This window comes from Chenopodium album, chromosome 10 (genome assembly GCF_948465745.1).
Source record: "Chenopodium album chromosome 10, dcCheAlbu1.1, whole genome shotgun sequence".
NCBI lineage: Eukaryota > Viridiplantae > Streptophyta > Magnoliopsida > Caryophyllales > Amaranthaceae > Chenopodium > Chenopodium album.
The window spans coordinates 22,902,846-22,974,934 of NC_137843.1; the positions used below are offsets into that span (position 1 = coordinate 22,902,846).

Genomic DNA, 72,089 nt, shown 5'->3' on the forward strand with positions numbered 1-72,089 from the left:
TACTAGATTTAAACATAATACTTCCTTAGATTATCCGTATTCCAAGTACAAGGAATAGGACGGCCATCTAAGGCTTCGAGACAGTATGTACCATCCCGCACTTCTTCTCTGATTCGGTATGGCCCTTCCTAGTTAGGAATTAACTTTCCATCTTCATTAGCTCGGCCAACCGCTTCCATTTTTCTCAGAACAAGATCCCTCATCTTTAGTGGCCGCTTAGACACCTTGTGATTGTATGCCCTCGTCATTTTGAGGGATAGATTTCATGTCTAAGTGCCGCATTGCCCTTGGCTTCTAGAAGAAAGTCTAGGGTCGTCTTCATAGCCTCTTAATTGGTCGATTTATCATATAGCATTACCCGAAGGGTAGGTTCGTACATCTCAATTGGGAGTACGGCTTCAGTGCTGTAGACTAGAAAGAATGGGGTCTCTCTTGTTAAACTCTTAGTCATGGTTCGAATGAACCATAACACGTTCACCAACTCATCTGCCCAAAGGTCGCCTGCTTTCTCTAGCTTGCGCTTGATACCGTTGGAGATCAGCTTGTCGTAAGCCTCAACTTGGCCATTAGCTTGCGGGCGTCCGATCGAGGCAAATCAATGAGTGATGCCTTGGTCACTTAGCCAATTTTTGAGTTGGCATATTTCAAATTAAGGTCCATTGTCAAACACCATTGACTGTGGCACACCATAGCGAGTGATAATATTTTTCCAGATAAAGGCGGACATATACGTCCACTTGATTCCTCGGACGGCCTCAGCTTCAACCCATTTTGTGAAGTAATCTACTGCTACTAACACATACCGCCTCTACCCGGACGCAGGAGTATATGACCCCAAGATATCCATGCCCCATTTTTCAAAGGGGAGCGGACTACTTATGGCCGACAAGCTATTTGCAGGTCGGTAAATAAAGGTGGAAAATCTCTAGCACTTGTCACATTTTTTACCATTTTCATGGCGTACGAATTCATGCTCGGCCAGTAGTACCCCAGGTGGGTAGCCTTTTCTGCTAAGGCCCGTCCGCCTATATGTGATCCACATTGCCCTTGATGGAGGTCATCCAACACATTATGCCCCCTCTCTGGGGTGATGCACTTCAATTATGGCTTAACAAATGCTTTTTTGAATAATTCCCCATTCTTCATTTCGAACCAGGCCGCTCTCCTCTTCATCAGCCAGCTCTCTTTGGGATCGTCCGGGAATGTCTCATCCCTCAGATAGGAGACCACCCTGTCCATCCAAGTGAAGCTTCTGTCTATGATCTGCACTGGCTCGGCGTCAATACTCCTCTTCTCTTTTACTTCCCAAAAGACTGATCTGGGAGTATCACATGATGCCGAGGATGTTAACTTGTAGAGCATGTCCGCTTGATGATTTTCCGAATGAGGAACTTGTTGTAGGGTGAACTGCTCTAGATCATCAGCCTCATCTTTCACCATCTGAAGATATTTCATCATGGCTTGCTCCCTGGCCTCATAGTCACTATTAACCTGGCTGACTATCAGTTGAGAATCCGAACTAGCATCAATCTTTGTTGCCCCGGCCGCCTTACACATTCTAAGGCCGGCCAGAAGGGCTTCATACTCGGCCTCATTGTTAGAGGCTTGAAACTGAAATCTCATCGCGTATTCAAACTTATCTCCCTCAAGAGACTGACAAATGATACCAGCACCACATCCAGTTGCTGTAGCACTTCCATCCACAAAACCCTTCCAAATTTGATCCCCTTCCAGGTGTAAGTCCAGCCGTGTCATTTCAGCTAGAAAATCAACAAAGGCCTGCCCCTTGATTGCTTTCCTAGGCTCAAACGTTATATCAAAACCTCTTAACTCCTAGGCCCATTTCAGCATTCGGCCACTGGCCTCCAATGTTGAGAACGGCGTTTTCAGCTGTTGGTCCGTGTAGACCACTATTGAATGAGCAAGGAAGTATGGCCTTAGCTTTTTTGAAGCCATGAACAATGCCAGCCTAAATTTTTCAATGGGTGGGTACCATTGTTATTAAAATCCCAATTAAAATCTTAGAATCATACGATTTTACGATTTATATATGTCATACGATTCGATTTACTATTCTACCCGATTCTACATATTTCTCTTAGCTAGCGAAAACCTTACAAGTTTAAAACATGCCTACAACGTTATTTATAAGTATATATTGTCAATTATTGGTTGCTTTGCGGATAAACAACTATTTTCTATTAATAATTAGGTGTTAAACTTAAAATTTAAATATTTTCAATTAAAGTTGGATGTGACGTCTTGATTATGCATGTCCGTAGAATCTTACGATTCTACGATTCGATTTTACAATTTGATTTCGAGAGCCCCTTCCGATTCAAAGTAGAATCCCGATTTTAATAACCTTGGTGGGTACCTCAACTCAGCATTGTGTAAGACATGGCTTATGAAATACACGGGGATCTGATGGCCGTCCCACTCAACAAGGAGGACGGTACTTAAAGAGTGATCTAAAATAGCAAGATACATGTATAGCTTCTCATCTTTGAGCGGACTGACGAGCCGAGGAAGTGTATGCAGATGATTCTTCAATTGTACAAAGGCTTCCTCGGCCTCTTCGGTCCACACAAACATAGATTTTTTCTTGGTTGTCTAAAAGAAATATCAGCACTTATCCCCTGACCTTGACAAAAATCGGCCGAGTGCAACTAGACAGTCGGTCAATCTTTGAACCTCTTTGATAGTTCTTGGCGATTTCATGTATAAGACCGCTTGGATTTTTTCAGGTTGGCCTCAATGCTGCGTTGATCAATTAGAAATCTGAGAAATTTTTCGAACTCAACACCAAAGACACACTTCTTTGGATTTAACATCGTCTTGTGCCGCCTAAGTTCGGTGAATGTATTTCGATGGTCATTCAGATGGTCGGTCGGCTGCTTTGATTTGGCAATCATGTCATCAATGTACACTTCCATGTTCCGGTTGATTCTATCTCTAAAGACAGTGTTAACAAGTCTCTGAAATGTAGCAGGGGCATTCTTATGGCCGAACGACATGACTTTGTAGCAGTACAGACCCTGCTTGGTCACAAACCCAGTTTTTTCTTGATCTTCTTCCCATAAGGGGATCTGGTGGAATCCAGAGTATGCGTCCATAAAACTCATTAGGGCGTGTTTGGCCGTTGAATTGACCAGACGGTCGATTTTAGGCAAGGGAAGTTATCCTTGGGACACGCCTTATTGAGGTCATTGTAATCCACGCACATTCTCCGTGTTCCATTCAGCTTCTTCACCAAAATTACATTTGCTACCCAATCAGGGTAGTAACATTGCCGAATGAGACCGGCGTCTAGCAGCTTTTTAACCTCTGCTGCGGCCACCTGATTCCTTTCTTCTCCCATGATTTCTCTTTTCCTGTCGGACAGGCTTCATCATTGGATTTACCGCCAACTTGTGGACGACCAGACTTGGATCTATGCCCGGCATCTCATGCACTTCAAATGCAAAATCATCCTTGAAATCTCTTAGCAGCTTTATCTGTCTTCTCCAATCAAGCCCACGGCCATAGTTCCCACCTTGACCGTGTGATCGCCAGTCGGCTTTGGCCTTAACTCTTCTGGTCGGCCGACGACCATTAGTTGCTATGCCTGCTCTTTTTTATGCGCTTTTGGTTGTCCTGCTGTGTTTGGAATAACCCTTCATCTGACGATCGTGGTCGTCCTCTAGTTGTTGGCTTCACGACTAGCTGATTGCATTCCTTAGCCATTTTTTGGTTACCATGGATGGTACCTATTTTTCTGTCTGTCCTCTCAAACTTCATCAGCATTAAGTGGGGTACGATTACTGCCTTGGTTGCTGTTAAAGTCGGACGGCCGAGAATGACATTGTAGCTTGTAAGCACTTTGACCACCAAGAAGCGGACGACTATGTCCCTTCATTCTCCCTTCTTTTCAAATCGGACGGGTAAATCAATCCGTCCGACCGGGTGAGTGATACTCCCACCAAATCCAACAAGCGAATAGGAGATATCCTAGAGGGCATCTTCTGAAAACTTCAAAATTTTCAAACATCCTAAGTTGATTATGTCGGACGAGCTGTGTAATACCCCGTATTTTCAGCCGTTTACTAATTATTGATTATGGATTTTTCAGAAATATTTTATTATATAAAAATATTTATATGATCTTACGAAGATAATTTTATAATTATTATATTTTATAAAGGTTTTAATTATACGAGTCAAGTTAAAATTGTCTTACCCGAAATTCGGATTTTAATTGATTCTCGAGTCAAGAAACCTTGTTTTCGAGTCAAACTACAAATTCATTCCTTAAGCCCAAATAATGATACATATTTGTAGTACACTAGTACTACACAGAACCAATACTTCAATCTTCCTGCTTCATCAAATTAGTATGTACTACCTAAAAAAAAATGAAAGAAGACTATGTCGGCAAGGGGGGAACTACCCACCCACTTGCCTCCTACATTAAAGAGTATGGATGAAATAGTACCAAAGCCATTGCTATAAATAGCCATGAGAACATAGCACTACTTCACCCCATTCCTTCTCTAAGTTCCTCTCTTTACTCTCTTTCCCCTAAATAGCTTCTCTCTCCTCCGCACCACCACCAGTCGCGCACCGCCTGGCCGACCCCCTACAATTCATTCACCATCCGAACATCCACCCCGACAGCCCCTTCTCCTTCCTCCCCTATTTCTTCTCTTCATTTGTACCCCTGCTTGAACTAAGAGTAGACCAAATTGGTCTTTGTTCTAGCTTTGAGTAAGTTGGACTCCTTCTCTGATATGGTCAAGTATAATACATACTAATGCACTCCTTATTTCTATCCTAAAGAACGTATAATTGGATTTTATGAACTACTTTATAGTTATTTCATTATTTTAAGTCTTATTGTCATTATTACTTATTATTTTTGCTACTTACATACTACTATACTAGGTACTACTACTTACAATTTAGTTATCTACTACTACTGCTTACGTATACTACAACTATTATTATTATTATTATTATTATTATTATTATTATTATTATTATTATTATTATTATTATTATTATTATTATTATTATTATTATTATTACTAGCAACAACTACTTACACATATAAGTTATATACTACTACTTACGTATGTATGGTACTACTACTTCTACTTTTATTATTATTATTATTATTATTATTATTATTATTATTATTATTATTATTATTATTATTATTATTATTAATTATTAAAGATTATTTTATAAAAACAAGTGTTAATTTTATAAAAGTGATATGATGATAAATTGTTCATGCACAACTAGTAAAGTCGGTATATTAAGTCTTGTGTCCATAAGTTGAAAAGTATTTGATTAGTATTGTTGGTTTGTTGTAGGAGGATTTTGGAGTCCGTAATTAGGAGTTCCGTACTTGTGTGCAAAGATCAAGGTACGTACACATGGCTAGATCTTTTATAAAGTGACTTTTATATGCAACGTGATTTACATGTTAAGTGATTTCTAACCATGTTTGAATGATTATGAAATATATACTTCGGTGAAACGTGTTTTAATCGTTTGATCTTAAATGATTAAATATTTTAAATGGTTGATATTCAAGATGTTTAAAAAGGAAATTTTATTGTTTAAATTATCCCGAGTATGGGATATTGGAAGGTTTATCTACCAGATTTATTTATTGGATTTTGGATTTATGACTCCCACTATGCGGAGATAAAATTGAAGACTATGGGCTATGTATGACCTAGTCTTTCCCCTTGATAGCACTATGTAAAGGAGTTACTAGCTTAGGGGGTGTGCACACTTAGGTGGAAAAATGATTTACGAAAATGAGGTTTGGAACCATATTATATTTATTCAGAACTATCTTTGAAAGATGTCGATTATGGAATTTTTAGTGGTTTAAATAAAATATGATTTATTAAAGTCGGATCTTTCGAAAGCATGTTTAATTTACCAAAATTTTACATGTCTAGCATTTGTATGTACTTAGCATTTTAACTAATACGTATTTCCCTTTTTGTTTTGGCTTGGCCCTACTTATCTTTAATGATGAGTAGATAGGTGATGGGGATCGGACAATGTGAATTATATGCTGCATTGGGAATGATGGGCGGTGATCACCTAGTTTAATTTAGTAAACATAGTATCAGTATTGTAGTTACTTTGGAAGTGTTTCAAACTATTATTATTACTATTATTATTATTAATAAAGGATAAGTACTTTTCTTCCGCTGCAAATCTCTGTTAAGCCTTGCGTAATCACGTGGCGGTAATACCCCTAAGTTACTCTCTAAATCACGTTTTATAATAATTATTATTGGGTAGAAATTTGGGGGTGTTACAAGCTGCCAGTATTAACTAGCACCCGGTCTTCAGGTTAGCTATTTTCATGATGAACACCTTAGGGTCATTATTAGGGGCCTTAATCTCGCCTCGGTCTGCTTCGTAGATCGTCACTTCCGGGAAGGGCTCGTCCTTCACCCCCTCAGCGTGCATCACATTCCCCAATTTCCAAGCGTCCTGCTTGATTCCCTTCATGGTAGGGCCGCCTGTGGCAAAGCCACCTGATATGATGGCCACAAAACTAGAGTGAGTGCTATTTCCATCATCTTCCTTGTCATTTTGCTTTTTCTTCTCGGATTTGTTGTCTGTCCGAGTGTACGTAAATTTTAACTTCAAGACGTACAAATTCAACATGCCCTTCTCGGCCAGTTTATCCAGCAATCTTTTCAAATTGGTGTGTTCCTAGGAATGATAACACTCAAGTCACCCGAAGCAATTGAAACACCAAGTGATAAAGGAGTAACATCCACAAGCACTACATTAGTCGTGCTACTTGTAGACACCCAAATGTGCTCCCCAAAACCAAACCCAGTGATGAATAGCTTTTGCGTCGAATGATAATCGAACGAGGTGAAAGTATGAAAAGTCAAGTGTTGCGGTTGGTTTTTATTAAAAATTCTTTTTTTCTATTTTCGAAAAATAACTCTATTTTATGAAAACAGCCAATCCAGTTTAGTTTGGTCCATGACAAGGGTCCAATAATAGTGTAGTTGGATGGGGCTTGCAAAGAGCTTTCCAACAATATATTATAAGCCCAATTCCGATGAATAATGAAGAAGTTATGGCCAAAATACTAAACTGGGCCCAGTTTGATCTTTACGTGCGGCCCAATGATCTAGGGGAGGGCCCGATGCTAATTATTATTCCTAAAGTTATTAGAATTAATTATAGTCTTCTAGAATTATCTAGAGGGTTCTTTTTAGTCCTAATAAGATTAGAATTAATAATTATATTTTGATAAGTTTTATTTGGAATAAAATATTATTTTATGAAAAATACGATTTTAATTTTCATACGGACTTTACAAATCAATTTTGATTGATAAGTGGACTCCGTGTTTGAAAGCGCGTAGGAATCCAGGCTGTCACCACATGACAGAGCTTGTCGCCTAGCGACAAGGTCGGTTTTGCAGTGACAGAGTGGAGTTTTATTCCTTATCAAATTCTACTTATTTCCGGACTGTTTTCTTATAAATAGGGTCCTGAGCCTCCGTTTTTATTCATTCACAATCTACTATCAATTCTAATCATCAATATTCTCTCTATGCTCTCATCTCTCTCTAGCTTTTCATAAACAAAATTCCGCATACACGAGATCTAGACACACCTAGCCAAGTTCGAAGTTGCTTTCGCCCTAGACGTGAAAGGTTATAATTTCTGAAGGTTTGGTCCCTAATATCTCTTTTAATTTTAATTTAATTGTTTGATTTTGTATTTTCCTTGAAGTTACTAACGCGTGTATTTTGTTATTAGAAAGAGGTACGAGGCATCAAAGTATGTAATCTTATTGCTCTATTCTTGTAGAAAGCGTGTTTAAATTTGTTTAATTCCTAGCATCATGTTAGGATGTTATTATTGCTTTCTAGTATCATGTTTAGGGTGCCTTTTACTCTTTTCTAATATCATGTTAGTATCATGTTAGGTCTAAAGCTTTGATCTTTATTGCTTAGTGACATGCTAGGGTTTGTTATTAATCTTGTTAGTATCATGCCTAGGATCTTGGCATTATTATGCTTTAGCATTAACATGATTATAATTGTTATGATTATTGTGATTATTATGTTGCTTGATGCTTATTTATTGTTATTGCTTGATCACACCTTTTATGCATGTTTAAAGGGAATTTGTACTTGTAATCACGCTTAATAAGATAATTAATAATCTTGTTTAGGCTAATATGATTATAATTCAAGTGATCGCCAATAATAGTTTTGCTTGTGCATTAATATTCAACCAACATAGATAAACAGATTTAGGGTTAACCTATTGATTGCATGCTAGTCAGAAAGCGCACATGAATACGAGAAGAATAAAGTAGAGGCCTATTATTAGGGCAAGTTCAATCTCTTTTAGGTTGGATTTGTACCTTCATCCCCGAACCCTATTTGGTTCAAGACCTTTTGGAGTTGACGATCTCATGGATCGTTAAGGGGTGTAATCTTCACCTTGTGAACGGTTTACAGGTTCCTAAAACTTGTTGGCGACTCTTTTGCTCTAGCTTCCTTCCCTTTGGACGCCACCATGCTTAAGTGTATGATCACAGTGGGGTTCAAGCTTGGGGTTAATGCTTGAAATATTCCCTACACTACTATTATCCATGCCAGCCAAGACAGCAGAATGAAAAGCAGCACCGTACGCAACAGCCTTGTTTGGATGAATGCCTTTGCACAACTCCTTACCATGAAAAAAATTCTGTAACAACTCTTGAACCATCGAAATTTGAGTTAATCCTCCAACAAGGACCACATCATCTAACGAGACCCTTCTTAAGCTTGGCATCCTTCAAGCACTTATTGCTCAACATTCATGATAATATTAGCGAACATGGTATCACATAACACCATCAAATAACAAAGAGCTAGTTCTAGTATGTTTTGGACGTCTTTGTCTCAATCTAAAAGACCTGGTATGGTTGTATTACGATATATTACAATGGTGGTCGAGAAAGATGAAGATACATGGTACTATTACAAAGATAAAGATACTATCAGGAATTAGTATTATAGAAAAGATACCAACACATAAAAAACAATTGAGAATCATGTAAAAACCCACATTAATACTTAAACAATGCGTTGATGAATAAGCAGAGAAGTACAAACCCACGTTAATACTTAAACAATGAGTTGATGAATAAGCAGAGAAGTACAAACCCATGTTAATACTTCTTCTCCTCAGCCAAGGATCACCCTGATACACTGCTAAGGTACAAACCCACGTTAATACTTCTTGTCCTCAGCCAAGTATCACCCTGATACACTGCCAATCTTAGAAAATTCAAGCACACATCCACCCTCTAAATTAAGAGAAAAGTGTACAACTTGTCAAAACAACTTCCAGAACTACTACACTTTGAGTAGATACGTTGACAGAATCCTAGGGTGGAGATTTTTTAAGACGATGCCCCTGATGAGCTTGACATTGCTATATATTTTCTCCATCCTTAGCTGCATCAGATGATGATGCTTGCCAAGGATGCTTGTTGATGATGTTGCTGATGCTTGTTGAGGATGTTTCTGCTCAGATCTCACCCTCGTACACACAAATCTCTACATTAGGTTGGTCATCGTCGTAAGTGGAAAATTCTTGCACCATCGTTGCAGGGATTGGTGTGTTCCTAGGAATGATAAAACTTAAGTCACCCGAAGCAATTGAAACACCAAGTGATAAAGGAGTAACATACACAAGCACTTCATTAGTCGTGCTACTATTATCCATGCCAGCCAAGATAGCAGAATGAAAAGCAGCACCATACGCAACAGCCTTGTCTAGATGAATGCCTCTACACAGCTCCTTACCATGAAAAAAATCCTACAACAACTCTTGTACCATCGAAATTCGAGTTAATCCTCCAACAAGGACCACATCATCAATATCATGACACCCTTCTTAAGCTTGGTATCCTTCAAGCACTTATTGCTCAACATTCATGATGATATTGGCGAACATGGTATCACATAACACCAGAAAATAACAAAGAGCTAGTTCTAGTATGTCTTGTACCTCTTTGTCTCAATCTGAAAGATCTGGTATGGTTGTATTACGAGAGATTACAATGGTGGTCGAGAAAGATAAAGATACATGGTACTATTACAAAGATAAAGATACTATCAGAAATTAGTATTATAGAAAAGATACTAACACATAAAAACAATTGAGAATCATGTAAAAACCTACGTTAATACTTAAACAATGAGGTGATGAATAAGCAAAGAGGTACAAACCCACGTTAATACTTCTTCTCCTCAGCCAAGTATCATCCTGATATACTGCCAAGGTACAAACCCACGTTAATACTTCTTGTCCTCAACCAAGTATCACCCTAATACACTGCCAATCTTAGAAACCTAGGGTGGTTTTGGTGAACAAGGGTTGTTTATCTAATCTAGGGTGGTGGGGTAACCTAGGTGTAACATAATATTGATATTCAATACTTTATAATAAAATGAAAGAAGAGACCAAAGATAGTGTTGGAGGAGTTGATAGTAATTTGGCTCTTAGCAACATTGCCAACGAGGCAGTCAGATTCTGTGAAGGCAACATACGGCACTGTACGTTTTCGTTAGTCGTTGGTGATGATCTCGACGGCGCCAAAGATTAAAATAAAATATTATGTTGACATTAAAACCCTAAACAAAAGGAAAACGAAGGAAAGAAAGGCAAACCAAACATGGTGTTGGTAGGGTTGGTTCCAGCTTCGTTGGTGGCAGCTTCGCCAATGAGACGCTGTGTTTCGTTGAAGGCAACCCAAGATGGCTTCGTACAGTTTCTAATGTCGTTGGTGATAATCTTGACACGGTCATGCTACGGTTTCCATGTCCCCACGCACGTTTAGGTTGTCCCCAGATCAATTCTTATCGCCGACCATTTTTTCTCATTTGTATTATTCGTCATTTTCCCAAATTCAGAAAATGATAGAGATATAGTGTTGGTATCATCATCTTTTCATGGTATCTATAACCAAGACTATCTTCTCAAATACGCTTCAACTTCTCCTGAACTCAATTGCATTACAATTAAGTTGAAGTAAAAATTTTAAATTTTAATATTCAATACTTGATTAATTTTTTTGGTTTACAACAGTAAACATATAAAACCCTAAACAAAAGGAAAAGGAAGCAAATAAAGGCAAACCAAAGATGGTGTTGGTAGGATTGGTTCCAGCTTGGTTGGTGCCAGCTTCACCGATAAGACGTTGTGTTTCGTTGAGGCAACCCAAGATGGCGTCGTACAGTTTCCAACGTCATTGGTGATAATCTCGACACGGTCATGCTACGGTTTCCATGTCCCCACGCATGTGTAGGTTGTCCCCTTGATAAGGACGGAATCCTAACTATGACAGCTGAGGAAAAAAGCACTTGAAATAAAAATAAACTAACCATTACCAATCACACTTTAAAGTTATCAAAAGAAGAAATTGATAAGATGGTGGAAGAGGGACATGGCAACCGCAGTACGACCGTGTCGAGATTATCACCAACGACGTTGGAAATCGTATGACGCCGTCTTGAGTTGCCTTCAACAAAACGCAATGTCTCATCGGCGAAGCTGCCACCAACCAAGCCGGAATCAACCTTACCAACACCATCTTTGGTTTTCCTTTCTTTCCTTCCTTTTCCTAACCTTAATCCCCAAAGGTGGGACACTCGAGAGATGAGGGTTAGAGAGGCCATGAGCAAAATTCAACAAAGTTCGACCAAAATTCAACAAAGTTCAAGAAAAAAAATTCATGCAAAGATAGGGTTTTAAGGTTTAGGGTTTCAAGCATAATTCAAGATCAAAATTCGTGTAAACATAAAGCATTAGTTATCATCCACAACCACACCCTCTCTCCCAACCCAAAAGAAAGGGGAAAAAACAATTACTCTTTAAAAGAAACTTGCCAATGGGAAGTGCTTAAATATGAAGTAAATGTTCAAATAATGGAGGACTACAGCATTAGGTGTACCTCAAAGGTTCTCGAAAGTAGGTTTGCTACTTCATATTACCTGCGAAAAGTAGACATAAGATAGTATGCATTTGTTTGATTATATTACATATATAACATAGCTAAATGTTTGAGAGAATGTTGCAAACCTTTTGTACAAAGCTTTTATGTCTTTCCTGAGTAGGGGATTCTGCAAAAAAATGATAACAACAATCTTCCAAATCAATGGACTCGAGTGCTAAATCCTTCTTAGAGAATTCATCCCATTCAAACCACATCTTAGATATTAACTCTTTCTTGAGAAAAGTTGAATGGTCTTCCTCTTCATGAGAATCAGTTGCAACCAATCTATAAGTAAAAACCTTCTTCTATTGACCAGGTCTGAATGCTCGGCATATTACTTGCCAAGAAACAGAAGGGTTTAGATGAACATCGAGTATCAAGACACGTGATGCCCCGACAAGTGATATTCCTTCCCCACATGCCTTAATCGACCCAAAAAACACCCTAGATTTAGGTGAGTTGTTAAACTGTTCCATGGACCAATAACGGTGTTCTAGAGTTGAATCTCCTGTTATCATGAATATTTCCTTGTCGATGCTCCAACCCCTGTCGTGTACTGCTAATCTCTCTAAGAACTTCAAAGGCAGGAGATACTGGTTGAACACTAACAACTTCTCTTTCTCAATTTCACATAAACGTAACAAGTTGAGGAAGAACATGGCTTTCACCCCGTCTTTAAGATTCATCCTCTTGATCATTTGATCCATATGATCATTACTCGTAATCTTACCATCATGCTTGCTTTCCTTATTGTTTCCCAAAAACTGCTTCAGCACGGGATGCACGGATATTGCACTACCCAAAGAGCTACATTTGAACTTTCCTTCCTTCAATTTCTTCATCTCATCGACTTCATCCTTTTGCTTAGGGCTAAGATGGAGCAAGACCATGAAGTCTACAAGCCCCGGTAACTCATCAAAAAAATCCCCTTTATAGTAGTGATGAGCATGACTTGTCATCTCACGCAAATCTTTTATGATCCCTATTTTCCTTTGTTTGTTTTCATCGTTAATCAGTGTATTCTCAACTAATTCATAAAAAGCAGCATCCCCTGCCCTTGTCAACTGTTTTCTGACCCTAGAAATCTCAACTTTGCTCATGATACGCGAAAATATTACACAATTACGCTCTGACTTAAGAAACTTAGGCTGAACAAGGTTCAAAATGTTAAGGACTTCTTTGACATGATTTTGGTAAAGGGTGCTTGAAAGTACAACTTTTCTTGGCGTCTGAACTTGGGTTAGTGAGTACAGCATGTCGGTGTATTTATTCCTTGGCGTATATCCCTCATCCAATATCAGGACTGTCGGAGCTCTTACTAAAATCTCTTTACATGCTGCCTGTTCTTTGCTAGTAACATCACCAGTCACAATGGAAGAGAACTGTTTATACCCTAGAAAAAGAATGCTCTTTTGCTCAGCCCACTACCTTAAAACAATCAGCTGTTGTGAACAACTCGATGCTTTCGTTGAGTAAAAATCATGCAGGGGAATTTCATCAAGTTGCCACCTCTGAAATTCGTTCTTCCATGTGCCTAAGATTCCTTTGGGGAGGACTACTAATGGCCTGGTAGAAAGATACTTAGCAAGATATCTTTGCATGAAACATATGATCATGAATGTTTTTCCCGAGCCAGGGGCATGGGCCAAAATGCAACCTTGTGGTTTCTCGGATACCAAGTGCCTGAGCAGAAATAAAGCCTTCCATGTGGTGATGTTTCATCTGTTTTATGTGCTTTGCATGAGCTAAAACTTCAGTTACGCCTTCATTCATGCCCAATAGCTTACACCAATCAGGAAGAGCGTCATTTGGAATGTTTTCTTTGATATATTGAGGTTCATTTGGTGATAAGAATTTTTCCTTGCTCGCTGTATAAAGAAGAATAGTTGGATCGGTAGTAATAATATGCCAAAAAAAATGTGTCCAAACTGACGGATCTGATGCACAAGATATGGTATTTCGCTGAAGAATAATTCTATTGTGAAAAGACACAGGTGTTCAAGAACATATAGCTTTGACTTTCAATGTAAAGGAATCAGATTAACTTGTTGGAAATATAGGATATATCAAGGATACAAGGAAAATCTATAAGGAAAAAAAACACCTAATGTAGATAGAAATGGTATGTGAAGTCATGGAAACTAGGCCACTGCCTTAAAAACGAGATTCGGCTTGTCCGAGGTACAAAACGTTACGGCCGATTCATTTCCCAAGTTAACATCACTCCCACACACTCATGTACTTGAGTGCAAGGGATTAGAGTCACACAAACTCTTGCTCAAGAGGAGGATAATGTGAGTTGATGATGGTTGATCTCTATAAATATTGACAAGCACACATTTGTATATAGAAAAGTTACAAGCACCATAACACCATAATAATAATTTGTCAGTTACAACTTTATTTGTAACGATCAATATTAATGTGACATTAATCCTCCATAACCTTCATCATTAAGAAGCTCGTCAATAGGAGGAATTATGTTTATAACAACTCATCACAATCAAAAGAGAATCTCAAGGAAAAGAAATCAATACCTAGTCACCAACATAGACCCGAAATGACACGTGTCACACATCTCTTATCTTCCCGTTTTAAATGCCACGTTTCACACTTTGCTTCAATGCCTTTTTCATTACTTAATTCTTCACTCCTTAATTACTCCCTAACTACACAGTTTGCTTTATACTTAATTGGTTAAAAATAAAACAAAGAAAAAAGTCATCTTGAAATTTTTATTATATATTATTATATGTCTATAACAATAGAGAAAAATGATGATATGATAAGAAATAAAAAATGAACAGGCAAAATATGTTGGGGGTATACCAAATTTACATATGAAGAACTTGTTAATATTTTATATAAATAAATAAATAAGATCAATTGATGATATTATTTTTTATAATTGTGATTAGATTGAACGTTGTAACTAATACTCCATATAAGAAAAGAAAGGGTTTGTTGATAATAATAATATTTGTTGTTTGAGTGGGTAGACATAAGAGCAAGAGATCGATAAGAAGAAGTTACTTTAAAATGTTACATGTCATACATGATTATATTCTATGAGATGGAACAATGAGAAGCTATCATTTTTTGTATTCCTTTTAAAACCCTATAAGTGCGAAGTAGTACATAATAGACGACGCAACTCTCTTTTTTACTTTTCTTTTTCTTAATATTACTATGGTAATACGATGTTTTGGTCTCCCTTTATAATGAATTAAGTAACCTAACCAAATAAAATAATTATAACTAATTATAAGCATTAAAGAACCAATTAGTCCTATGACACACAAACTTCTAGTAATAATATAACCATTTAAGTAATTTATGGTTACATATTATTACGGTTAACTTAAGTTAGATTAATTGAGTATTTTTAATGCTTTATGGAGTATGAACACATGTGGCATTAAACTTATGATAGAAAGTTGATTAGGTGGCGGCAATTGTAAAATCCTAAGTGTCATCATTATGTGAAAACTCATGGTTTCAAATTTTAGCTGATCCCTTACATAATTGGTAAGTTCTTCTCCCAAATCATCATCATCCATCATCATCATCATCATACATCATACATCATACATCATCCATCATCATCATCATACATCATCATCATCATCCGCATCCGCATCAGCATCAGCATCAACATCAGCATCTTCATCCGCATCAGCATTAGAGCAGTAGCTCCACAATAGTAGCCCACTTTGATAGTCCCAACTGCTTTAAAAAAAATTAGCAAATTAGCCCAGTAATTAAAGCAATTTAGCAAAGTAAAAAAAAGCCACATAAGATCAGTCACATTAAAGCAAATTAGCCCAGTAATTAAAGCAAACTAGTCTTTTAGCCCGTTCTACGCACGAGCTTGCATCTATTTTTGTGTTTTACTCCTAGTATATAAATTTTAAGCAAGAGTTTGAGAATCATATGGTTAAGAGTTACTTTAAAATATTATAGGCTTAATATAATGTAAACTAATTTAACATTTTGTCGTAAAACTTAAGAAAAATAAACTACTTTATTGTTCATGAATAATCTATTTTAAGAGCATCACACACCCTTGCAATCTCAAACATCTAGCTGGTAATTAACTTGCCTTACAAAATTCTCTGCAAATTTAGCTAACATTCTATTCATGAATAATGCCAAATTTCATATTATGTAGCTTAAAGGTTGAAAGCTCAACATTTCAACAATCACACATCATGCAAGCATGACTCGGTGCGTGGGTTCCATTGGTGGCCATGTTTGGTATCTTGGAGTTGCTAAGCCGTCAATAGTGGACTTATACATCCCCTTTTGTGAAAGAAGTGGCTGATTCATGTGCAAATGCAGTTGAATCGACCAAAAAAATTGCTAAGTTACCTTACGGCCATATATATGTACCTAATCTTGAAGAAGTGCAGATCTTCAAAGCTACATGCTCTAAGTTTTATAAGTCTAATGTTGGAACATGACATTCTAAATTCTTATTTGTCCCAAACGCAATGGATTTTTACAACTTAGAACATAAGTAAATACCAACATGAGTTCCTATTTCCTTTCAATATTTACTAACATTTTAGATCAACACAATGGTTATTTCTCAAAATATTTAAGTTTTCTTCAAATCACAGCACAATACAAGCTTAACTAATCTTAAAAAAAAAAAAAAAAAAAAAAAAAAAAAAAAAAAAAAAAAACATGTCACATAAGAATTTCAACAAACATGTCGTATACATATGAAAAACCAACCTAAATTCTGAAAGAACTAATTCATTCAGTCTTAAAAAATAATTCATTTACAAACCCTTATTACTCCAAACAATCTACAACCAATTCAGAGTTAGTTCACACCAAATAAAATTTTGGACTAAGAAAATATTTTTTGAAGAAATCGACCATATATCTGAATAAAAAATTACACAGCGTACCAGTACCCAACGACAAAAGTTCAAAAGAATGAATTCAAGGCAAATTATAGATATGCAACAGAGTATAGAAAACAAAAGTGAATGATGATTGGATATGAATGAAAAATTCAAAGATGAAAATGGAGAAACATGGCAAATTTTACAGGGGACAGTTTGTAGGGGGCAATTTAAAGTGCGGTTGAGCAGTCACATACCTGTCACCTCCTTTTTCTTGTTTTTTTATTGTTAGCATTGACATGGTTTGTAGGATATGTATATATTAGGGGTCGCATTCTTCCCTTCTTCGAAGATTGGCAGGAGAAGCTAATGAAGCTAAACAACAGGTTCTCTTACTTCCCTTCTTCCAAGATTGGCTGGCGTTTTCTTGGCAGGAGTTTTCTGGTGATGGTGGTGGTGTTAGTGGTGGTGGTGATGGGGGTGATGGTGGTGGTAGTGGTGATGGTAATGGTGGTGTTGGTGTTGGTGGTGGTGGTAGTGGTAGTGGTAGTGGTGAGTTATTTTCGGGGTTTGGGTTGGTTGATGAGTTTGGTAGTGGTAGTGGTGAGTTATTTTCGGGGTTTGGGTTGGTTGATGAGTTTGGTAGTGGTAGTTTGGTTGGTGAGTTTTGGCGGAGTAGAGTTCGAGGGTAAGGATGGGGGTAAGAAAGTTTCCCTTCACACTTACGGTTGTACCGTGATTGGAGTTCAGTTTTATAGTGTTTCTTGAAATCTTGAGGCTCGTTGCCACTGTTTTCTTTCATCTTGATTAGTTTGAGATGATTCCCCATAGCAAGAAGGGCCGCTCGCCTGTTCAAGTAATCATCGAACTCCTGAAACTGTTTAGCGAAAAGTTGTGGTGCATGATTCACCACAAAGTTGAAGCAAAACAGTGGAGCCATGATAGTCTTGTAGTGGAGATGTTCAACTAACTCCAACCTCAACATCTCTGGGGCATATGGTTGCCATACAATATCCTATTTAAGCAATATTCAAAACCCAAAATTATTACACTAACAAGTGAAGAAGTTTAAGCAAATTATAAAATACTCCAATCATATCACATCTTTCACACCCATAATTCTCTTGTTTTTTTAATCAATAATCTCTTACACATGAATGTTTTGTGTTTGAAATCAACTAGCCATTTGATCAAAACCCAATCCCACAAATTAACCAAACTGTCCAGGACATGCCCTGACAGCAACAACCCAACTAAGCCATAGAATCAGCCAAAGACAAAAAATAACATTTGCTTGAAACCATAGCGATTAACCAGCTAAACTACTTACAACATAACCAGATTAACAACAAAGAAAACTAAAAATCTAACTAGGAGAAACTGGGAGAACCCTAGGATCTACAACTAGCATTTGCCTGCCAGTTTCAGAACATCTGAGGGTAACTTTCAAAATCACTTCTCTCATCAGCAGGTCAGGAGATTTTGTGAGTTAAGTGTTGTGTTTTGTTGTGATCATATAGTTCATCTTCCTTGGTATATAATACTTATTTACCCTAAAAAAAAAAAGCACAAAATCAAAACCTAAAATTATTACACTAACAAGTGACAAAGTTAAATCCCATTACCTCATTAGTTTGGTGGTCGAAAACAATTTGCGACTTCCTGTCTATGCCCCTCTTGATATGGCAGACCCCACGCAGTGCATTTAATACTGGGCTCAGGAGAAGTGTTGGTGTACTCATTTCTAAACACTAATACCAAATGCCTCTTGGAGTTTAGGAATGCGATATAGAAAGAAGGCCTCGCAAAATAAATTAGTACAATAATTAGTCAAACAAATATAAATTAAAGAGGAGAATAAACTAAAGATAATATATATATATATATATATATAAACATAATTCAAGAGGAGAAAATTACCACAATGATCGAAGTGAATCCCTTAACGTTATTCAAATCCTTTATTTTGTAATTCTTCATGCCGTAATCGAGATTAACAAAAGTGTTCTCCCCATGCATAGTTGTTCACCTTCTTAAAGTCCTCTACAAACTGGACGTATGAACTCACGTGTGGCCATCATGGGAGGGGATGATGATGCAATGTATAATATTTAATAGGACCGCAATTAACCTTTTCTCTCTCGCGCATGCATTAACATTTGCAATTATGTCCAACTTAGATAAAGGAAAAGCTGAATTACCAGCTATGCCAAGTGAGTTTACGATCTCATCCCTGAAAACTCGACGAAAGGCCTGGGGTCACGGCTATCATCAGGGATCACTGGCTTGCCAATTATAGGCAAGCGAGTCAGATAGAGGATATCCTCTAAAGTAGGGTTCATTATGATATCGTTGTGAAAAACGAACCCATAGGCATCAACCGGATTGTAACACCCCAATAATTCTCTCTTAAAAACCTGTGAGAAACCGTATATAACCTGAACAATTTCAAGAGAATTATTGGCGTGCTACCGCCACGTGTTCAAACGTTAAGGCTATCTCAGAAATTAGCAGCGGAAAACCAAAACAGTTTTAAATAAACCTCAAAACAAAGGAATTAAATCAAAATAAGTATTACAAGTTGGAACCATTAAGGCCCTTATTTAAAACCCAATAAAAGTAGTAAGTGATTAAATTCAGTGTTCAAATAAATTCAAACCCAAAGGAATTAGTGTCAAATAAAATCGAATTAAAATAAATTCAAACTTGCCAAAGAAATAAAATGCAAACAACCAACTCTCTACTCAAGATCCCACAACCCTGATGAATGCTGCATGTGTAAGAACCTGTGGTTATTCTGCTCCCCAATATTACAAGTGTAAAAATTGGATCGTTACAGGGTCATTGAAAGGCGAAGGCCATGACCAAAGAAAGACACACACAAAAGCACGCAGTCAGCAAAGCTGAGCACATACAAGCTGCGAAATCAAATTAAGAAAATACCTAACATGCTACTAATAATCAAGCACAAGCATCATTAAATATAGACTCAATTCATGACTCGGCTATTAAATTTATTAAGACCTCACTAATGGATACTGACTGACTCATTTAATTAGTTCATTGGATTTAGCAATAGACAAGGTTGTCCAACCCATGTTCCATTTGGAACATCAATAAAGAAAAACCCCATGCCTCCTTTCGGAAACATCAATAAACATCCAACGACCACGGGCGCGACTCCGTGACCGTAGTTAGTATGAGATCTCACCTAACTCCTAGTTTTAGAAAAATAATATTTGAAAGAGGAGACTCGTAGATCAGACGGCCTCAATAAAAGTACACGGCTAATACCCCATGTACCCCAACCCCTGATTGTCATTACTCTAGATGTGCACCATTCCAGAGTTTTATTGCTCATCCATCTTACACTTTACGTGATTTACAGGTTTAGACTTGGTGATGACTCATATACATTTCAATACAAACATCCCAAACAATTCAATCAGACATGGCAAATTCTCAATTTAGATTCTTGATTTATTAGTGATAAACAACATTTATTAATTATTCCATTACTACCTCGGTGTATAAACACCTTGAGTGCATAAGGCACCCCAAATCCTTAACCTCATCTTACAAGACTTGAATCTCTCCTTTACTCATCCTGTTTACATAATCATGAATGAGTAATAATTTGATCTTTACACCAATCACATACCTTTGCCTTTAAGCGCACCTTGCATAATTAAAGCACACATAATACTTGCATTATAAACTAGTGCACATCATTTGAAATTCACAATGTATAACCAGACAATTTAACCCAGTCAATCTTATACATGATACTAAGTTCTCAATCCGTTCTTAAACATGCACCTACAAGCAAGGTTTCGTAACTTGTACGTACCTTGAGTAAACAATTCGATTAGCCACTTTAAAACTAGAAGTTGCCTTCTACAAAGTCCCCTCCTAAACCAAACAATTAGAAATAAATCAATACCAAAGCAATTAAAATTACAGCAACTTTAAAGTGGGTAAATAAATCTGGAAATTTGTTTTAAGTATATAAAATAACCCCATAAGCATAATTACTTGAAATAGTCATTATATAGCAAGTTAGTGTGTTAAAAACCCAAAAATATATCAATTCAATGCAATTAGAGGCTTCAAAATAAAAGGTATGAAATCTGAAAATTATTTTTAAAGTTAGAATATAAAGTTCAAAGCTTTTTCAATCAAAATACTCACCATAATTATTTTATAGGTTTAGAAGCATAAAAAAAACTTCGTTAAAAATAAAAAAAAACTGCCCGAAAATCATATTTAGAGGCTGAATTTGGCCACTAGAGGGTGGTGCTCATTACCAAAGGTAGTGAGTCTTTCTTAAAACGTTGTTTCCACATGGAAAACATTACTTTTTTTTATCAAAATCAGATGAGTTCAGAACCTGATCGGGATTAAAACGGGATTAATATTAACGAACGGAAATCTAAAAATTAAAACACGAATTTACGTGTTCAAAATAATCTGGAATTAAGTTAATCTAATCATTAGTTATAATCACCAAAATTTCAAAACATCATTACTATAAAAGCACTAAATCAATTGTTCATAAAAACCCTAAAATCATGATTTTCAATAATTAAAAACCCTAGGTTATAAAATTTACAAAATCTGAAAATTATGACATTTATAAAATCTGAAATTATAAATTTTAATCATCAAAATACAATTTGATACTAATTAAATTAATTTCAAACAATAAAATCAAAACCACAAATTAATAAAATAAAGGAGAAAGAAAATAAGACTAACCTTTTTGTGTGGGAAATTTTTGGGGATTCATGGAGTATTTATAGATTAGGGAGTGTAGGGTTAAATTTGGGCTTATAAAAATGTGGGCTTAAGTTATGGGATATGGCTTAAGTTATGGGTTTTGGAATGGGTTATTCCAATAAGAGTATGTAGGAATAATTTACATTACCCAATAATTAATAAACGTTTGGTCCAAAATATATTTTACTTTTATAAAACCTTATACTTAAAATACTATAACCCTTTAAAATATTTAATTAAAATACTTGAGCTCTTAACAATACATTTTATTAATACTTAAATACTTTATAAAAAGTACATAAAAATACGGGGCATTACACGGATCATGTATGACACTATAGTGGCCCAACACCACTTCAATCAAATCAGTTACAGAATTTAAATCTTTCTCATCAATTCCTTCGGCAATCTTTAATAGCCGAAGAAGATAACTACCATCCTCGTTAGACTCTATAGCTCCATTAATGATCTCTTTGATATCGTCTTTATAATTCTTGTAAGTCTTACAAAGAGTGGGAATTTTATTACCAACCCTCAACATTTTCTACAATAAAAACAATTATCTACAATTAGATTCACAACTGCCATAATACTTTGCATAAACTAGCTAGTATAATACACATGTATTGTATTCAAAATTAAACCAATTTAACATATGAAACATACATACAAATTAAACCAAAACAAATGAAACAAACAAATAAACATTTAAACAAACTGACAAACATGAACGTGAGAAGAACAATTTGCTTGATTATTGTATTATTAATGTCTTAATAGAATATTGTGATTTGCCTAATCAAATAAAATTTACACTGTCCTTGCTTAAGAGCCTTGATTAACAAAGCTAAATAAAACCAAGCTAAATAATGCCAATAAACACACAGTTACTCAAAATTAACCCAATAATAACAAAGATTTAATAAATTTATAAAATAACATAAATAAATAAAGTCTGGCAACACAGGAGAAGACCGACGAACCGGTTGAAGAAGGGAAGCAGGCTTTATAGATCGCGAAATTGGCGTTGTTGAAGACGAAGAGGTTGGAGACGAATGAGGAGCCACAATAACTGGACTGGGCTATTGATACCAAATGAATTTGAATTGAGAATCGGTGATCTCATTTATGGATTGGGCCATAATAAAATAGATAAATGAAATTGGCCCTGATCATTTTTTTTTATATAGTTTAAGTCAAACCTCTGTGGTTCATGCTCGGGAGTCCTTTAACTGTCATTAAGATTTCCTTTTTATTTCTTAGGGCTCCAACGAAAGGTAAAAAAACCTTGACAATGACGATTAAATTCATAAGGCCCATATCCTTCTTAGCTTGGAAACCATAGAGTTGGCTCTTTCCTCCGGGGTAAAACAATTCCCACCTGTTTATTTTCAAGAAGTTCTTCATGTCCCTTGTCCTATGAAGTGCTTGTGCAGCCGCTCAGAAATCCGTAATAAGTTCAGTTCAATTCAATTCAGTTCATGAGAACCCATATCTTCTCAATGAAGCTAAAACCCATATCTTCTCAAAGAAGCTAAAACCCATATCTTCTTAGTAACTTGGATATTTTGAACTTGGATATTTTTTAGTAAAAACATTTCATACTATCTTCACTCCACTTCCAATTTTTACAGCTGATCAAGTTGCTCTACTTCTCTGATTCTATACCTTCATTGATGTGTAAAGGATAATGATCCCTTGATTTATTCCTTAATTTACTCTTTAGGTTGATGGTCAAAGATATCCCTTATTCTTAGTTAATGTACCTAGACAAGTACTCTAATGTGTCTAGTCGTATTATATTGCATACTTATGTACTATATATACTCATGGAATTACATCAATATAATTAAGCTTTCCAACATTCTCTTTCTCATAACCTTTCTCATAACTCTATCATGGTATCATGAGCTTTTGATCCATCTTTTCTTGCTTCCGCTACTACCATGGTTACACTATCAAAACCCTTTGCCGACGCCGACAAATGATGGTGACCATATCAAACTTCCTTCCTGGAAAGCTTCAAACCAAAATCACACTTCGCTCAACTCTTTTGACACCCCGTATTTTGTATACCAAGAGATGTCAATTATCAATTTTTTTTTTCTCCAAACCCCTTCCGGAGAAACAATCCCTTTTCGGCATCCCGTAGTTTACCTACCAAGTGTTGCCAAACATGAAATTCTTTTTCCAAAATCATTATGGAGAAACATCACATTCTTTCCGTTCTAAACCACCATCAACACCATCATATTTTTTTTTCTATCTCGCCTTCAATAGTTATGAAGGAAACCCTATATTTTTATTCTTCTCCCATATGTTGCAAGCACATGCTAGCAACAAAAAAAAAAAAAAAAAAAAAAAAAAAAAAAAAAAAAAAAAACTACTTCTAATACTCCCCTCTCTCCAAACCCTCCCGGAGAATCACAATGCGATGCAACCCTTCTCACATCACCTACACTTCACTTCCTAACAAGATTTGCGAATTATAATCAAGATCGGCCTCTCATTCTGGACGTCCATCTTGCGGGGGCGTGTAAAGGATAATGATCCCTTGATTTATTCCTTAATTTACTCTTTAGGTTGATGGTCAAAGATATCCCTTATTCTTAGTTAATGTACCTAGACAAGTACTCTAATGTGTCTAGTCGTATTATATTGCATACTTATGTACTATATATACTCATGGAATTACATCAATATAATTAAGCTTTCCAACATTCTCTTTCTCATAACCTTTCTCATAACTCTATCATGATGGCGTTCTACTCTTCTTAACAGAAACTAATTGCAGCTATTTTTATTCTGGTTAGTGTTTACATATTTATGTTACTTTTTTTCCGATTATTTTACTAATTGCATAATTTAATTATTGTATATGAATAATGATTATAAACTAATTGGTAATTATTTGATTTCTAGCCCAAAACAATTTATTTTTTTTTTGGAAAAAAAAAAACCCTAACTTCTCTCTTAGATGATAATTTGGTGAATTTAAAGCATTCATTTGCCTCACTTTTTTTTTTTAATTTTATTATTATTATAATTAATTTACAATTTGAGTTCAAGCTAAACTATTTTGTGTTCTCCTTTGTTAATTACATGAATGGTATTATATTAAGGAGTAGATTTGTGATTTTTAGAATTTGTTGTGGTAATTTACTATTTTATCTGGAATTTTCATGTTTTAAGTTAATTATAAAAGTATTGATATTGTTTCAAAAAAAAATCCGTTTAAAGTATTAATATTAAGGTGTAGATTTGCCTTTATTATATACTTTGAATTTGTTGTGGTAATTTTACTAGTTTATATGGTATTTGCATGTCTTTAATTAATTATATAAATGATACTGTATTAATATAAGGAGTAGATTTGCAGTTCTTATCTAATCTGAATTTGTTGTGGTAATTTTATTAATTTATCTGGATTTTTCATGTCTCTAAGTTAATTATATATATGGCATTAATATTAAGGAGTACATTTGTGTATGTATTTATATAATCTGAATTTGTTGGGGGTAATTTAATAATTTATTTGGAATTTGACTGTCTCTAAAAATTTTGGTAGGGATTACAGAATTATTGGGGTCTGAGTAACTTAACTTGAGAATTGGAAGATTTAATTATTTGGCTATTTAGATAGAGATATGGATGATGAGGGAATAGACTGTATTGATCGAATATCTGAATTACCTGATTTCATTCTACACCATATTCACGTCAGGCCTTCCATTAACATAGCAGGATATATATATATATATATTCCTAGCATAATTCACGTCAGGTCTTCCATTATAAGCGCGCAATACACCCCTGCATATGTCGAACAGATGTTGGATGATCATGTGAGGCTCATAAGTCTTAAACCTTCTAGTCCAACCCTTGGGTATGGAGTTTAGAATTATACTGGTGACATAATGGTAATCATCCAAAAGCTTACTATATTGTTCTGGGGTATGGTTCATGGAAAGGTGACTTGGTATAAGGGTTATCTAATGGATACACCAATCCTAGGGGGTTCAGAACACTTCTGATTTCCCTTTCCCATTCTCAAAAGTTTGACAGTTTAAGAGTGGTGCTCAATTTAATAGGAGGATAAGAGGCGTCGTTACAATTCATCTACAATCAGAATAAAAGACAAAGTTCAATTAATTTATGTTTAAAATAAAGCACCTTTTACTGTAAACGGTAACTTTAAACACGAAATTCAATTAGTCCCATATAAATTAAGTGATTCCAAGATCCAATCTCTATGTAACTACTAAGTAGACGGAGGCCTTATCAATAATAGTTATATTTTAAAGGTGAATAAACTCTTTACTAATTACAACCTCTTGTAACTCTTGGTTGAATAATTAATCATCTTATGTTTAATTATTACCCTTTGCTTCAAGACACTTGTAATTAGGGGTGTGCAAAAGGGGACTGAGACCGGAAACCGGACCGGACTGGACCAATTGATTCCGGTCCACGATCCTTAAAAATATGTGATTACGATTTTCCGGTCCGGTTAGGTAAAAACCGGTCCGGATCGGAAACCTCGAAATTATGTTTATTTATTTATTTTTTTGGTTAAAAATATGAAATTTATGTTTGATTTTTCTAAAATCCCTAGAAATTTTTTTCCCAAAATATTAAAATATGTTGATTATAATTTTTTAGAAATTAGAATTTTAAAATTTAAAATATAAAAATAATCAAATAAGTTAAAAGCTGAAAAAACTGGTCTAACCGCTCCAAAACCGAACCGGACATGAAAAACCGGTCCAGACCGGAACCCGGACCGGTTGATTCCGGTCCATACTTTTTGCACCATTCCGGTCCGGTTTTGGACCGGTGCAAAGCCCTACTTATAATACCCCTCAAGATTCCTTAAAGGAATTTAATATACTGCCTGCTCTGATACCAAGTTGTCAAAGACCGATTTTCACACGATTGTATTATATTAATTAAACACGAATTAGGGGTAAGCTTGAGTAGTTTGATTGATGATTAAAAGTCAAAGGAATACAAGATAACAATAGCTTGAGGCTATTACTCTCTAAGTAGCTTTAGGCCACAACTCTCATGAGAATTCTACACAATTTCTGGATGAAACGGCTACTACTAACTAGTTTACCATTTATACTCAAGCACTAACATACCCTAAAACTAATACTAGTTGACTTACAAGGCTTAGGGAACATCACCCTTTTTGCCATGGTTACAAAAGTGGTGTCTCATCCTTTTCAAGCTTGTCTCTTTCCCAATTTGGCTTCCTTGACAATTGCTACTGCATCTCTTGCTCCTCTATTTCTGTTGCTTGCTCCTGCTGGTTACCGTTGAATTTGATTTGCTTGTGCTCTTGACCCAACTCACGAGTTTGACCCTTCTTGGACCTTCGGTGATAAACCTTAATGGGCTGGCCCAACTTTGGGTCTATCACATCTGGTATCACCGCTGAAGATTGTAAGGAAAGAACCAGATTTTTCGAGGCAAAATTCCGTGACTATAAGGTGGTATTAAGACATGATAGGGCTTTGGTGATGAGTTTGTGTCTAGTGTTGTTTGTGTCTACATCTATTACCCTTCCCCCAAAATTGTTACTAATTCTGTTGCTGAAGTACTTCCTTACCCTTGTCCTTCTAAAATAAGTGAGCATAACAACAGGCTTAGGATAGTTTTCTGCTGTTACGAGTGTTGATGTTACCGTGGTTCCTAGCACTGTCAAAACGGTTTGACAATTCGGTTTCGGTTCGGTTTGAAATCGGTTCGGTATTCAATCGGGTCGGTTTGGAATCGGTTTAATTGTCTCACGGGTCGGTTTTGGTTTGGTTTAAATAGTTATCGGTTCGATTTGGTTTCGGTTTATTCTTAAGCGGTTTTAATTCGGTTCGGGTTGTAAACAGTCCGGGTAGTAAACGGTTCGGTGCAGACGGGTTGCGGTTTGTTAACGGTGCGGTGCAAACGGTTTTTATCCCGGTTCAAACAGTTTCGGGTTAAAAAACAGTTCGGTTCTTTTTTGGTTCAGTTTATAACTGGTTCGGTTCTTTTTCGGTTCAGTTTTTAACTGAATCGGTTCTTTTTCGGTTCAGTTTATAACTGGTTCGGTTTTTCGATGGTTTAACCACTTTAACGTTATTCATATCGGTTCCATTTCAAGTTTACTAAATTACGGTTCGGGTCGGTTTTCGGTTTCAAAAAATAAAATGTTTATCGAGTTGTTTGGATTCGGGCAGTTAAATGGTTTTGGTTTGAAATTTGATAGTACTTGCTAACCTTTTGCATTCACAAGTTTTATATAAAGTCGCGAATCATTTCATATTTACTATTTAGGCATCATATTATAAACAAATTCTCATTGATTTTATAAATACATATTATGTTCTGTTTCAAGTTTAGTCATACTGATCTTACTAGTTTATTACGAAATAGATTATAAGAGTTAGTGTATTAATGTATTACTGTGTTTACAATTAGGTTATTATATGCTTCTTATCTAATCATTTATATACATGACTAGAGGCAGTAGTGTTGCTAATAGTTTGAGGCAGGGCCTGAGCCTGCTTGTTTTGCTCTTGTTTGTGAACACTGATTATCCTTAATGAATGATTTGCCTTGCTATTTTAAAAAAAATATTCTAAGATTTCTAATATTTAATCCATTTAATTATATTCCCGTCAAAAAAAAATCCATTTAATTTTATAAAAAAGTTTGTAAACGGTTCGATTTAGAAGCGGTTTGAATCATAAACTGTTCGGTTTATAACTAGTTCGGTTTACAAACAGTTCGGTTTTTAAATGGTTCGGTGCAAACGGGTAGCAGTTTGCTAACGGTTCGGTGTAAGCGGTTTTTTTGCCAGTTTAAACGGTTTCGGGTTAGAACCGGTTTCGGGTTAGATACGGTTCGGTTCTTTTTCGGTTCGGTTTTCTTTCAGTTCGGTTTATATTTGGTTCGGTTTGTTAACGGGTTCGGTTCTTATACGGTTTAACATTATTCGGGTCGATTCGGTTTCGGGTTTACTAAAATACGGTTCGGGTCGGTTTTCGGTTTCAAAAAAATCGGTTTTTAATCGGTTCGGTTCTCATTTGGGTCGGTCGGTTTCGGGCAGTTAAACGGTTTCGGTTTGAAATTTGACAGCACTAGTGGTTCCCATTCATGCTCACTTCTTGCTGCATTCTTTCTTCTCGATTCTTCTTCCTTGATATAGCCATAATTGAATGACTTCTCCCTCTGTTTGTATTTTTTCCTCTGCATAAGTTGGGTATATTTCTTAATTTCATACCCGGAAATCTTTCTTGCCAAAATTTTCTCAGATCCCATAGTTACGTATCTATTCTCTTCAGATGTAATCCCAAGACTTCCCTATGGGTCATCGTCTATTTCAATTTGCTCTCAAATTTTTTTCTTTTGTTGACCTCGATGTTCTCGATCCATGTCGCCTGATGCTCTTTTATTTCTCATGGTTTATTTGTCATCATATAGTTAGGTCTACTAGGAGTAATTTCCCCCAATTTATTTTAGGAGGATTTGAAATTATTTGCCCCCAATTTCCATTTCGGGGATTTAAGGGTTCTTGCTCTCAATTGGGGATCCATGTGCCTGATAGCCTGATAGGGCTTGTTGGATATTCATGATATTCTTCATTTGGGCTCTTTTATATAGTAATTGATTTGTGTCTTCTCAAGAGCATAGGGCTAATTGCATATTTCTGATGGATAGGGGTTATGGCTGGATCAATTCATTTGACACCCAGGGAGCTCTGTACTCTTATGTCTCCTCTTTTTGATTACTATATGCTTCAGTTCATCTTCCTGAGTACATTTCTAGTGCTTTGTGATAAATCAATTTCGTTTTTTAGTAATTATATATTTTGTTTATCTTTGTAATCTCAATATGATATTATGTCTGATTATTTTTCTTCTTTGGAATTTGTTATCTTCATATTTTGTTGAATTTTGTATATGAAGTAAATAGTTATGCTTCTCTGTACATTTTTATGTTGTTTACTCCGTAATATATGCTCATGCTCCTTTGCCCATTAATATGATGTTGAATAAGCTAAATGGTCTTCTGATTTTTACCTAGCAAGATGGTTTTAACGGTTGTATTAATCGAAAGCTTGGCTTGTTATTTCTTTTTTTTATTTGCCCATTTATTATCTTTGGCTTCATGATGGTGAGTGTCTAATCAAAGTTGTGGTGGATACTTTGCCATAGGCCTATATCATATTAGATCACCTTTTTATTTGTCCATTTATTTTCTTTGACCTCTTGATTATGTTGTTTACTCAAGTTGTTTTCATCTTGAATATGAACTAGCCTATATAAGGCTTCTGACCTTCGAATATAATGAGATCATTCTTCAAGTACATTTTGTTGCATTTATTATGTCTGGTATTGTTTTCCATATTGCTTTTTTTCAGCCTCCATGAGTCATCATGTTTTTCTCCTCTTCTGTTATTGTTTGTTTGTTATTCATTTTTCTTTTTTGTTTATGCACTAGTTCATTCTCTTATGGAGTTACAGTATCTTTTTAATCCTCACTTAGTCACTTTGTATTGCTATGATGATGCTCCCCTTCTCTATTTTATGGTTCTTTTGGTTTTTGACTCCCTTGACTTCTGTCTTTATGTCATTGAGTGTTTCTTTTTGCTTTTGCTTGGTTAGTAATCTTGTACACTCATTAGTTGCATGTTTGTATCTTGGCTGCAATAATACTCATATATCTTTGTGCTTGGCAGGGTACTACTCAAAACACTCCTGAGGACAGGAACATTATTTATGTATTCCAACGAGACCCTGTCCCTAAAGCGCCAAGGGCCCCTGCAGACTTTGGGGCAAGCGGTGAAGCCAGTAGTAGTAGGTCACGCATTAGGCCACGGTGCAGACCCCGCACCACAGCAAGTTGTGACGCATCACCTGAAGATTAGCGGAGCGCAGCTTTACGTGCGGCCTACAGTGAATTAGTGCGACACTACAGGCTGAGGTATGATGTTTGGACTAATGTAGTACATGAGTTGGAGCTTGAGAATCCAGATAAGGCCAGTGTTTTTCTAGACCATACTCCAGAAGACCAGATGGAATTGATCCTTAATAAGATTAATGGTAGCATTTTTTTCCCCTGTTCTGTTTTATCAATTTTCAAATTATTTTCACTTTTCTATCATCATTGATATTGATTCAGGGTCTTTTAGTTGCTCCAAATCATTTAGGATTTCTAATTCCAATATTTCCTGTTTTTTGGCTTTATCTATTTCGTACAGATACCCAGATTGCTAATGCTCATTGAGTTCAGTAGGCTAGCATGGTGGAGATAAGTAGTAATCTCTTAGATTAGGAGTACCATGATTTTTGTTTAGATTATAGGTTAGAAATTATCAATAGGGTCCTCGTTAGGGTCAATATTGATTTTTGTTTATGATTCTTTTGTCTGATTTTTTGTGAAATATATGGAAGCGTAGTCTTGGAATTTTGTTTGGATAGAGGGAAATGGAGGAAAAGGGAAGGGGGAGGGATTCATCTTCCCTTCTTTGGATAACACATGGAGGGAAGGAAGGGAAGGGAAATGGAAGGATGCATTTTCCCTCCTTTAATACACCAAATCCTTTGATTGTTGGAGAGATTTGGAAGGAAAATACATTCTTGACTTCTCCCTCCCCTTCCTTTCCTCTCCCTTCACTCTTATTCCCTTCCCTCCCTTTCCCTCTTAAGTTATTATCCAAACATATAAATGAATTTTTTTAATTTTTAATTGTTGATGTTTTCAGGTGCTAGGTGCTTGGTGATTTCTGGCTTCTTCAAGGAAGATTTTCTCGAGTTTTGCTTAGGCCTCGGACTGTTTTAAATTGAATTCTCTAGAATGTATCGAGACTAGTTGGATTACGCTGATAATTTGATTAATTTCATATAATTAATGCTGATAAGGGTTGTCCTACCCTTTATTAATTTCATACAATTAGTTATGAAACCCCTACTATCACAACCCCCTACTCCTTATGTCAATGATAAATGATCTACAGGCCTTTCTGACCCGTGTTTCTCCTATTGTTGTGGATGTTGCTTGAATGCTTGATCTATTTTGGTTCTACAGCCTGCTGAGATGATACTCGAGGCTTGGTCGAGTCTTTAGTTGTGAACATTTGCAGGTCTTCTGTTTTGATAGACCGACTGAGTTTGATAGCTAACCGACATGAGGTCCCGCAGTCTGTTGAAAGCTCTAAACTGAGTTTTAAACTCAGTGGCTTTACTGTCCGTGGTAGCTGACCTTTATTTGATGCTAAGTGATGCTATTTTGCTTGTTAAATTCTTCCTGGCTGCTGACTGTTTTTGGCTTGCAGATGTATGCATACCATTCTTCCTGTTGCTCAAAAAAAATTTGTCTTTCTTCCCATTGTTAGTCCTATGTGTACTAGGTGTGATATGTAGGGCACAGGACTTCCCTCACTATCCCTGATTGTGTCAAGGATTTATATGAGAGGGAATTGGGGCCTCTTGCTGCCTGCTGCTAATATTTAGTTCTTCTATCCTCGATTTGGTTATATGTTCCTTATGTTATGCTCTAGGATGGAATAGTTTGTGTAATGTGTTTAATTATCTTCTGTTTTTTCGTTTGAACTCTAGTTTAAGTATTTATGTTTGGTATCTTTGGGCAACCTTCATCAATTTTCTTTGTAATATCTTTGATGCAAGGATTTCCTCCTATTATTAATATATTCCTATTTTGTGTTAAAAAAAAAATAAGAACTTGGATGAAGGTGACGATGATGAAATAACTTGGGCCAAGGGGGAAGCCATGGCCCCCCACTAGCCCGCCCTTGGCTCTGCCCCTGAACATGGTTGTAAAAAAATATTCGATTATTTTGATGAAACTCAATGCACAAAGTAATGAAAAACACCTAGATCAATAGTTGCATATATCATATTCATTTGCCACTCTCAACTGATTTCATTATCTAAAATTTTACTTGTTGTTAGGACTTATAAACTTTAAAAAAACAATTGCAAGCACCTTGTGTCTGAAACAAAAGTGCTTAATCATATAAATTAGGCATGATATATAAATCTACAAGTTCAATATTTTGGAAATGAAATCCAAGAGATATTAAGTATAATAAATTTAACTTTACAATATAGCGAGTGAGATAGAGAGAGTTTATTTAGTATATATATATATATATATATATAACATCGTAAGTTGACATTTGTAAAAGTGATTGAGAATAAAAACGGAAGAGATCGGCAGTCTTCACTTTCTAGCACGCTGGAAACAAAGAAAAACCACGTGGTTATATTAGCACATGGGAAATTAAAAAAAAAAATGAAAAATAAATATATTTACCTTCTTTTTATAAGAGCAAATGGCCAGGGAATTGAAAAAAATGGCAAAACTCATTTGTCAGAAAACAAAAATAAACATGAATTTTTTTGATATAATTGTCTGAGAACGTGAATTTGCCATCATAAATCCCACAATTTATTCTTGGGCCATCACGAATGTGGTGTTTGGGGAGGGGGGAGATATAAAGTTGCATAGTTGGAAGAAGAAATCATTCGTGAAGAGGATACATGCATGGGATTGCATGTTGGTGAGCTGGTAGCTATTATAATAGAATGATTAGCAATATAATTCAATGAATCTGTTAGGGAGTGTCACTACAGGATTTTACATTTATATTTCATTTTGCATTTTGTTGCATTTAGTTGTTATTTCAAGTTAGTTATGTGTAGAATGATGTAAAGCCTATATGTGGCCTTGTGATGTAAGAAAGCATTATGAATGAAATTACATCCTTCTTCCCAAATCTCCTTTCTTTAAATCTATTTCTTTCTTTTTATTTTGTATCTCTATTTCTGCAAATCTCTGATCAGGTTTCGAGGTTCCATACTATTTGTCACTATTAGAAAAACATATTTTGACACCGAGTTATTAGCACCTATTCATAAAAATCGGTGGCAAAAAAAATTAGACAGAAATTGTATAAAAGAATTGCCACTGATTCAAACAAAACCGTTGTCAAATCGGTGAAATGACACCGGTTTGAACCGGTGGCAATTCAAAAAAAAAAAAAAAAAAAAAAAATTACCTTCTCTCTCTTTCCTTGATATCTCGTCCTCTCTCTCTCTTCTCTCTTCTCTCTCCTCTCTCCTCAACTAGATCTCCCTCTTCACTCTCTTTCCACTATCCACCTTATCGCCGTTCATTCCACCCCGCCGCCGTTCTCATGCATGTGTGAGATATTTCTTCGGGTGACAGCGAAGATCTCGACGAAGATGAGCTCCTTCAGATGTTATTGAAAAAAACAAGCTGAACGAGACACCAATAACCAGAAACCGCCTTCAAAATTGTCGAAACTGGTTGTGAATTACGTCCAACCGCCGCCGAATAAAGGGTCGTCCTCGGCGAGTAAAAACCCTGACCCTAGACAAAGGAATTACACCAAGTCTATGGATGAAGATGATGATTCTGAGGTTGAGATGTTGAGTACTTCTTCAGGTGATGAGGAGTCGTCAAAAGCGTCTACTTATGGTGGCGGAGGAGGTGGTGGTGGTGGGAAAGGGAGTAGAAAAGCTAAAGCTTTGAAGGATGACGCTGATTTGCAGTGGGCTGGTGGTGAGCCTGATAGCTGGAAGCGTGTGGATGAGTCTGAGGTAGGCTTTTCAGCTTTGATTTGATGCTGTATATGCTAATTTTGGGTTTAATTGTGTTTTTTTAGCTGTTTTATGATTTGGGAATTTTCGGGTTCTTTTCGTTTTGTTGATTTGTGTTGAGCGTTAATTTGATTGCCACAATGTGTGATCTTGCTGTTATGCCAAGTTATGAAATTTGCTGAAACTCTGATAGTGTTACTTAGTAGTACTTGGAATTCGGAATACCGGGAGAAGATATGAAAGAGAAGAAGCAAATGGGACATAATATTGAATTTGAATGCGATCAAGAAGTCAGGTTATGCTTAATGAATTGTGAATAATGGAACTTTTGTTAATTGTATGCTTTTAAATCCTACAGTATGTTAATTGAGCGAGATATTCGACAATTATTTACATGCATGTGTTGGTGAGTTTCCTTTTCTCTTCTATTTTAATCGTTTTAGACATTTGCTGGGATTATTGCGCATCATCTTGAAGCTAATGGCCTAGTGATCAAATGACTTGAAGCTTGAACCTGCCGCCCTGCTTCTCTGCAGTGCACCCTTGCTGCTGCTACTTTTGCTCCGTTGTAGCTGCTGCTTTTGCTCTACCGAGATTGGGGGCAGATGTGGATTTAGCTCTGTTAATCGAATGACTTGGATCTTGAACCTATCATGCGACTATTCTTGCATCAGATTTAGACACCTGATATGGTTCTTTTTTTCTTTTTCAGGCTATTTCCTATGTTTGATGCAGATGGGGACTGATTGTGATCAATATTTAAGGATCATGGTTCCTGACGGGAAGATTTGGGTCAGTAACTTCATAACTTGAGGCTATGGTTGAATGACATTCTTGAATCTTCATAAATAATTTTATGGCATGTCTGCATGATTACATTTTTGTAGTGTGGTGTCACTGGTTAGATGTGTATTAAGCTTGTCTAAATGCATTTGTGAAACTCTGATTTTATTGAAAAAGTCTGAAAAGAAGCAAATAACATGTAGCATCTCATTATATGTAATAATTTAAGCCTATGTTTTTATATTAATTTATACTTGTTGCCTGCAGCTATGGCTTCGATATCTTCTGGAAATGATGCCTTTGTGTGGGAGTATTCTTGCTGAAGCCATTGACAAGATTGGAGCTTCATTGTAGCTGTTCAATTCCAAACCATGTCTGTATCATGTACTTTTGTCAAAATTATTAGCACTCAACACACTTCACACTTCAATAAACTTCACATTTCATAATATTTTGTTTGGGGTTTTAATTGTTTACTTGTTTCTTAGTATTAGTTTATTTGATAGTTATTGTCTCATCCATTAGCTAAATCTAGATTGCTTGATTCATCATTATATATCTACTACTTATCCAAGTGTTATGTTTCAGCTCTCCATGCTGCTGCCTCTTCACAAGAGAGTGAACCTGAAGAAACACCTACCTTGACACTCCGTAGATAGAAAGGTACATTCTATAACTTGAGTGTTATTTGCCAGCTAGATAACCTGGCTTGATTAAACTGAATGGAAACTACCTAGTTCATCAAATTACAGCATTGAATTGCTTAGTGTTGTTTATTTGTAAACCTCATTAGCTGTTTAAGAAAGTGAAATGTGAGAGGTGGAGATAATGTCCATGATATTGGCAAATATCTTTGCTTTCCCCTTTTATATTTCTTATTTGTGGTATTATGTAATACTCTGTCAAGAGCTTCCTGCCTTTGCTTTCCCTTTATATATGCTTGGAAACTACCTAATTCATCATTATTATCGGTCAAAATCTTCTTTGATTGTCTCCCATACTTTCTTATCTTTCTTTGTATTATGATGGTCTCTTACCTTTTGACATTCTTGATAAAGTTTAACTGACTTGTGGTAGTCAGGGATTAAACCGAGGGCTCTTAAAGTAGTGATGCAATCTCATTCTGATTGAGTTTGGCTATTAGCCATTAGGCATCAGTCATAGTTAAACTATTACCAATAAGTGTATGGGCTTCAATTTTTTTAAAGAAATTATTTGGGTGGTTCAATTTGAAAAATTAAATTGGGAATTTTTATGGGATGTCATTATTTACATCTCAATCGGTTTTATTTTGATTCATTTTGGCAGTTGGACAAGTTCATTCCCAACAGCTATGGAATTCAATTATGCCCACTGCATGCTGCATTTCTCTTCCTTGCTGCTGCTTCTGTGCTGGTGTTCTACTACCATGCTAACTGTTCCTTCTGTGCTGTTGTTCTGCACTTCTACTACTGTGTAGCTGCATATATATGTTGCTCTTTGTGTATAGGTGGATTTGGTGCTGTCTATAAGGGTAATTTAGATGAAAGTTACCCATATACAGAATGTTTAGTGCGTGTTTAATATGCATGCTGCTGCATGTGTTGCTCTTTGTGTGTAACTTGTATTTTATTTTATTTTTTTGGACCAAAATTGTAATATTACAGCCTTGTTTTTAATGAAAATATATATGTAAGTTTATATCTATGTTACTATGTTAGTGTTTATATATCAATTAAAGTGAAAAAAATGCAAAAAAAAAATATTTTTTTGGGGCATTTTTGGCACCGGTTTTGAACTGGAACCGGTGCCAAAAACCCTTTTTTTGCCACCGGTTCAAAACCGGCACCGGTTTTGAACTGATGCTCATTTGCATTTTTCTACTAGTGTCTGGAAAGCAGGTTTAGAATTTTGTAATTACTCGCTGGGTACTATAACCTTCATTAGAGATTAAAAATCCCTTGCAGAAGTAGAAAATTTAGGCATATTAGAGAACGAAAATCAATGGCCTAGTAAGGAAGTGCTAGAGAGCATAGCCAGTTTGATGATCAAGTAAGAGTGACAATATGTGGCTGGAGGACATGTAATTGCTCTGCAGAGGTTGGTGTGGCCTTTTTAGGCCTGTTGTGTATAGGGAATATTTCAAACACCTAAGTTTGAGCCCCACTGTGATCGTGCATTCAAGCATAGTGGCGTTCAAAGAGAAGAAAGCTAGAATAAAAGAGTCGCTAATAAATTTTAGGAACTTGTAAACCGTCCACGAGGTGAAGGTTACACCCCTTCAAGATCACAGAGATCACTAACTCCATAGTGGTCCTGAACCATGACTGGATATTCGGGGATGATGGTACGAATCCAACTTAAAAGAAATTGAACTCATTCTAAATAGGTCTCTAATTTGTTCATATGCGCTTTCTAATCAACATACAATCAATATATCAATCTCAAACCTGTTTAATCTATGTTGGTTGATTATTAATGCACAAATAAACCTATTATTGGCGATCACTTGAATTAAAATCATATTAGCCTAAATAAAATTATTAATTATCTTATGTTATTAAGCGTGATTTCAAGTACAAATTCCCTTTAAACCTGCAAGAGAGATCGTGATCAAGCAATAACAATAATATATCAAGCCACATATAATATTGATACCACAAATCATCATCATAATAATCTCAAAGCATAATATTAACAAGATCCTAGACATGATATTAACATGATAAATAACAAATCCTAGCATGTCACTAAACAATAAAAATCAAAGCTTAAAATCTAACATGATACTAAAAATCAAATAAAAGCATCCTAACATGATATTAGGAATTAAAATAACATCCTAACATGATATTAGGAATCAATATAATAATTAAGTAATTAAATTACTTACTTTAAAGCCTCATATCTCTTTCTATAAAAACAATACACACGTTAGTAACTTCAATGAAAATATTAAATTAGCTGTCAAAAAAAAAAATGAAAATATTAAACAATAAATCTAATCAAAAAATTGAAACAAGGATTTGGGACCAAATCCTCAAAACTATCAATCTTTCACGTCGAAGTCTAAGGCAACTTTGAGCTTGATTAGGTGTGTCTAAGTCTTGCAAAGGACGTATAGTGTATTTTTGTAAAGAGGTGTAGAAAAGGCTTAGAAAATCAAGAGAGAGAAAGAATAAGCTTTAGCTTGAGAGAGAGAAGAGATGATGATTGTGGTTCCTTGAAAACGGAGAAAATCGTCCCTATTTATAGAGAATAACGATCAGAAAAGAGTCAAAATTTGACTCGAAGTAAAACTGGTTCCATCACGGCGCAACAGGGTTATCGCGACACAATGGCTCTATCGCACAGTGATAAGCCTATCGCGGCACGATAGACGTTGTACGATAAAATTCATATGGAATCCGACTTCCAATCAAATTGGGTTAGCCAGCGTCCGTACTTATCTTTTATTAAATCAGATTTAATCCTTTTAAAACACTTGTTTTATCCGATGTAAAATTCTTTATCTTTTCAAAATAAATAATAATTATAATTATCAATCCTAATACCTTTAAAAATCAAAATAACGTTCTAGATAATTCTAAAAGACTAAGATAAATCCTAATGACTTTAGGAATACAATTATAATTAATGGACCCTTCACATGATCATTGGGTTCATATTAAACTCGATTTAGGCCCAGTTTAGTATTTTGCTATAATTTTCTCGTTATAACTCGGAATTGAACTTATAATATATCGTTGGAAAACTCTTTTCAAACCCCATCCAACTACACAATCATTGGACCCATATTATGAACCAAACGAAACTAGATTGGATGTTTTTCATAACTCAACTGCTATTTGTCGCTCCCAAATTACCAGGTAACGCTCCCTTTTTGACTTGAATGGACCACTATGCCCTTTATGCAATTTGGGTTATAAAAAGGACCTTGTTCCACATTTGGACACAATACATGAAACGGTCCCCTTACTTCACGACATTGTTGTCCCGAGCTTCCCAAAATCGGTCCCCACGACCACCTAAATTTTCTATTTTCAAAAATCGTTAAATTTTCCGACGGATCTTGGGTCATGGACGGCGAGTGGAACATACGTACGCCGGAGAATGCGTCGGATCATTCTGTAAGTTTTTTTTTTTTTTTTTATTTTCGGTAATTAGGACATCCGCCTAAAATTTCCGGATGTCCTAGGTACATCCGCCTAAAATTTCCGGATGTACCATGGAACATCCGGAAATTTCAAGCGGAAGATGGGATCCGCCTAAAAAATCCGGATGTTCCATGGTACATCCGGAAATTTCAGGCGGATGTACCTAGGGACATCCGGAAATTTTAGGCGGATGTCCCTATTAATTTTTTTTTTTTAAATGTTAAGTACGTTTATTAAGTTTTTTTTTTTATGTATTTTTTTTTCGTGGTCTTGTGATTATTGTTGTGATTTAGTATTTGATAATTAATGTAATTTTGTTGTATTAATATGATTATTAGTAATATGTTTATTTTTTGTTTCATTATTATTATTATTATTATTATTAGTAATATGTTGATATTATTGTTGTTTTGTAGTTGATATTATTATTGTTGTTGTTGCTGTTATTTTATTGTTGTTGTTGTTGTTGATATTGTTATTATTAATTAGTAGAAATATAATTTTAATATTAATATTAATAATATTATTATTATTATTGTTATTGTTATTATTATTATTATTTATTTATTAATTAATGTTATGGTCTTATAAATTGTTTTGTAGTTGTTGTTATAATTTTTTATTATCATTAATATTGTTATTGTTTTGTATTTGTTGTTATTATTATTAGTATTGTTATTAGTATTGTTATTATTATTATTATTATTATTATTATTATTATTATTATTATTATTAGTATTGTTTTTATTATTTTTATTATTTTAATTATAATTATTATTATTATTATTGTTTTTATTATTATTATTTTGACATAAAGCATGTTTTGTTTAATTTGTATAGGATATGGAATCTGAGGAAGGTGGTGACGGTGTGAATTATAGTGGGAATTTTGTCACCGATACGTTTTTTCCTACATTTGACGATGCTGTTACATGGGCTGATGGTGTTTCCATAAAATTGGGATTTATATTGGTGAAATCGTCTTATAACAAAACCAGATATGGTCGGCCGTATCGGTATTTGCGATGTGATCGGTCACGAAGGAGCAAGCCGAGAGATTTGGAGAACGCGATACAGAAGGACACCAAAACCAAAGCTAATGGTTGTCCATTCTACATCAAGATATATTATGATGTCAGCACCGAAAGTTGGAAGATCATTGCGAAAAATGATCACACCGGGACACATAACCACCCAATGATTGTGTACCCAGAGGGTCACCGTAAAGTGAGCGGATTGAGTCCGGGTGCAAAACAGGTTGTGCGGGACATGACAAAGTCCAAGGTTGCTCCCCGTAACATCATGTCCACTATTGCCGAGCAATTTCCTGATGATCATCCAAACATCCGACACATTTACAATTTCCGAAATGACTTCAGGATGGAGATGTCCGAAGGAAGAGGAGTTGTTCAGCAATTTCTTCATCTGGCGAGAGAGAGTAAATACATTTACTGGTTCACGAACGATGATCACAACGTTTTGCAACATGCATTTATGGTGCACCCGATCATGGTCAACATACTCCGCACATACCCACATGTCATAGGTATGGATTCTACTTACAAGACCAATCGATATAACATGCCTTTCTTTGAGATAATAGGCGTGACACCGACAAACCAGAATTTTCTAGTTGGATATGTTTTCATGCGCGACGAGTGCACGGCTAGCTATCGGTGGGTGTTGCAGAGATTAAGGGAGTTGATTGGGTTTGATAAAGAGCCATCTGTATTTATTTCAGACCGTGATCTTGGGCTATGTGCGGCTTTGAGAGAAGTCTTTCCAAGGACGTCACATTTACTCTGTCTATGGCACATCAACAGAGATGTGGAGGCTAAGGTGACGAAGATGTTTGGAAACAAGACGGTTGGTGTCAGTTTTAGAGCTGGGAGATGGTTCAAAATCGTGAATGCAACAACACAGGCGGAGTATGATCGTGCTCTAACTGCCATGCAAGTGAGGTGGGGAAAATATTCGGAAGTGATTCAGTATGTTCAGAGAACTTGGCTTTGTCATAAGGAGAAATTTGTGAAATTTTGGACGAACCAGGTTCTTCATTTTGGTAACACCACCAACTGCAGAGTTGAGAGCCAACATTCAGCAGTGAAAACTTGGTTAGAATCATCCACAGGTTAGTTGTATTATTTTATTAGTTGTTCTCGTTGTTACGTAATTGTAATTGTATTAATTGTAATTGTATTTGAAATTACTAATTAGAATCATTGGCAGGTGCTTTGGATACCGTATGGGCCCGAGTCCATTGTCATATCGGTAATCGCATCATACAAATTCGTAATGACTTGGAGGCATCAAGGTCTAAAATTGGTCAGATGTACAAACAGTTGCCACTGTCACGTATAAATGGCAAAGTGTCTCAACATTGCTTGAAAGTTCTGGATAACGAGACGAAAAGGATGCGGGATTTGAGTTACCAGGTCCATGAACGGTGTGGATGTGCTATGCGTCTGACCCATGGTCTTCCATGTGCTTGCCAGATACATGATTCGATAGTTACACAGACGGGATTGTATAGCAGCCAAATTCATTCTTTCTGGAAGATACTGGTTATTGGTGATGGTGTTAACATTCCTGAAGTGGTAAATGATTCGACCGAGGAGGCTGCACATTTTCGGTCCCTAATCGACGAAGTCATGGAAAGTGACCCGGCCGTACGTCGAAATGTAATGCGAATCATTGAAGAGGAGCTACATCCAGATCATTCACACCTTGAAGAACCACATATCAACCTTAACACTCGTGGTCGACCGAAAAGAAATAACACCAGGCGTGATCGTAGCTATTTCGAGCATGTGAACCGTCAACACACTCAACGTGGTGGTGACCCAGAACCAGGTAATACTAAAATTCTATATTTAATATAAAAATATGTAAACTTAATACTTGTAGCTTTACTAATAATTTATCTTTTAATTTTGTGTTGTAGATCCAAGTGACATTAGTCAATGCAGGTATTTGAACTTGCTTCCAGCCCCAATGTTGCCGTACATTTCGTCTTGGAAGGATGTCATTGGTGATGGGAACTGTGGCTTTCGTTGTGTCGCCGACTTCTTCTTTGGCGATCAAAATAAGTGGTTTGACGCTCGGGAAACAATAGCGAACGAGGTCGCTGGTCATCCTGATTTGTACGAACGGATTTACGGGCTTGGGCGACTTTGGATGAACGTGGAGCGTATTCGATGGGATGGTGGGGCTGTCGGGGAGCGGCATTGGATGGTTACAATTCAAGATTTATTTCCTATTGCTACGTGGTTCAACGCAAGGGTGATTTGTCTCGGATTAGGCCTAGTACCAACTTGCTACTACCCATGCATCACAGTCTTACCGCTTAGGGCACGCAACGGGGTTCGGTCACTGACTCGAGAGTTTGTGATTGCTACAGTTGGTGGATCACATTTTATCCGTCTTGACCTTGTACCTGATTCACCACTCCCGCCGATCGCCGGTTGGTGGACGGAACACCACGAGGATAGTGTCAATGGATGGGATCAAGCATATCAATTGAGAAGGGACATGTGGGATGCATTAGTTAGGTAGTTTGTAATGTACATTCACTAACTTTGAACATTTGTAAGAAAATTAGATTTATGAAATTAATTTTATATGTATTTGCTTTTAATCTAACATGATATGCAACAAAACATCAAATATAAAATAAAATAAGTGTCCAGTTTATACATTACATTTTAAAAAATAAAATACAAATAAGTTCATAACATAATTAAAACCATCACTAACAGAACATCTAATCAAAATAATCTAAAGTCCCATTTTTGACTTCCAATCAAATACAAGTTGCTCAGTCATTGTTCGAGTCTCACTCGACATTTCAGGATACTCAGCTAGTGCTCTTTGGTGAATCTCAATGGACCGACCCATCCACTGCAAATAAAACAATAACATATTATAACACAAAAATTAATAGAAGTCATTGTTAATATAATAATAAGCATTAATACTTACGTAATCAGTGTTAGTCCGCTCAGGCAGGTTGCTTGTAACTCCTGGACCTGGAGATACCCGCGGGTGAGAAAACCTGTACAGCCACTGCATGTAACCGGGCGCAACCGAAGGAGCTGCAGCACTAAGCCTGGGTAGGGCACCTAAACAACACTCTAAGATACCCCAGGGACAAACCTGTTCCACATCACAGCTGTCATCTCAGTCGGGAAGTCTACCCGATAAATCTTCAAGTTAGTCGACCTCTTGGCCTTCTCTGGCCTGATGATCTCGCGGGGAATGCCTTGCACGAAACCAAGCTGGCGCACCACTCTATCAGGCATGTACGGCTCAATGATGTTACGGTACTGGATGCAGCCAATGAATAAAGTGGGGGGCACTCGTAATGCAGGATCAGCTCCGTACGGTAGCCAGTTCACCTCACGGTCAGTAAGCGCATCAATCCTAGTACGAAAAGCTAACAGGCGCTCCAGGTTCTTGCTAGGACATCCCGCTCCTACATCCCAAGCAGACGCACGAGGCATTTGAAGGTCCCGGGTCAAGGTACCCTGCTGTGGCCAAAAGCACGGAAAGTACTCGTAAATCCACGCTTGCAGAAGCGTGAGACAACCAGCAATCGAATCAGCACCTTCCGTGATGCCGTGCCCAGTTGCCGATACAAGTAGGCCAGTGCAGCTGTTCCCCAAGCATACTCGTTAATAGGGACATCCGTGTGACATAGCTCGTGGAGGAAGGAAGGATGCGTACGGTTACCACTCTTGTCTACAAACAGTGTACCTCCAAGCACTAACCACAAGTATGCATCAAGCTGCTCACTAAAATCCCGGTCGACCGCCAATGTCGACTCAAAAATCTTATCAGTCAACACCCCACTACCCTGCCAAATGGTCTTTGTGCCGCAAACCTCAGACAGATCATCTGGAGTCATATCCATGGTGACCGAGCACTCGTCCCGTAACACGTCCGTGCTAGGAGTAGTGGACACCATATTTCCTGCAACCCGTAACCCAAGTATGTTGTACACGTCGTGCAGCAAGATCGTAATCTTCCCAAATGGCATGTGAAAGGTGTTCGTATCTGGCTGCCACCTCTCAACAAAAGCAGAAATCAACGGCCAATCAAGTCTCTTAAACATCAGGCCGGGCAAGTGAGACAACCAACAAGCATCAATCGCCGCAATGTCCTCCACAGATTGACGGCCTCGCCAAGTAAACAAGTCAGAACATAACTTTGTCCTACTCAAACAGCGTAAAACACTACGCTCCTGCTCCATCCAGATATACCGTGCCACGTGACCGCCAAAACTAGGGATAACTGACCCATCCTCAGGCCCACCCGGCATCGGTTCCTGCACTAACCATGCCTCTGCAGAGCTGGAAGTAGGCTGACTCGACCCACTACCAACAAATCTCCCAAACTGACCCCTATATACCATATGGAAATCCTGAGGGTCCTGTTCTTCATCCCGGTCACCAACATGACTAGCCGAACATTCGTCTTCCTCGTCAGATATGGGTGCTCCACTTGCAGAGTACAAGGGCCGACTACTACCAGACTGTTGGTCTCTCCACCAACCACTAGTAGACCCGTATTGCTGCTGCTCGGGCTGAACCGGTGAAGATCGAGATGTCTGTCTCCTAACAGACGCATTCAGACGTCGTGATATTGCATGTCGAGCACCAGAACCCTCGATCTACATAAAATTAAAAAATAATCCGATTTTAGTAATAACAATAACAATAACCATAATAACCATAATAACAATAACAACAATAATAATAATAATAATAACAACAACAACAACAACAACAACAACAAATACAAATTAACAACAACAAATATAACCTTAACAACAACAACAAACAACAACAACAACAACAAATACAAATTAACAACAACAATAACCATAATAACAATAATAATAACACTAATATCAACAACTATAATACTAATCATAATTAAAAATATTAATAATAGTACTACTAATAACACTAATAATAATATTATTATAACAACAACAACAAAAAAAAAAAAAAAAATTAAACAACAACAATAACCATAAAAACCCTAATATCAAATTAGTTTAATAATAATACTAATCATATTTTTAAAAATAATAACACTAATAATAATAATAATAATAATAATAATAATAATAATAACAATAATAATAATAATAATATCAACAATAATAATAACAATAATAATAATAATACTAACCATAACACTTCAAAATAACAACAAAAATAACAAAATCCAAAAAAAAAAAAAAAAAATTAACAAAAACAACAATAACCTTAACATTAATAATAAAAACCTAATATCAATAAAATAATAAAAATTATCATATTTTTAAAATAATTACATTACAAAATATAATAAGCACAATAATAACAACAACAATAATAATAATATCAACAATAATCACCATAACACTTCAAAATAACAAAAAAAAAAACAAAATCCGAAAAAAAAAAATAAAATTAACAATTTTATTAACGGGCCAAAAAAAAAAAAAAAAAAAAAAAAAAAAAAAAAAAAAATTGGAACTTCCGCCCAAAATTTCCGGAAGTTCCATGGAGGATCCGCCTGGAATTTTCTTTTGTGTTTATGATGATTGTTGTTTTTTTAAAAAATGAAGAACAATTTTTGAATTTTTTTTTTTTAAAAAAAAAAATTGTTTTAGAGAGTTAGAGAGTAAGAGAGTTTGAGAGTAAGAGAGTTAGAGAGAGAAGTAAAGAAGTGAGAAATGTTGGTCGGGAAGGAAAAAACTGTATTTATATATTAGGAGTAAAATTGGAATTTCAAGAAAAAAAGGGAGCGTTACCCGGTAAAATGGGAGCGACAAATAACAACACTCTTTTCATAAATAGGATACGACATGAATGATTTTTGAAATAAGAAATGAATCAATTTTATCAAAACATTTTAGAAAACAAGAAATTCACGAGACTTTTCAACATTTCACCTTAATTGATAATCAATGACGTGAAAAGTACTCATCATTGGGTTTGGTTTTTGGGGAGACACAATCAGGTATCTACAATGCGTCTTAGTTATGTGCTATCTTGGTGCCTCCTAGCCTCTGCTTGGGTCCTTAGAGGGATACTTTGGCCTTCTGTGGTTTCTGTTGCACTAATGTTGCTGTTTCTATCATGCTTTGTTGCTATTGGTGATAACCTCTGTTGGGTGTGTTGCTGCTACTGTCCTCGTTTGCTTCTGCTCTGCCCTGCTACTGCGGTTGTCCCCTACTGTTGCCCCACCTCTGTTGCTGCTGTTGTGCTCGACTGCTGCTTCTGTTGTGCTCTACTGCTTCTCCTCCTGCTACTGCAACGCTCTGTTGTTGTTGCTGCTATTGCTACTGCTGCTGGCCTCTGCGTTTACTGTTGCTGCTGCGAGCTGCCCTCTGCTCTGTTGCTGTTGCCCTCAAGAAATCACGCTTTAATTATCAAGGCTCGCCATCTCATACAAGAAAAGAAAAAATTACGCACCAAAATGCTAAAAGTAATACTTGTAGTAATCACTCATGTGAGCAATCAATGAATATCCGGTGTTGGTGCCTAAACCAAAAAAACAAAAAGAAAAAAAAATAATCCTTTGATAAATAGGAAGTATGATACATTCATTAAATCCAATTTGATCATCCATCTCTTCTATATTTTTTTTCTTTTCTTTTCTTTGATAGATTGATCATACACCTTGAACAATTTACCTGTCAAATAAATAAATAAATAAATAAAAAAACCTAGTGCCATCTTTGACCCTTCCTCTACATACAAAATTGGGTCCGAGGCACCTTTATAAATAGAATAAATCCAAACTTTTTAACAAATATGTGGAAGCTACAACTGATTACGCGTACAGAATTCCTACATCTATGTCACAAAAAAAATTCATACAATTATACAAAAGAACACTGCTCAATGACGCATGTATCCAAGCAGAACTGTGAAAGGAGTGACATGGAGTACCATAACTTGTGGAGCTTTCAGAAGGAGCAAGAGCTGTACTATTTGAAAGGGTATCATTCCTTCCACCACTGCGAAAGGTAAAACAAGATATGAGTAGTAGGCAGATAGTAGCTGGTGAGCTATTAAAACATCAATATGCTTTAAGCCAAATTAAACCAACCAAAAAGAACTAATTAGCAGTCAGCAACATGATATCAGGTGTACAAACAGCTGAAATGATCAGAGAGTAAAAAATCAATACATACCTTCCAGGAAATATACATGAGCCATGACCTACAGAAATGTAAATGACAGTTATTCCAACAGATCATTAATACAGCCACAATTATATACGGAGTAGCAAGTAAACAATGGCAATTTAGCAAGTAGCTCCGAACTATGATAAGCATAAAGATGTGACAACCAGAAGCGTGAGTAGTCCAATGCTTCATATTGGAAAACTGTCTGAGAATAATAAGCATTGGCAAAGATTTTTTTTTAGGGAGAAAGAGTTCAGACAATTCTATTCCTCTTATATACTGAAGTTGTAAAAGGGAAACATAAAAAAGCACTACAGCAGCTATATAAATGACTCAACTACTCAGTCCAAATATCAAAAGAGCTCAGCATTGCTCAGGACGGTGCAAAGAATATATTGTAAAGTTTACAAAGAACCTTGTGATACTTACTTGGGTCAGAAGTGGTGACAGTAGCCACTCCATTGAAATAACAGGTACCAGGTGCCACGGCCATCTTATGGTAGTAAGTACCAAGCCATAGATTTTGTAAAATCGATTGAAGAAAGTTTACAACACGAGTTTCTGATTACAAGATTTTCTAATAATGAAATTTGACTAACATAACAAATTATTCAAGAGATTGTATACAAGCTATCACACAAGAATAATCAAGAAAAAATTAATCTATCTTCTATGAATTAGTTGTTACTCAGTGCGTCTTCAATGCAATCTAAATGAGCACAATACCAGTTGAGAAGAGGTAGGCAAATGAAATATGAAGCTGTAAATTACTTCTTATGCTTAAAAATCATCTGTAGTGATGTCAATAGAAGAAAATACTGATTCATTGAGCTCGAAGCATGAAACTGCAGATTGGTTCCTTGTCAATCCATGATGTAAGGAAGACTGAAGTGTCTCTAGTTCAGCAGCAACTTCTTTCATGGTTGGTCTTCTCCTTCCATCAAAGTTCAGACATCTTCTTGCAAGGTGAGCTGCAACCATTATCTCCTCTTCTTTTCCTTCCCTAATGACTCGAGCATCTAATGTTTCGTATAGTTTAGAGTCTTCAAATTGTCCAAGAAACCATGATACAAGTCCCTTTTTTTCATCCTCTTCTGAACGGACTGCCTTTTCTCCGGTTAAAAGCTCAACCAGTACCACTCCAAAACTGTACACATCGCTCTTATCAGTAAACTGATATGAATGAAAGTACTCTGGATCCAGATAACCAAATGTACCGACAACATGAGTCGTGGTGACATGGGTTTGATCAATAATTTAGCTCTGTATCTCTCATCTAACAAAATATTGTCAGATTTGATGTCTCTATGAAATATAGGTACAAAATATGATGAATGCAAATATGCAAGAGCATTTGCTATGTCTGTGGCTATCTGCAAGCGCATTTCCCATGCGATAGGGAAGTCTTGTCGCGGAGCATGGATATGCTGATTCAAAGTTCCACAAGGCACATACTCATAAACCAATATAGGAACTTCTGACTCTAAACAACATCCTAACAAATTAACAACATTTCTGTGATTGATTTGAGATAGAAGCACAACCTCGTTTATGAAGACATTCAATAGTTTTTCACATACTTTTTTAGACTTCTTTATAGAAACAATCTTCCCATCACCCAACATTCCTTTATAGACCGTTCCTTGTCCCCCTTGACCAAGTCTACGATCTTCGTTGTATTGATCAGTTGCCTTCTCTAGTTCGCCTGAACTGAAAATTTTAATTTTCTTAGTGTTGTAGTCCTTGGAAGTTGACATTTGTTGCTTCAATAACATACCGCCATTTCTTTCAAAATATATAGCTTTGATCTTCAAGTCCCTTTTTCTTTTTATCACTTGGTAGAACCAATATGCTCCGATTAGTGCTAGCATTGATCCTATGCTCAGACCTAGTCAAGCACAACTAGTCAATTTTGACTGCATAACAATTTATATAGAGATAGAGAGAGTTTATTGTCAAAAAGAAGTATAGCAAGTAATATAAAACTTCCTTAAATAGAAAGCGTAGCAAGTTAAAAAAAAAATGGAGGAAGTAAATAAAGTTGAACAATATCCTAACTCCTAACAAAGCCGCGAAGTGATGTTAAAAGACAACTACTTTCATAAATCGTTGGGTGTTCAAGAACTTACCGAGTCCAAGAACTATTGGAAATATTGCTTCACGTTTGCTGGTATACAAAAATGGGGGACAACCAAATGTATGATTTGAATGACGGGTGCAATCTTGTACACAAGCTTCACATTCTTTGACAACTGCAAAATGGTATGTTATGTATAATCACCATCATGTACAAGCTCGAATTTGAATACATTTGAGCAAGAATAAGTAAAGAATGTAAATGTATATAGCAAATTGTATACCTTGGCAACCATAAGGAAGATAAGGATTGCCTTCATAAAAGTCATGTTTGCATCGACAAACAAGGCCTCCATCATCATCAGCACTAGCAGTATTATTTACACAACTCGAATTGGCATATTTGGGATGGTATACTTCCAAGTCTTTAATAGTCCACTCAAGTACAACTGGAGCTGATAAAAAGGACAAGTCTTCGACTTTAGCTAGAATATCTTTACGATTGTTCATGATCCAATTTCTATCCACCAACATCGCCCCATTAAAGGAGTCTAGACTTTTATTGGCTAGAGCTGACAAATTATAACTAAAATAATTAAAGGAACGTGAAATGGTGGCCTGACAGCAGCCAATACCGTAACAGTCTGATCCTGGTTTAGAACCATTGATGCAGAACGCTGCACATCCTGCCAATGTCTTGTTCTGCCTATCTACCAACATTGTGGCACCTCCGCAACCAGACACCATCAGAATATTATACTTCCTGGAGAACAAAAACGGACTTTCTTCTAAATTTGCAAAATTTGTATCATGAAAAAACATAGAACCATCTTGATCACCAACTCCAAAGGATAGGCTTGAAGTTTCAATGGTTACAGTTCGTCGATCTTCCCAGTTTATCTGCGGCCTCCACTTTACAAGTTGCTGTCCATAATAGTATTCAGATATCTTCTTTACAAAGAACTTACCACTCGTTTTGTTACACTCAACCTCAAACCAAGGGTTGTGGTAGCAGTTAGGACCTATGCCAAAAGGGTAAGGAATGCTAGTATTCCCGCACCTGTCTTTGCACCCATGCTTTGCCATCCGTACTGGATGAGTTGCTGCTGGGTGAGTTACTGCTGACATTATCTGCAACAGCTGCCATGCAACAATTAAAACTGCTACCTCAACTCTCATTTTCTTTTGGGATTTTTCTTTCATATTTTTCTCTCTATGATACTGTATTTCTGAGGAAACTAATCATACGAACTGTCAACGAAGTGAAAGATATATACATATATATTAGTGAAGTAAACACGGTTGTGGGTGCAAATTTGAAATGGTTTAGATGAAATTTCGGGTGTTCACACTTGTACTTTTTATAAGTACCTTAGCTACACACTTGCATATTTTAATTATAATCTTTTACTTTTTACATGATATGAGCACATATATTCCGTCCATGTTACTGTCACTTTACATTTGGTTGTATTTTTCACTAGTACTTCATATACATAGGATGTTGTTTGATCAATTACTTTTAAGATATACATTCATGATGATATATATTTTGAATATGTGAGAAACCAAGCTATTAAAATTTAAGCACAAGTAGCTTAGCACTGCTCATCAAGACAGGTTCAAAAAAATACTTAACAGAAATTGAGCACATACTTATACTAATACAAAGTACTAGTCAATATCAACTGTTTTTCTGTAACACACCTGATCACTGATGAACTCAGTCATTATCAATCATCACGTCGCTCCATCAAAGAAAGAAAGATGCTTGAAATGAAGCATGCTATTATACTCTGTTACCCTCCAACAGGACCTGTGGTTTTATCATGCCTCATTGAATCACTGATATTGATCATTGATCAACAAAAAGCTAAGGCTCCAAGAAATTAAGGAGTATTTGATAGTCAAATGGACATGTAGTTTATTCCGTGTCCAATAAGTATAGGAAAAGAAAGCTTCATTGGAGCATTATGATTGGTACAATGTTAAAAAAAAGACATTGTAAAAACCTTTTCCATTACCATAAAAGCTTACCTTTATCTTTATTATTGGAGCCACTCATTCTTGACCTGTAGTACTATAATAGTTTTTGCTTGAAAGTTGAAACACATGGTTGTAAACCCATTTTTTATTCCTCGGTCTCCCTCTCAAATATATAAATTTCTGATTAACATATCACTTTCCAACGAGGATCAGAGATGGTTATCATATGGAATCTGTATGTGAAGTTTGATTCGGGTTGTCAAAGGATAATTCCCAACATTGCTATCCAAACGCACAAGAACTCTCCTAAATAGTCAATAAGACAAATAAACAGTGTGTTTTGTGTGCAGCTACCCACGTCATACAAGTTGTGAATATTCAATTACTTTTATCACCACTTTAAATTCAGCATTTTTTATAAAATCATGTATAAAGCAATTTGATGTCAATCTCACACAAATAATGAACCTTGAATAATCATTAATAGAGAGCGTGCATCGCACGAGTTTAAATCTAGTAAATAAATAATAAAGCACCATAACACTTAAAAAAATAGGAAGTGAGGCAATTTCATGAATGTATCCTGGTGGTTAAACCAAAAAAATAAAAACCTTTAATAAATAGGAAGTATGATACATTAAATGCTTTTCTTCAAAAAAAATGATACATTAAATCCAATTTGATCATCCATCACTTCTGTATTTTTTTTTTCTTTTCTATTCTTTGATAGAATGATCATACACCTTGAACAATTTATCTCAAATGAAAAAACCCCTACTGCCATCTTTGACCCTTCCTCTACATACAAAATTGGGTCCGTGGCACCTTTCTAAATGGAACCAATCCGAACATCTTGGCAAATATGTTGAAGCTAAAGCTGCTTATGCGTGCAGAATTCCAACTTCTATGTCACAAAGAATATGCATACAAAAGAAGACTGCTCAATACCACATGAATCCAAGCAGAATCATGAAACAAATGACATGGAGTACCATAGCTTGTTGAGCTTTCAGAAGGAGCGAGAGCTGTGCTATTTGAAAGGGTTTCATTCCTTCCACCACTGCAAAGGTAAAACAAGATATATTAATACTAGGCAGATACGTAACTTGTGAGCTCATACAACATCAATAGGCCCTAAGCCAAATTAACCCAACCAAAAAGAACTATTTAGAAGTCAGCAACATGATATCAAGTGTACAAACAACTGAAATGATCAGAAGGTAAAAATCAATATACATACCTGCCAGGAAATATACATGAGCCATGACCTGCAGAAACAAATATAATAGTTATTCCACAGATCATATATAGAGCCACAATTATTAAGCAAGTAAACAATGGCAATTGAGCTAGTAGCTCCGAACATGATAAGCATAAAGATGTAGCAACCAGAAGTGTGAGTAACCAATGCTTCAGCATTATTGGAAAACTGTCTGAGAATAAGCACTGGCAAAGGGTGTTTTTTTTTTTTTTTTTTAGGGAGCAAGAGTTCAGACAATTCTCTTCCTCTTATATACTGAAGTTGTAAAAGGGAAACATATAGAAGCACTACAGCAGCTACATAAATGACTCAACTACTTAGTCCAAATATCAAAAGAGCTCAGCATTCAATGCAGAGAATATATTGTAAAGTTTACTAAAAATTTGATACTTACTTGGGTCAGAAGTGGTGACAGTAGCCACTCCATTGAAATAACAGGTACCAGGTGCCATGGCCATCTTATGGTAATAAGTGTCAAAAGCGTAATTTGCATGGGCGACAACATTATCAGGCTCATAACAAGGTTCTCCCTGCAAAAGAATTGAACAGTTTACTTTTCCAGGCCCACAAGCCCAATCCAAAGCTGCCTGAAGCATCTTAGGATCTGCATTTTCCTTCGCAATACAGTAAGTTTGGTTTGTAGTGTCATTGGCCAATATTGTCCCTGAACCTGTTAGATGCAGAGTATAGACAGGTACACCATTGGAATCAAAAAGCCCCCAGTTTTTCTCTGAGATTGATCCAGGTCTTAAGTCCTCATTGTACAATTCATAGATGTATGTACTTACTGCTACTCCAGGATGTTTGGGTGTCCCGGTGTTGTTCAGAACTCGCCTAATGAGATTACTATTATATGTATTAGCATTTTCAATGGTGGCATCAGGCTCAGATGAGTCACCCTTGGAAGGCCAACCTGATTCAGTCACAATAACAGGGACATTGGTGAAGTTTAGATAGGACATGGCAAAGTAAGAAGCATCAACAAGGGCATCAAAAACATTGGTGTAGTGCAAGAGAGTGTTGGTATCTACAGCTTCTTTATTTGGGGGAAGAGGACGGAAAAGGGCATAATCCAAGGGGATTGTACCATTAGCCTGCATGTAATCATAGTAAGGATACACATTAAGCATGAGGTAAGAACCCGTAGACTGCAAAAATTTCAATAAGGGAACCATGACTGGGTCCCATGTACGGTTAAAGAAAGCTTGGGAAGGTGGGAAAGAGTCGAGTATAATCGATGATGCATGTGGAGTTGACACTTTGATCCTGGAATCAAGATTTGAAGCAACAAGGGCTGAATGAATGTATTTCATGGCACTGACTAGTATTGGACCAGCATTTGGAAGGGCAGTAAGAACTTCAGAACCTACAGCTATGGCTGTGATGTTGGTGGCAGGTACATGAGACACAATATTCCGAGTTACCCAGTTGGCTGCAGTAGCATTTGATTGACCAATTCCAAGAAGCTGTTCATTAGGAACAGAGACAGTAACTTGTATTCCTGTGTTTGCAAGTGCACGGAGCATAGACCGATCTGAATCAAAAAGCCTAATGTGTCGGATATTTTGTGCTTTGAGAAGGGCGACCACCTGAGTTGGAGTAGGCACATCAGAGAGATCCATTCCTACATTAACACCTATAAAGGCATCTGCATAGAGTAGAATTTTGCACAAGAGTGAGTACAATTGTTCAGTGAAATACAAAGTACAATATTCACATGTCGCCAAAAATATCACAATAGACTAACACCAATTGCGTGTTTCAAGCTGTATACTGATAGATGACACAGATGCCAAGTTTTTTTTAGGATGGTAATCTCTCACTCTCTCTCAATGTACCACATTCAAGGTAACATGTCCAGTGTTGATGACAGATTAAATTCATTTATCAAAGGCCTTTTCAAATAATCACCCTGATAAACTACTTGAGCATAGTTAAATAGGTTTATGATACAAACATAATCAGGATCTTCCAAGTCTGTTAGAACTCCCTCTTTGTCTCCTCGAATAACAATTACTTTGTTCTACAGTTCTAAGATAAAAAGACTACTGAAACCCATCTACATTGAAAAGCCTTTGTCGTAGTTGTGACCACTTATTTAGTAGGGATTACAATGTATCAATTCATATTCACTAGTTTGAAAGCAAAATTCAATGAATTTAATGACTGTAGTTAATATCATCATCTCCAGTAATCATATAAGTCCTATTCACATTGGAAAGCTTGAATTGGAAAATTCTATTTCAGCCCATAAAAATTTAGAAGCAGGAGAAAAATGGATATAACAGTAAACCTATTAATCAGAGATTTATGTACAGCAGGTCTTTTATCCAAAAAGCAAATATATTAACAAAAAGGTTTTGCACAGGATCAAGTCTGAATAGCACAAATGGAGAGGAATAGAGGAGAATCTAGGAATGCAATGTGCCACTAAGGTGAAGCAAATTATTTATTAGTCAGTTATTCATCCAGCTTTATTATATGGGTCAATATGTTGGGCTTTCAATCAAGACCAAGCTTGAAAGATGATTGTAGGAAAAAGATGTGTTTGTCGAAGTTTGGTATACGAGAACAGGCAGAAAGAGATGAAACCTGGAAGAAGAGATCCATAGTAGAATTGGAGAGGTAAGATGAAGGAGAAGTTACTGCAAGGTTTAGACATGTCCAAATGCAAAGATAAACATGCACTTGTGCAGATGACAAAGAGTTGGAATAATGGAGAATTAAGAAGAAAAAAAAAATTATCATACTACCTCCACTTTGTATGTTTTACTTGCTTTTCATTTAAGTCCCTTATTTTAGTCTACTCACTTTTACTCTATTCTATATTGACCTTAGTTATAAATTTGTATAAGACCCAATAACAAATTGATCATAGTCGAAGTTTGAAATAAATTAAACATCAACCAAATCAGAAGTTAATCAAGGTTGCACCCTAGATCCTATCATTAGAGCTTTAAATGAAAAATTATCTTCTCCAATTCTCAATGTAAGAGATCATTTCTTCTATTTCTTACACTTATTAGTGGCCTTCTTTCAATTTGAAACAGCAAAAGTAAAGCAATGTGAAATATCATTCTTTATATTCAACTAAGACCTCAAAGCAAACATATAAACCAACAAATTGAATCAAAAGTTTCCAAGGACAGTTGCCCATGCACGGACAAAGGTAGTGAACATACTAAATGGAATATATCCAACAATGGAATTGATATTAAAGATCATTGTCTAAATGAAAAGTAAGAAAGTATCAATGGGATAAAGATGAAATATTTATCTCATGGGAAAAAGCTACAGATGAAAAGACATAACACATCTACAGAACAAAGAAATGCTACATCTGTTTTTATCTACAAAACAGAATGAAACAAAGAACTCTATCCTGAAAGGCATAAATTGATCTGTCTCAAACTCAACGAAAATCATCTTAGATGAAAAAATTAACCTTGTATGTGGGGATATCTCTAATACTAAAGTTGATATAGACAAAATTACAAAAGAGTTTGCTACTACTTTCAAGTGAACAATTTACCAAAAATTAAGTGAAATCATTGAGTTGAAAGGTAAGAAACTTAAGTCTTGTCCATAGAGGCTAGCAAAGGAACTTGATCAAGCAATAAAAAATCTACGAAGGAGATGAAGTGTAGTAAAACCGAGTAAGACATAATAAAAATATCAAGAAAAATTGTGAATAACCTGTAAAAACAATGCTGGACAAAAGGAAAATGACAGTTATGTCATGCCAATCAAGTTCAGTTACAAAACAGATCATTGTATTAATACCATGCTAAAGGTAATATAATCAAAGCCTTAAGTATATTAAAATGAGAATCTCAAATCCTTTAAAGCCCTATAGCCATATAGTTGTAGACAGTGGTCAAAGCTAGCAAGTTATAAGTCATATAAACGTATCCTACATTCCTACTGATTGCAAGTGAAGACATACAGTACTGTACTATTTAAGCTCACTTAATACCAAATTCCCAAAACAAATTATTAGGAGGGTCCTGATTTGTAATTGAATACAATTAGTTTAAGGGAATTTAGTAGAAGCAGTAAATTCCAAACAAATTGATAACATTGCATCATATTCTTAACAAGATAGGGATAAGGCGGTAAATTAGCATGATTTGAATGCTGTGTTCTTTATAGGAAGGCTTTTACAAGCTAGCAAAGCTTTGTGCTTGTGCCTGAAAGCTTGTTAATTTTAAGTCTTCCGTCAGCCTTGTATAGAACCCAAAATATTGCTTTACCTGACATACATTCAGAACTCATGGTTTCAAAGTAGGTTGGTTTTGATTAAATCGGTTAGGGCATTAAATTCTGTTTTACATCTATATAAGAGACAATTAAAAATATGTACTAACCACAAAAGGCAACATAATGATCATGAAGAAGTTCTGGCTGGTGATGACAATAAAAATTAATAAGTTAGGACAATTAAATTTTCATAATTCACATCTTTCCAGTTCTAGGAAAGATGAAAATTATCCATACTTTTTCAAGGTATGAAAAGCTCCTTATACTTATCGACTGCCAGTGGGGCTGAGGGAATTCTCATAGCCAATATTATAGTTTCTTGTAATAGAGGACAATAATAATGTAATCAAGTGAAATTTTTCTTATGTACACAATTTATATCTGTGAAGTTGCAAACTGTCACGGCATGTTTAGAAGATAGTAATAAATAGCGAGACTGATGATGAGCTATATTGCAAGGAAATTCTCGAGAAAATACAATTAGAATGCATTCTGGCTTCTAGGTATGTGCTTTTTTTCACAAATCACTCAATAAAAAATTTGAGGCTCCAATGATTGGTAAGACAAATACTTAGGTTAAAGTTGCATTACCATCATACCAAGTACATTGACATGAGACTTCCATTCCAAATTAGTTACTAGTTCATTACCATTACATTGCATCACTGATTACCACCTACCAAACAGAGCATCAATGCATTTCAAATCAAAAGTCTAACACAAATAGCTGCTTGAGAGTTTAAAAGGATGAGACTGCTTGCATCTAACTCCACCAAACTACCCATATCAATACAAGGAGCCTCACTAGACACACTACGATAACGATTATGCTTCTCGAGTTCACTAGTTAACATAAGGTCTTATCGGCCTTCCTCCGTCCATAACATAGCATAACAATCCCACTACCTCCTCTACACTAGCTAGGAAGAAATGGTACCGAAACTCAAACCTAGTCATGGTGAAAAAAGGCAATAATTTCACTATTTCACCATACAATTCATCAACATTGCAAAAATCTACTTAGATCATCTTGCCTTAGAAATCATTAATCCTTTATCACTATAACAAGACTCATATAATTACCAAATCATTAATGTACTCAAATCATGTTCAAATAAATCCAAAATTACTCTAATACCCTTCAAGTTAAAATTATTTAAGTTAGTTTGTTGGTTAAAAAACACTGCAAGGCTGTCATTAAAATATTCCTTAAGATGCCAACATTGTCCTTAAAAAACAGCACATTGAGCTGGAACCCAAATCAACTATTTTACACTAATCAACATGTTAATTGTTCTATTAGATGGGACCAATTTTAGCACATTTCAAGAATTATGCGGTACAAGAAAATTTCAAAAACAAAGAAAAAAATAAACCAAAATGCAGCAAAAATTCAACAAACCAGCAAATTCATCTCAAATGGCAAGAATAAACAGAAAACAGCAAGAACAATGAGCATTTTTGTGGGTCAATCTTTTTAGCAAAAATAATAAAAACCCAGAAAATGAGAAGCACTTACTCTCATCAGCACAAAAGGCAGAATGAAGAAAAAGTAGAAGCAGAAAAACAAGTCGAGCCGCCATTGAATTATCTGCCTTCATTTTAGTGAAAAATCTTCAAATACCATTCAAATCCCAGTTCACAAATCTGAGAAAAAACCCAGAAAAAAAAATGTAGGAAAGTGTTGAGTGGAGAAAAAAGGGGCAGAACCGCAGAATAGAGAGAGAAAAGGAGGTATTTAAGAGGGAAAGAATAGTAAAAAGAGTGTTGAAAGGTTGAAGAGTCGAGGTGGAGGAGTTGTTTTTATTTATTTGTTTTTTATGTTTTTGTCAGACTTGAGAGAGATCAACTAGCCATCTTTGCTTTGGAAGCTTTTGGACGGTTCAGATTTAAATTTTTTTTTTTTTTTTAATACTTCTTCTGTTTTTTTAAGTATTTTGATATTGTTATACGAAGTAAAAAAATTTATACGACGATGAATTTTTTTTTTTAATACTTCTTCCGTTTTTTTAAATATTCTGAAATTAAATAAATGTGTATAGATCCTTAATCATGACATTTTCAGCTCTTAATTTCCCTCTCTTATAAAATATTCATTTCAGTTCAGTTCAGTTCAGCTCCAATCAGTTCAGCTCTAATCAGTTCAGTTCATTTCAACTCCAATCAGTTCAGTTCAATTCAATTCACTTCAACTTAGTTCAGTAACTGTGAACGGGCCCTAAGGGTTTGTTCTCTTCAGATTATTTTCAGTTCAGTTCAGTTCTTAATTTCCTTATCTCATAAAATATTCAGTTTAGTTCACCTCCAATAAGTTTAGTTCAGTCAATCAGAACAGGCCCTAATCCCAACTTTGCCTAGCTCGTCCCATTAATCCCAATTTTGGATAATTTTTTTATTAATCCGAACTTTATAACCCGTTCACCAATAACACTCCGAACAAGTCATCCAACCTAATATTATAGGTTACAAGACACGTGTCAGCCTATGATTGGATTAAAAAAATTAAAAATTAAAAAAAAAACAAAAACCACCAAGCCAACCCCCTGCCACAGTGCCACCCACGGCCAGCCCACTGACAGCCCCGCCCAACCCTTTCCCCCCAAAGCGTCGGCCGCCGCCCATAGCCCCTTCCCCTCTTCCGGTGCCGGCGCTGCCCCGACCACCTCCCCTTTCCCCTTTAATCACCACGAAATCCACCAAAATCCCCCAAATCCAAACCCCCAAATCACAAACCCAAACTCTAACCTTCAATCTCCGACAGCGGAAGGCTAGGGTGGCGGTGAGGGATGGTGCGGCTGGATATTTCCACGGTTGGGGAGGTTACTTAAGGGTTTTTAGATGGGAGGAGGAGGGGTTACGGGAGGTTTTAAGGGGAAAGGGGAGGGTGGTCGAGGTAGCGCAGCATCAGGGAAAGGGAAATGGGTCGTGGCGGCGACAGGCGCTCCGTGGGGAAGGGGTCGGGCAGGTTTGGCAGCAGGCTGGCTGGCTGTGGGCACCGTGGCAGGGGCTGGCCTTGGTGGTTTTGCGTTATTTATTTTATTATTTTAAAAAAAAAATTTACCAGTCACATGCTGACATGTGTATATTAAACTTTAAAAAAATTACCTCCTCAACAAATAAACGGTCATCTAAGTGGAAGGAGTATAAAGTTCGGATTAATTAAAAAATAATCTGAAATTGGGATTAATATTGGCGGATGAGAAAAAGTTGGGATTAATTATGGCAATTTTTCATATTCAAATTACAAATGTTACTTAAAGTAAAGTTTATGAATAATATCGAAAGTCAAAACATGTTATTTTATTTGGAACCGATAAAGTACGGTCAATGAGGTGAGCAAACAATCCATAGACCCAGTTTTAGAACTAGAGCCGATTTAGAATTGAAGTGACGAGTTTAGATTCAAAATCAGCTTTACAAGGTTTGGATTCGATTCAAAAATAAAGATCCGGTTTAATCAGTTTTAATTTCATGTCAAGGAATTTGGATCTGGTACCCACTAGGTACACAGTACAATTGAACAAGTTTCACTTCTGAGTTCTCAATACCAAATCCTATTAAATTGGGCACCTAGTATTGGCTTTGCTTTTTATGGGAAGCTTATGATTTTTTGCACGGGTCAATATTTCTCATTCTTTCGATCTCCCCACTTCACCCTCTATCCCTCTGTTAAAATCTGCTCTGCATTGCTTAAATTGCCTCTACTCTACTCTACTAAAATCTGCTATACTTTATTTAAAACTAATAAAAATTAATAATAATAATAATTAACATTTAGTAATAATTAATATTTTATAATAACAGCTAATATTTAGAGATAATAATAATAAATATATAATAATACTAATAATAAATATTATTTAATAATAATAATAATAAATATTTAATATTTAATAATAATAATAATCAATATTTAACAATAATAATAATAATAATTAATATTTAATAATAATAATTAAATTTTAATAATAATAAGAATAATAATAATAATTAATATTTAATAATAATAAATAATTAATACATAATAAAAATAATAATATTAAATAATTAAAATTCAATAATTAATAATAATAATAATATAAAAGTACAGAGAAGAATGAAAGAATAGAGGGAAGCTAGGGAGAGAGAATGTAGAGAAAACTGTAGAATAAAATTAAACTGTCTTATCATTAATCATCTGAAGTACTATATATATATATATATATATATATATATATATATATATATATATATATATATATATATATATATATATATATATATATATATATATATATATATATATATATATATATATATATATATATATATATATATATATATCACTCTCCCTTGAATGTTCATTATCTAAAACAATACAATATATACCTATTAATGCGCATGTAATGCTGTCTCATTAGAAACCTTACCAAGGAAAAATTCAGTGAAAAAATACCATGGTTAAGGAAAAAAGAGTACAGCGCGTAAAACATAATTCTAGGTGCACCTTAAAATTTGCGACATGTTTGGAAGTACATCACATAAAGTTGATGGGAATCAAACACACTTGAATATGACTTTGATTTCCTAGGATTGTTTTGGACACATTACATTTTGCTTAAACATTTACTAATATGAGATAAAGTTCGACTTTTATCCAATTTATTAGAACACTGTATTAGCTTGACTGTTAAATTGGAAATGTCTCTAATTTAAGTCTTTTAAACAATCGACAATTTTATTATTAAAAAAAAAATTAAAAAAGAAAAACAATTGACAATTAATGACCAAAAAAAGATTAGTGTAACGTTTGATTATATCGCTAATTCTTGACTATAAGGGGCATTAAATGTCACAAATCATTTGCGTAGACATTCGTTTAGAACATATACTCGATAGACTTATAAGAATACTTTAAGAGATTTAGAATGTCATAAGTACTCCTTTCGAACCTTTTACGAAGAAGAAATTAAGAAAAGCTTTTTTTTACAAAAAAAAATTAAGAAAAGCTAGTGAATCTGGATGAGTAAAAAAAAACAATTAATTTAATAGAAAATCAAATTTTACATTAAGAAAAATAAACATGTATGGACCTATACGCTTGCAAATAACGTTGTATTTGAACATAGTGACCCTAATATTAGCATAATGACCTTTATTATTCATACTGGCTAGTATCAAACACATTCATTTAAAAAAAAAATTAATATAACCTTTATTTTAAGTTTTTAATATAACAACCTTTTTTAAAAAAAAAATAAAATAATGTAGTGATCTTAGTGTCCCTAATAACAGCGGTTCAAAATAAATTAATTTAAACCAGGTATATTTAAGAATTTGTATTACATTAAGGCCATGTCTATTTCACCTTATTTTAGATCAAAATCGGAAAAAATAAGATCATAATACGTATTAGATTAGATCATATCAATAAAATAAATTCTAGATATACCTTATCATTTAATGTGTGATTTTTTATTGTCAAATATCTTGAATTTTGTAATGAAAATTACAAATTAATAAAATACGCCTTACTCGTATTACGAATCAAACAAGAATTTTTTTTTTTTTTTAATTTTTTTAAGACATATAAGGTCAAAATCTTGAACAACCTCCGTTACATATTAGTTACAACTTTGAAATATTTTATCTCTCACAAATAATCCTCAAAGTTACAACTAATATGTAACGGAAGTAGTAAGGAACTTAACTAATTCTTCTATCCCTAATTTTTTTTGTCCTATTTGACTTATTATAAAACTTAATATTAATTAAATATAAAATAAAATAAATCCAACAAGATTTCCTATAACTATATTATAATTAGACAACCAGATTAGATAAGAAATAAAAGTTCAAATTTGATGATTTGGCCCAAGTAGTCCCACTTATAAAAAAAAATTAAATAAAAATAGTAGTAGTAGTAGTAGTAGTAGTAGTAGTAGTAGTAGTAGTAGTAGTAGTAGTAGTAATAATAATAATAATAATAATAATAATAATAATAATAATAATAATAATAATAATAATAATAATAAAGGTACTTTTATTTTTTTTTATTTTTTTTTTCTGCTGAAATTAAATTATTTTACAGATTTTCATATTGTCATACATAAACATGGGCATTGTGCCGTGTCGGGCAGTCGCGGGCCGTCCCTGGGTGGGGCTCGTGCCGTGCCAAATTTTGGCACACCCCAGCCCACGGCACGGCACGACCCACGTGCCTGGCGGGCCGTACCGTGTCGGGCTGCGGGCCGACCCAAATTATTTTTTTAAATATATATGTATATAAAAAAAATCGATATATATATATATATTTTTTTTGAACAATTTAAGTTTATATAAATAATTTTATTAATTTATGTTTACATTAATGTTAATATATTTTTTTTGAACAACTTTAATTTAATTAAGTTTATATAAATAATTTATGTTTAAGTTTATATAAATAATTTTATTAATTTAGCAAAAAACAACAATGCATATGATTAAAAAAAATTTACGAGTGCGATAAGCCGATAACACAAAAAATTGATGAATAACTTATTTTATTATATGCCGGTACAATAAATCGATAATACAAAAAATTAATGATAATTAAAAATCGTAATAATTAGCGTGCCGTGCCGGCGTGCCGACCGCCGTGCCAATGCCGAATTTCTATTTTTTTTGTTCACGGCACGCCCCACAAGTGGGCTGCCGTGCCGGTGGTCATGCCGTGCAGGAATCGTGCCAAGCTCGCGCCGCCCACGTGCCGGCACAGCCCATGCCCACCTTTAGTCACACATGAATCGAAATGGGTTTAAAAAGGTTTACCCCAAAATCAATACAAGCCAAGCCAGCCAATAACTAATGAAACCACATTGAGAATAAGAAATAATACCATATTAAGTACAGGAAAATTTGCCAATTGCAAGCATTTAAATTTTGTGTTTTGTAAATTACAGCCCAAATTTTTTTTATATATTGTGAGTAAATTGCAACCTAATTCAACTTTTTCATCAGTTTGCATATCGAAAAATATTTAGTTAAGGTTTTAGTGGTCATTTTAGCCCTTAAGAATCTAAATTGAGCTCAAAATTAGCAAAAATATAACATAAGTGCTTCGTTTTACAAAAATATATCGATTTGTAGGCAATTATTTTTTCTGTTAAAACGAGACACTTACGTTAATATTTTGCCGATTTCAAGCTTAATTTAAATCCTTAAGGGCTAAAATAACCGTCAAAACCTGAACTGAACATTTTTCAACATGCAAACCGATGAAAAAATTAAATTAAGTTGCAATTTACATATTATGACAACTTTTGGGCTAAAATTTGCAATTTTTTTTTAAGATGACTGCAATTTGCTATATACTAACTTTAAATGTCTGTAATTTGCAGATTTTCCTTGAGTACATGCTAAAATAATTCAAATGATGACTACATGACCTTTATCCAATGCAAGTAAAATCTGGCTATTCAAAAATCATCCCCAATTTACAAACAGAATTCAAAGACCTTATTGTCTGTACCAGCTTAAAACTAGGTAGAAACTGACTAAAAGTCTAAAATTTCACATTATTTATTGCATAAGCTTCAGTCAGCCAGCATTCCTGAATGTCCTGTGCAGCATGGATCCCATGCATACTGATATAACTAAGAAAACTACTTTATCAAGCAACCTTGCTCAATTATATGCACATGTACAAAGAAAAGGACACGGCAGAGGCTTCTCGATTCCTCTAAAACTAGAAAATGAGATCGCGCAATTCATATAAGAACACAGATTAAAGAAGAGGAGCACCAGAAGTGAATCTGCTATATATGAAACAATGCTGGACTTGGTATTCTACAGTGAGTGGAAAGTAGTGATGGTAATTGTGTTACAGGGAATCCACATCACAACTGCAAAAGGTATTTGCGGTTTCCACACCCGTATTATTAGACAATGAGACAGCCACAACCAATGCACATAGCCCACACAAGTGGTTCCACAACCAATGTCGCAATTTCGCAATTACAAACTCATCCAAGATTTAAAACCTTGATACATGTATTAAACAGGTATCTCACTGTCGAAGGTGGGAAAGTAAGGGATAAGGAATTCTGATACACTTCAAGCAAGAAGCAGAGTCAAGTAAAAAGCAAATTGCTCCTCAAGTATCGTCATGACTTCTACTGCTAACTAGAACACGAAGTGGAACACCAGAACTATGAATATCTTTATTTCACGCTTATGACAGAAAATGTTATTTCTATGTTCTCCTACTGTTCTTAAAATCAAACCGAGCATCATATACAATGAGGCATTCAAATGTATCAAGTGAAGCAAGGTTATTAATAAGTTGATATCACTAAACAGGAGGATAACTTGATGCAAGAAAGGACTTGTAGAACAAGGCAGCAGTCACTAGTGGCATACTCACTACTCATCACTAACACTGCCAATAAGCACATCGTCCTCAGTCCCATTCTGATGTCTGATCTGCAGACATGGATAGACAAATTTAATCGAAGTAGACCAAAAATGATAACCAATTAAATGTTTTTGGCAATTACATATTGCAAATAAACCCCCTTCAACATTTCATAAGAAGCACACTTTACAATCGTCCAGACAAAAGAAGCTTACCTCCAAATCTCAATGCTTTGTGCCTATATAAATTAGCCATAGCCCAAGATTGAATCAAATCATCGAAATTACACCTCACCTTATAACTATCGCACAATAATCAAAATTCCTTCCCAAGTACTTCCAACTAAGGATATATGTGGTAAATATCTTGTTCTTGACAACCCCAGGTAATGATATAATTGTTAGACCAGAGCTCTACCCACTTAAAACCCAATAATGTTCAACAAATGCCACATCTAAAGACTAAAGAGAAAGATGCACATCTTAGGCAGAACAATAAATTTTGAAGCTCGTAAACAAGATGAGAAAAACTTATTCTAAGGTCTCCAAATATGTAGGTTCATGAAAATCTGTTCACAGGCATTTGTTGTTTCTCTGTTAACAAATTGACATCCATTATAGAAAGACAAAATGATCAACCAATCAACATAAAAAACTCTCAATCGTTGTCATTAACAATTAATTTCTACACTTATTGTTTCTCTGTCTTGACGTTCCACCAACATATACAATGCCCCTGCTTATCTAAAAGACCACTACTAACAAGTTTTGCAAGTTAGTTGGTCTAGGAATAATTGTAATTTTGGGATGACTAAAACAAACCATAGTTGCATTTCAATCATCACGGAGGAGTTTAGTGGTATTGTGGATAGTCCTTAATTACAAAGGATTCGGACAATGTGACAACTAATTCCAAACGAGATCATTATTCTTTACAAATCAAAGAGTATTTCCAAAATAAGTAAGAGTTGATTATATACTAACTTTGGATTGCCGAAACATATCATAGTTGTATTTCAATCATCAAGAAGGTGTTTAGTGGTATTGTGAATAATCCTTAATTACAAAGGGTTCGGACAATGTGACGACTAATTCCAAATAATTGATCAAAACATACCCAATTCAACAAAAACGAGTTATATAACGAAAAAGTAAGCATTCTCCATTAATTTATATCCATTAATCCGATAAACAGTGCATCAAACAAACATAAACCTAACATTATATAAGTATAAAAAACCGTGAATTTAAGATTCAAATTTATCGCATTACACAAACCCTAAGAAACAGAAATTCCACTTATCTTCCAAAAAGGGGGAAAATAAAACCAACCAATCAATCAGTTCTGGTCTTCATCCTCTCAACACGCTGATTCAACTGCTCAATCTTAACAACCAAAGCAGTAACAGAGTACAAGATCCAGTAAAAGACGAGAGCAGCAGCAATAAGAAGAGCATTACGCTGCGATTTCATGATAGATTTCTGGTGACGAAGAAACTCAGAAGGAGTACACGAATCAGACTCACAACTCGGCCGAGTCTCGTATTTCCAGTAGATATCCATGAGAAGAAACAAGCAGAAAGGAACAATTGACAGAAATGGCTTGAGAAGGTTGCGAGTTACGGCAATCAAACCCTTGCGAAGACCGTCGAGGCCTGGGAGGGTAAGAAGGATCACCATGATTGCTTCTGCTGCTGCTGCGTAGCCGAGGACTACCCATTCTAACGCCATTGTTGAAGGATGAAGCACCCTAGATCTGGAGGTTGAAGAAGAGGTGGTTGAGGAAGGAAAGGAAAGGATCAAAGAGAGGAGGAGAGAGGAAAATGGTGGAGGCCAGATTTTAGTGTTTATAGGGAGTTTGTATGGGATTCATGACACGTTGTTGAATTGTTTTTCCACGCGGCATCTTTGTTTCGCGAGTAAGCAAACTACTCCGTAATTTATTTATTTTTTTTCTCTTTTTCTTACGTGTTGCAAATAATTAAGGTCGTATTCTTTTTACCTTATTTTTATTTTATTTATTTCTATTGAGATTGAATTATTTAGTTAAAATTATTTGAAAAAATTATCGACAATGTTATAATAACATATTTAAATTCGTGGGAGTTTCTATTAGAATGCTTATAATGCGAGTCGAGCTCGAGTTTAACTAAGATTGACTCGAACTCGAAAACATAAAACTATGACTTGACTCGAAATTCGCGAGCTCAAAAAATGGAGCTCGAATCGAACTTGAAAACATATTACTTAAAATCGACTTGAGCTTGAACTCGAATTGAACTCGAAATTTTTTATTTTTGCAGAGTGAAGTTATTATCCCTTAATTTAAAGCATTTGGTTTTTTTTTAATTTATTTTTTATCCAACAATTAGTTTAATCCTTTAATCCAAAATATATGTTTCACTAATAAAAAATGAAATATAGGGAAATTTACCGATGTTAAGGAGGAGACGTAGTGGTCGGTAGTTGCGGCGGTTTGATTGAATTATGCTTCTCTGTACTTTGTTTGATTGAATTACCAAGCTTGTAGGCTTTGTAATCTATTTGATTGAATTTTAGTAAATAAAAAGCATGGAAGGAAGATGAAAATGACGGCTAAAAGAGTAAAAGCCTAGAATATTCAAGAATTATCATTATCAATAGGAAATGAAGCAAGGCCTTTATTAGATATCCCTTGAAATACAAATTTACAATAATAAGTAGTATCTAAAATTTTTGATATAGGTTTGGCCCATATTGATATATATTATCAAATATAATACTCCATAATACAAATTTACAATAATAAGTAGTATCTAAAATTTTTAATATATATTATCAACAGATGCTGTTTGAGCACTGTGACTGTCAATCTGATTTGTTGCTCGTCCTCTCGAACTTCATCGAGTTCGATTTTCGTCCCACTTGTCATTTTGGAAAGGTGTTCCTTCTCCAAAAAGACACCATCGCGAGCAACAAACACTTTGTTCTCGGATTTATTGTAAAAGTAATACCCTTTGGTTTCTTTTGGGTAGCCCACAAAGAAAACCTTGTCAAATTTGGGGTGAAGTTTGTCAGAAATTAATTTCTTGACATATGCTTCGCATCCCCATATCTTTAGAAAATAAAACCTAGGAGGTTTCTTCGTCCATAGCTCGTATGGAGTCTTTTCTACAGCTTTTGGTGGAGCACGGTTCAGTGTTAGTGACGCAGTTAAAAGTGCGTGTCCCCAGAAAGAGATAGGAAGATCACTAAGACCCATTTGTTGATCGTACCATGTCCAACAAGGTTCGATTTCTCTTTTCGGATACTCTGTTCCATTGTGGAGTTCCTGGAGGTGTCAATTCTAAAAGTATACCTTTTTCTTTCAGATGGTCATCGAATTCTTGGCTCGAGTATTCACCACCTAGATCCGATCGAAGGGCTTTGATTTTCTTACCAAGTTGATTTTCATCCTCACTTTGAAATTCTTTGAACTTTTCAAATGATTCAGATTTATGCGACATAAGGTAGACATAGCCATATCTACTATAGTCGTCTGTGAAGGTGATAAAATATTGATGGCCGTTTCTTATGGTGGAGCTCATTGGTCTACATACATCGGTGTGTATTAGGCCCAACAAGTCACCTTCCCTTTCTCCCAATTTAGAGAATGGCTGCTTTATCATATTGCCTAATAAACATCCTTCGCAATTCTTAAACGATTGTAAATTGAATGAGTCAAGAACACCTTCCTGAACAAGTTTCTTGATGCGTTTGATGTTAACGTGGCCAAGACAACAATGAAAACATGTCATACCATAAACGTATAAATAAGACTTTTAAAACAATAGTCTCGTGATCAAAACAAAACATGAACACTACAAGAAAACAGCTTGATTACGACGGAAAAATTTCGTCGTAAAATAAGTCAAATCCGTCGTAAATAAGGTTTACGACGGAATTCCGTCGTAAAAGGTTGTCGGAAAATCCTTCGTAGGAAAATGGCCATTTTACGACGGAATTTCCGTCGTAAACCTTATTCACGACGGAATTTACGACGGACGGAATATCGTCGGCAGGGATTTTCAGGCCAGTGAATTTCCGTCGGAAAATTCCGACGGAATATAATCCGCCGGAATTTTTCGACGGAAATTCCGTCGTAAAAATGTTTCAAAAAAACAAAAAAAAATAGCCACCCACCACCCCAGACCACCACCCCACACCACCAGTCCCCCCCCATCCAGACCCAACCACAACCATACACCACCACCCCACACCACCAGTCTTCCCCCAATCCGGACCCAACCACAACCACACACCACCACCCAACACCACCAGTCTTCCCCCCATCCGGACCCAACCACAACCCACACCACCACACACCACCACCGACCCTATCCCACCACCATACACCACCACCGACACCACCACAACAAAAAATTAGCCCCAAAAACCATAAAATACCCCCAAAAACCGTAAATTAACCCAAAAAAAAAAATTACACGACTAAAGCAAGAAATAACACACAAAACCAGTAGATCTACATATTTAATCAAAATTTCATAAAATAAAACGATGTTTAATCAACAAAAATTAAATCAACTATATAAATATACAATTATCTATTTAAATTTACAATTTATCATTACAATAACATATAAAATAAACTAGATCTACGAATCTATCCTAAATTAACACAAGATCTACCAAAAAAGACAGTGGTTGTTGGGCGCGATTGATGTTGGTGGTGGTGTGTTGCGCGCGATTGATGTTGGTGGTGGTGTGTTGTTGCGGTTGTTGTTGTCGGTTGGTGGTGGTGTGTTGTTTCGAATCTCGTTGTTGTTGTCGTTGTTTGATGTAGGTGAAGAGAAAAGAAACGAAGGAGAGAGAAAGGGCGGTGAAGAGAAGAAGAAAGGAAAGAGAAGGAGAAGAGAAGAGGGGAGAACGAAGGAGAAGAAGGAGAACAGAGGACTGAGAAAGGGGGAACGAAGGAGGGGAGAGAGAGAAGGAGAGAGCAAAACTTAGAGAGAGAAAGAGAGGCGGAAATAACAAAGGGGGAAGGGGCTGCTTTAGGGTTTGGGAGTTTAAGTATAATTTTTTTACTTATTTTCCGACGGAAAATTCCGTCGTAATTTTCCGACGGACTATAATTCCGTCGTAATTTTCCGACGGACTATAATTCCGTCGGAAACTGTAAATTCCGACGGAAAATTCCGTCGTAATTTTCCGACGGGCTGTAATTCCGTCGGAAATTGTATATTCCGACGGAAAATTCCGTCGGAAATTAAAATTTCCGACGGAATTTATATTCGTCTGAAATTCCGTCGGAAATTTCACTTTTTGCGACGGAAATTCGGTCCGTCGGAACATGTCCGTCGTAATTTGCTTGTTTTCTAGTAGTGGAAGTCCAACGTCAAAAGATCAATGTATGGTTGATAACAAAAACTTAAACAAGTTCTATGTCAAGACAAACTATGTGATTACAAGCCTTCCAGAAAGATTAACTTCTTTTTCCGCTTGTATATCCACATCCACTTGATAAGCCCTTCTCACTTGGTTCTTGAAATAGGAGCATATAGTGAGTCATTAGTGGTATCTACTACCTTATGAATTTCTTATATTCAAATGTAGTTTATAAAGAAGATACTTGAGGTGGAGATTTCTCTTCCCTTTGCCTCATCTTCCAGGTACATGCTGCATTCTCTCTTGTAGTGGCCCCGCCTACTACAGTAATAGCATCGCATCCTTGCCTTTTTCTTGAACTCCTTCTTCTTTGCCTTTAGAGCAAGCTTGAGTCTATCACTTCCGCAAGGGTCGGCCCATTGAAGCTCATTGACAACCTCCATCAAAGAGAGTTTGTCACGATTGGCAGTTAGCCGCATCTTCAATGCGATATAGCCCGAGTGGAGAGAACTCAATAGCATGAGAGCAGCTTGCTCATCCTCCACTGGCTTGCCATTGAGCGCCAAGTGAGTTAATAGCCTTGTCATTCTTAGCACGCGGGCTCGAAGTGACATTCCAAGTCTTAGTCTAGCATTGTAGATTTGTGCCCATACCTCTTGCCTCTCCTTGTCCAGGCACCCCTCTTGCAGTGGCTTGATCTCATGTTGGAGAGTGACCTAGTCACTTCCTCCACGAGACCATCATAGTTGCCATTGATGCTCTTGGTGACCCTCAAATTGATTATATCCTCTAGAGCTTTGAGGAGCATGTCCGGAAAATAGTTGGAGAACTTCCCCTTCATTGTTCCGGGATGGAGTTTGCCATAAGTCGTGAGACTCTTTTGCAATCCCAACTCCAATCCTCATGAGCCTTATCGCTCATAACCCCTTTTGAGTAGAAACTCGGGATGGGTATGTCAAGAATGTGCTCTAGGTAGCAATTTCGGAGGGTCTTTCGGAGTTCTTCTTTCCATTCCTTAAAGTTCACCAAGTTCAAGCAAAATGGTAACTTTTCGGGAAGTTTCGGGCACATTAGGTTGTTGTCGTTGTTAGTTAAAGACATGATTCTACAATTGAAAGAATTTGAAATGAAAAACCATTCATAATACTTAAATAAGTTTGAAATCATGCATATTCATTAAACTTATTTAAACGTCTTATTCACACATTAAATTGTCCCCATTTGATGAGAATAAGTCGATTCCAAGATCCAAAGAAACAATGAGTAGTTAAGCATGCTTTGGCTTGTCTTAACACTCAATATTCTAAGGTAAGCAACTCTTTGCTAATGGCTCCACGCCACTCTTGGTTAGATAAATCG

At 35.8% G+C, this 72,089-nt stretch overlaps 3 protein-coding genes, 1 long non-coding RNA gene and 2 pseudogenes across 6 annotated transcripts; 2 read left to right on the forward strand and 4 right to left on the reverse strand.

The window, feature by feature from the left end:
* Positions 1–9,566: 9,566 nt before the first annotated feature.
* LOC145565062 (protein CHROMATIN REMODELING 35-like) lies at positions 9,567–22,212 on the reverse strand (annotated as a pseudogene).
* A 6,630-nt stretch (positions 22,213–28,842) lies between these two features.
* Positions 28,843–31,607, forward strand: LOC145563812 (uncharacterized). The gene is made up of 2 exons (XR_014094615.1): positions 28,843–30,757; positions 31,420–31,607. It is a non-coding gene; the product is annotated as an uncharacterized LOC145563812 (long non-coding RNA).
* A 1,706-nt stretch (positions 31,608–33,313) lies between these two features.
* LOC145563813 (uncharacterized) lies at positions 33,314–36,763 on the forward strand. 2 transcript variants are annotated; one of them, XM_081624233.1, is made up of 6 exons: positions 33,314–34,300; positions 34,507–34,595; positions 35,013–35,092; positions 35,351–35,456; positions 35,672–35,746; positions 36,392–36,763. In XM_081624233.1, exons 1-3 carry the CDS (start codon positions 34,097–34,099, stop codon positions 35,044–35,046), a joined length of 327 nt encoding a protein of 108 aa, XP_081480359.1. In that variant the 5' UTR covers positions 33,314–34,096; the 3' UTR covers positions 35,047–35,092; positions 35,351–35,456; positions 35,672–35,746; positions 36,392–36,763. The 2 variants fall into 2 exon arrangements, 1 of the variants encoding a protein (XP_081480359.1); XR_014094616.1 differs by lacking the exon at positions 34,507–34,595 and having other exon boundaries at positions 33,554–34,300.
* Positions 36,764–47,644: 10,881 nt separating this feature from the next.
* Positions 47,645–50,615, reverse strand: LOC145562357 (wall-associated receptor kinase-like 8; annotated as a pseudogene). The gene is made up of 3 exons (XR_014094340.1): positions 49,768–50,615; positions 49,537–49,659; positions 47,645–49,295 (listed from the first exon to the last, which is right to left on the reverse strand). The product of XR_014094340.1 is annotated as a wall-associated receptor kinase-like 8 (transcript).
* A 1,505-nt stretch (positions 50,616–52,120) lies between these two features.
* LOC145562358 (glucan endo-1,3-beta-glucosidase 3-like) lies at positions 52,121–58,795 on the reverse strand. The gene is made up of 4 exons (XM_081622611.1): positions 58,510–58,795; positions 53,125–54,378; positions 52,710–52,737; positions 52,121–52,529 (listed from the first exon to the last, which is right to left on the reverse strand). The coding sequence occupies exons 1-4, from the start codon at positions 58,589–58,591 to the stop codon at positions 52,379–52,381; spliced, it is 1,515 nt and encodes a 504-aa protein (XP_081478737.1). The 5' UTR covers positions 58,592–58,795; the 3' UTR covers positions 52,121–52,378.
* A 7,906-nt stretch (positions 58,796–66,701) lies between these two features.
* Positions 66,702–67,097, reverse strand: LOC145565064 (uncharacterized). Its single transcript, XM_081625171.1, has one exon. It carries the CDS (start codon positions 67,095–67,097, stop codon positions 66,702–66,704), a length of 396 nt encoding a protein of 131 aa, XP_081481297.1.
* Positions 67,098–72,089: the final 4,992 nt, after the last annotated feature.

What these genes read in the sequence shown, in the direction of transcription:
- LOC145563813 (XM_081624233.1), top strand. Translation starts at nt 34,097, where the DNA reads ATGGATGAAGATGATGATTCTGAGGTTGAGATGTTGAGTACTTCTTCA. An exon ending in AGCGTGTGGATGAGTCTGAG is followed by an intron (nt 34,301 to 34,506) that starts GTAGGCTTTTCA and finishes GTTACTTAGTAG; the next exon opens with TACTTGGAATTCGGAATACC. An exon ending in GAATGCGATCAAGAAGTCAG is followed by an intron (nt 34,596 to 35,012) that starts GTTATGCTTAAT and finishes TTTCTTTTTCAG; the next exon opens with GCTATTTCCTATGTTTGATG.
- LOC145562358 (XM_081622611.1), bottom strand. Translation starts at nt 58,591, where the DNA reads ATGAAGGCAGATAATTCAATGGCGGCTCGACTTGTTTTTCTGCTTCTA. An exon ending in TGCCTTTTGTGCTGATGAGA is followed by an intron (nt 54,379 to 58,509) that starts GTAAGTGCTTCT and finishes TACTCTATGCAG; the next exon opens with ATGCCTTTATAGGTGTTAAT. An exon ending in TGTCACCACTTCTGACCCAA is followed by an intron (nt 52,738 to 53,124) that starts GTAAGTATCAAA and finishes TTGTTTCTGCAG; the next exon opens with GTCATGGCTCATGTATATTT.
- LOC145565064 (XM_081625171.1), bottom strand. Translation starts at nt 67,097, where the DNA reads ATGGCGTTAGAATGGGTAGTCCTCGGCTACGCAGCAGCAGCAGAAGCA.